The sequence below is a fragment of the Antennarius striatus genome, chromosome 7 (genome assembly GCF_040054535.1).
Source record: "Antennarius striatus isolate MH-2024 chromosome 7, ASM4005453v1, whole genome shotgun sequence".
NCBI classification, from domain to species: Eukaryota; Metazoa; Chordata; class Actinopteri; order Lophiiformes; family Antennariidae; genus Antennarius; species Antennarius striatus.
This window is the reverse complement of record NC_090782.1, coordinates 968,542-1,040,630: the sequence shown is the minus strand read 5'-3', so window position 1 is coordinate 1,040,630 and position 72,089 is coordinate 968,542. Positions and strand designations below refer to the sequence as shown.

Below are 72,089 nucleotides of genomic sequence, written 5' to 3'. Positions count from 1 at the left end.
CCAGGCAGTTTACCAGACTTTAGAGTAGAGGTTTGTGTGACTACGGCATAGCCAGTGTGGTTCGTTCCATCAGGGGCTTTGGAAGAGGAGCCATCAACAAACACAATATGGCCAGTCGAAAGCGGTGTGTCCTGGAGGTCTTTTCGGGGCTTACAACAGACAGACGTGCGTTCTTGGCAGTCATGTGGGTCACCATCTTCGGCAGTAGGCAACAGTGTAGCGGGGTTCAGGGTGCCGCACCGTTTGATGGTTAAATGGGGCTGTGAGAGCAACGTAGCAGTTACGTTGAGATGTCGAGCTGGTGAGAGGAAGGACATTTTGGTTTGGGTGAGCAAAATATCGATTGCATGGTTAACAAGTAGGGTCAGAGGGTGGAACAGGACCAATTCGGCTGACATGGTGATAGCCATGGCGGCGGCACAGATGGCCTGAACACATGGGGGTAGCGCAGCGGCGACAGGGTCCATTTTCTTGGAGTAGTAGGCTATTGGCTTGAGCTTTTGGCCATGGGGTTGGAGGAGGACAGATGTCATGAAGCCGCTTTTGCAATCAACCGTTTGGGTGAAGGGTTTTTTGTAGTTGGGCAGAGCCAGGACCCCGGAGTCTGTGATGACGTATTTGAGTGCTGTGAAGGCCTCTGCAGCTTCGGGGGTCCAATCCAGGTGGGCAGACAGGGGCAAATCCTCTGAGTATATGAGGTTTAGAAGTGGCTGTGTTTTCTCGGCGTAGGACGCAATCCATGCACGGCAGTAGTTTGTCAGGCCCAGGAATGCCATCATCTGTCTCTTTGTGGCAGGGCGAGGTGCTTGTAGAACAGCGTCTTTTCTTTCTGCGGTCAGTTGTCGACCTTCTCCAGAGATTCTGTGGCCCAAGAAGGTGACTTCTTGCTGGCACCATTGTATCTTGGCAAGTGAGGCTTTGTTTCCTGTGTTGGCCAGGTGCGTACACAAGGATGCAGCTTCGAGTTTATTTTCTTCTGGTGTAGGGCTGGCTATGAGGATGTCATCGACGTAGAGTAGGATTTGGGTGCTTTGGGCATGGCCATGGAGTGCGATACAGTTGTTCATTTCTTGAGAAAAGATGGTGGGACTTTCGGAGAAACCTTGAGGGAGTCTCGTATAAGTGTATTTCTTTCCATCAAAAGTGAACCCAAACCAACCCATGGCAGAGGGGTGGAGAGGAATGGAGAAAAATGCATTGGCGAGGTCAATGACTGTGAACCATCGTTGCTCCGGGCGGAGCTCATTCAGTAGAGTATGTGGATCTGGAACGCACGGGGCTCGTTGGACGATGGCTTTGTTGACTTCTCGGAGATCATGGACCAGGCGCCACGTAGTGGAGTCTGCCTTTCGAACTGGGAAGATGGGTGTGATGGTTACACTCAGCTGTGGGGCACTCCACGAGGATTTTGGCAGCAATCATGGTAGCAATGACGGGACGGATGCCTTCCTTGGCATCGGGCTTTAAGGGGTATTGCTTCACTCTGGGTCTGTACGTTGTCTTTGGTTCGATTGTCACTTGGGAGGCTGTGGTCAACAGACCCACGTCGGCTTTGGAGGTGGACCAGAATTTCAGTGGAATCTGTGGAAAGTCGGAGGCTACATGAAGGGCTTTGACTGGTTGTCAGGCAGACAAGTGAGTCGTTGGAGAGGCCGTAGTAGTCCATCCGAGGGGGCGTTTCCACATAGTGCCGTAGTAGTGATGGTCCAAACGAAAAGTGGTTGGGTCAACTTGTTCCCAGTGACGCGTCTTTTCAGCTGTTGATGCGCGTTGGTTCAGCTGTTGCCATGACATCTCAGCAGAACGAGCTAAGGTTACATGCGGCGTTGCATCACTGGGCATCATGGCTGATACTTCCTCCTGGACAGTTGTGACTGCACAGGCCCAGTTTGGACACCACAAAAGGTATTTGATGTGTAGTCTTGAGGGCCGTAGGCGTTGGAACCTCAATAGCCATTGGTGGTCCACTGGGTGGTGAGGGGAGAGGATGGTCACATGGAGGGGGAATTGCGTTTGGATGACTGTAGAATGGCATGGGACTGAAGATTTTGTCTGTGCGAGGAGGTCTAGGGTCACCGAAGAGGGCCCTGCTGTGGTTAGGTCCAAGGCATAGAAAGTGGTAGGCGTGGACGGACTTTCGAGGACCAATAGTGATGTGTTGTCCATTTTGGAGACTTTGAGCGTCGTTCCGTCAGCGAGAATACTGAGGTTGAGTGCTACAAGGAGGTCTCGGCCTAAAAGGTTGACTGGACAGTGTGGGCTCAGAACGAAGGTGGTCGTGACATCCGTTCCATCTTCGTCAATGACTTTACATTTTTTGGACCAGGGATTGGGCGTTGGTTTTCCAGAGGCCCCTACCACGAGTATGCTCCGACCGGAGGGTTTCAGACCTGGAACTTCATCACGGATGAGAGACACCTCAGCTCCAGTGTCACAGACGAAGGTGACGGCTGTTTGCAGTGGGCCTACCAGAAGGGTTCTGGTGGCTTCAGTTGGAATTACTAGGGACGAGAAAATTGCCTGCAGGTCTAAGATCTGGAGGGGCACGTCTGGATCTGGTGCATCACTTCCTCCATTGTCTACACTGCGGTCCCGTGCTAGTCATTGTGAATGACTAGGGTTGAACGGGGGGTCTCGTCTTGAAGGGCCTCTGTATCCAGTTTTGGGAAGGGGGCAGTCCCGGGCAAAGTGACCTGCCTTGTTGCAGTTGTAGCAGATGTCGTCTTGAGTAGCCGTGCGGCGTGAGTAGCGTCTGTGGTCCTGGTTGGGACGGCCTCGTCCTCTGCTGTGACGGGCGTTTTGGTAGTAAATGCCAGTCGGCGCTGGGGGGTCGACCGTGGTGAGGGCGTCGACTCCTTCCAGGATAGTCATGAGTTTGGCTGTTGCGTCCAAAGCTTTGCGTTTTTGTTGCACCTCAGTGGCATGTGTTGCCCACTGGATGATTTCCTGAACTGTGGCAGTCCTCCAGGTAATGAGGTATTTCTGGATGAATCCTCGGATGGACTCTTGCATGCCATCCATGAGGTGACTCTTAAGTTGACTTTGGTAAGCACCATTTGGGTTTTGGTCATCTTGGAGGCCGCTATTGGTTCTGAAGACCTCTTCCAGGCGGGCTCTGTATTCTTCGACAGACTCAGAGGGTTGTTGGCGGCACTGGTGGATCTTGGAGTAGTCTGGGACTTTTCTGAAGGTTTGTTCCACTCTGTGGAGGACTGCTGCTGTCCTTCCGGCTAGGTCGTTTGAGTCGTGTGGGAGGGGGGCGCCATCGGTTCCGTTCGGGTTGAAGGAGCCTCGTACTCTGCTCCAGCGATGTCCTAGAGCCATTCTAAGGGCGCTTTCCATTTCTCTGCCGTTGAGGTGGTAGCTAAGAGCCAAGCTGCGGAAGTTCATTGTCCATTCTGTGGGGTTATTTTCGACGTCCCCAAGGCCCTTGCAAGCTTCGGCGCATTCCTGCTGAGTCCATGGGCGGTGTACCAGAATGGTTGGTGGCTGGCCATCCGGCTGGCCTGTGTAGGCTGGATTTGCAACGGCGAACATGGGGTATTGGGTGACGGCCCCAGTTGTTTGGGCTGGGCTATCGGGCCCATGAGAGGGGGCCGTCGGCTTTGGGGAGTGGTTGAAACTGTGGGCTGCCTGTGTATGCTGGAGGGCTGCTGGTGGCGAATGGGTTGTTCATTTGTTGGGGTGAGTTTTGCACGCCCTCTTGTGGCAGCTCAGGATACAAGCGCTCTTGCTGTCTGCGAGCATGATGGGTGAGGGAGGGTGAGCTATCATCTGGTAGGCGTGGGTTGGCATTTCTTCTGAGGCGGTTCTTTTGGGTCCGCCCCTCGAGGGTGCTCTGAGGATCTTCCTGTTTTTCGTCAGACTTGCTTTGGCTTTCGTGGCGATCACTTGCTTCAGTCGAGTGTTCGGATGGCTGTTTGGGCGTTGTCTCGTGGTCTGGGGAGATGCCCAGCGCAGCCATCGTGGCTGACTGTTTTGCCTTCTTTTTCTCGTCTTTCTCTCGGATGGCGAGGACTCTCTTTGTGCTTTGTTCGAGCCAAAGTTTGGCCATTTTCAGCTCCTCATCTTTCACATTCGTTTTCTTTCCTTTCCTCAATTTTTCCTTTCGCTCTTCTCGCAATCTTCGGACCAATTCTGTCATTTCCTCAGAGTTCTTCAAACATGGGTTGAATCCGTGTTTCTTGATCCATTTTTTCAGAAATTTACATGAGTCCGCATGACATTGTTGCATAAAGCGGACGTCGGGTTTGGTTGCAATGTCTTTTGCTTGGGACTGTCCCATGGTGCAAATGTTTGTGTGTGCGTGTGTGTGTGTGTGAGGAATGAGGGCTTGTAGTGTCCTAAACTTCAAACTACAACCACGAATTAGAACAAACAAGACGGAAAAGAAAACTTCATTTAGTTTTAAATAAAATCAGAATATTTCAGAAATTTCATGCGACAGAAATGTTCTTTACATTAAATGTGAGTAATAATGTCTTACAATGAAAAGGATGATTGTGTGTGTCTGTGTGTGTGTGTGTGTGTGTGTGTGTGAACGGGCGACGCGCGCGAACGGAGCAAACGCTTGTCCACAGACACAATCTGCCACACAGCACAGAATGGATCCGCTGATCCGATGTTAGTTTATCATTCACTCTTAACTTTCACATTTATAGCCAAGCAGTGGACACATCAAAGACAGACATGACATGAAACAATGAAACACTTTTGGGTTCGAACCGTTTTATAGTGCACTTTTCCTTCTCTGGGCTTTTAACGTATTTTTTGTGAAGGCTGGACCAACGTTTGATTCTTAAAATTTAGGGTTTCTTTATAGTCGACTCTGGTACGCAGAAACGTTGCACCGAAGACACACTGCGTCGGTCTTGACGGACTCTTAACGTTTTTCACCGCGGAATCAGTTTGAAACACCGTTGGTCGGTTCCCGGAACTCGACACACACTGCCGTGTATACAGGAAGATTCAGGTCCTAACTCAACTCAATAGGCACCCCTTTTCCAGCTCTCACGAGTTACTTTACGTGGGAGGGGGCCCGGTCAGTCGTCCCGGACAGACTGAACCTATTAGGAGATCTCTTGCTTATTTAAATTGGTATTATATGGTCCAGCCTTGCAACACAACAAAATTTCACTTGAATTCTTTTTATTTATCAGATTTTACCTTGTCCGATGTTGCCCTGGTTCACGGGGGACCCGTCACCGGAGCTTCTCCTCGGCGCAGGAAGTCAAGTTAGGCCTTTTTCGGAGCGACGAACGTAGTGTGATGGAATGTGGTTTGGTTCGATGGCCTTCGCGTTCCCGCGTCGATTTGAAGTCCAGGTCTTGGGTCCCGGGTTTTGGCACCAGAGAAATGTTGGGTCTAAATCTCGAACATTCACTCAAAAACTGTTCTAAGCTAGACCAGGGTCATCAGACAAAGGCACCCAGAGAGGTTTTAAAGTTTTACCAGCTGCAGCAAGGAGAGACACAGAAGAGATGCACTTGACTTGGTGCAATTCAAAGTAGACTCTGACTCTGTCCCACCCGGCTGCTTTCTTTTATTAAAAAATGGATAGAGCAGGGTTAGATAAAGACGCGCGCAGGCGTCGTAACAGTTTAGATCACACACAAGGTCGAGAACAATAAGACGTTTTTCTACATGTTGGGAGTTAACTTGTGGTTATCTATGTTGGAACATTCTAATCGTCATCAAGGTTGTAGCTGTCTGCAGTAGGTGATTAACTGGAACAGGATGTGTTTGTTAGTACATTCGGGTGCAGCACTTCTAAATGTAGATTATGACATTTTAGAAACACACATATACTTCATTTAAATTTTAGCTTATCTTACACTTTCTTTCCGAATTTGCCGATTTCTTAACTAGTTTAATTCTTAAAACTGATAAGGTCATAATTGTTGGTGATTTCAATATTCACGTGGATGACAGTAATGATAGCCTCAGTAGGGCATTCATGTCATTACTAGACTCCATAGGCTTTAGTCAGTGTGTACAGGAACCTACCCACCAGTTTGAGCATACTCTGGACTTAGTCTTGATTTATGGGATTGAAATTGAGGAGTTGGTCATCTTTCCTTGTAATCCTATCCTTTCTGACCACTGCCTGAAATTTTCGACATTCGGCTATTGTGTAATTCTCTTCCTGCAAAAAACTTTTGTACTAGAAACTTATCAGATCATACTATTTCTAAATTTAGGGAAGAAATCCCAAGTTGCTTAATCTAATCCCACTACTGAACTACACAGCGGGTCATTTTCTGAACTCAGTTAATGCTAGCCCAACTCAAATTGATGAGTTTGTTGACGTTACTTCAGACTCTCTGCGAAAAACCTTAGATTTAATTGCTCCACTAAAAAATAGACTATATAAGACTATAAAACAGGGGATGCGAGCTCCCTGGTTTACTTCTCATACCCACCAATTAAAGCAAGAATCCCAACAACTTGAGAGGAAATGGCGTTCTACTAAATTAGAAGAATACCGCACTGCGTGGCATGATGGTTTACATAAATACAGGAAGACACTTCGTTCCGCTAGAGCAGCCTATTATTCATCATTAATCGAGGACAATAGAAACAATCACAGATTCTTGTTCAGTACTGTATCCAGACTGACAAAGAACCACAGTGCATTTGTGCCTAGTATTCCATCAAGTCTCCACAGCAATTATTTTATTAATTTCTTCAATAATAAGATCCTGCTCATCAGAGACAAAATTAATGGTGTCCTATCCTCAAACTCTGGTCCTTCTTCAGGTCCCTTAGATCCGGAAAACACACAACTGACTCCTGAACCCTTTGGTTCTATGGAGGTCTTTTCTCCAATACAGATCAGTCAGCTGATTAAAATAATCTCCTCAGCTAAACCATCCTCCTGTCTGTTAGATCCAATTCCAACTAAACTCATCAAAGAAGCCCTACCTTTACTTGGCAACCACTTCCTTAATATAATTAACATGTCTTTATCTACTGGATATGTACCACGGTCCTTTAAAGTAGCTGTAATTAAGCCACTTCTCAAAAAACCTAACCTGGACCCTACTGTTCTAAATAATTATCGACCCATCTCAAATCTCCATTTTTTATCTAAGATCTTGGAGAAAATAGTCGCTAATCAGTTATGTGATTTCCTTAAATCCAACAGTTTATTCGAGAATTTCCAGTCAGGTTTCAGGGAACATCATAGTACGGAAACAGCACTTGTCAAGGTTAGCAACGACCTTCTAACCGCTTCAGACAGAGGACTTGTTTCTACACTGGTTCTCTTGGACCTTAGTGCGGCGTTTGACACAATTGACCACAATATTCTTCTGGCACGACTGGACCAAACAATTGGTATTAAGGGTCAGCACTGATGTGGTTTAAGTCCTATTTAACTGACCGTTCCCAGTTTGTTCACGTTAATAACATACCCCATTGAAGTCGGCTGCAAAATCGGTAAACTGCTTCCTGCGGAAGGTTGGGCTGGATCCCATTCAGCTGAAGAGAGCCATCAGGGAAATTACTGCAGCCGTGGAGTCCAGCTCAAGATGGCTATGGATGAAAAGAGCCCACAGTTGGAACCCTTCTGCTGGTACAGGTTAGTCAGCCGTTGACAGGGAGTGACGCGCCTGCCTTGAAAAGTTGCCCCCCCCCCCCGCCGGCTGTGGATGAAAAGAGCCCACAGGTGGAACCCTTCTGCTAGTGAAGGCTGGTCAGTCTTTGCTGCCCCACTCAGGAGAGGTGTTCAGGTTAAGGGGCGAAACACCTGCGACCCTGAGATACCTGCTGACGATGCGGAGGAGTTCCAACTGTGGGATCAGGAGTCGTGTCTCAGGAGATCTGCATCAATTAGCGTAGGTCCTAGTTGCAGCTTGTAGCGAGCATCTCTGATGTTTACTTCACCTCAACTCCTCTCAGTCAACTACAGTTAGTTATGGAGTTCCTCAAGGATCGGTTCTTGGTCCAATACTGTTTATCTTGTACATGCTTCTTCTGGGTAATTTGATAAGGAAACACTCCGTCAACTTCCATTGTCATGCCGATGATATGCAATTATATCTCTCGATTAAACCTGAAAAAGTCAGCCAGTTGTGCAAATTACAGGCGTGTATCAAAGGGATTAAAGATTGGATGACCAATAACTTTTTGCATCTCAATTCTGATAAAACTGAGGTTGTTGTGCTCGGCCAAAAAACTGTTAGGGATGTAGTGCCAAGTGATGTAATAACCTTGGATGGCATCACGTTTGAGGCCAAAACCACTGCGAGGAACCTTGGTGTCATCTTTGATCAGGATCTCTGGTTTAACACACACATTAAGCAGGTTTCTAGAACAGCCTTTTTCCATCTCAAACATTGTTAAAATCAGACATATTTTAAAACGGAGTGATGCAGAGAAATTAATCCACGCTTTCATCACTTCCAGACCAGATTACTGTAACGCACTTTTTTCAGGCTGCCCCAAAAAGTCGTTGAAGATGTGGTGAGAGTGTTTTGTCCAGCAAAATACCAAAATAAAACCAAAGTACAACGAGGATGATGTTACAGCCAAAACGGGAATTCTTTTATTGATACGCAGATCATCAGTACAGATCAATCGGGAACAGCCCCTGGATGCATGTCTCCTGACCCTTTTATAGTCACAGTCCTCCATTTGTGTGTGGGTGAGCTTTGTACGTGTCCTATTCATGAGAAAACAGGAAACCAATTGTTCCCGGCAACTGTCCAAATCTAGGTAACCAGCCCATGTCAGGTTGACCCGCTTCCTGTCTTCCTGTTTTTCGGACAATCTGGTTATTCGCTGCCAAACTTGAAAATGTGTTTCCTCTGATTTGAAATGTGACCCACACATGCATTATTTCGCTTCCACATAATCCCTCCTCTTTATGAGATTATCATAAACTACACGTCGAAATAATGTATGGTGAATCAGCCTGTATGTCTGTATGTGTGTGACTAGGATTGGTGGCACTGTAAGTTTAGGGTTAAATATATGGTTGTGTGAACTCTAAACATAGTGATAAGCGACAAAAACATTCCATTTACTGATATATGAACTTAACATGAATATACTAACATAACTGGTCATCTGTTAATACTTCCCTGATGAGGGTGAAAAACCTGGCGGCTGTTTTTTAACCAGGAAAAGCCCCCCATGGCCCCCTTCCCGTCGGGCGACCTTAAACAATACATCCTAACAGACTGACCAAATACATCACACACTGAAATCATTTACTGGAACACAGAAGTCATTCTAATAATTCTGAATGGTATGAATTAATGACCTCTTCCTTTATAGAACACAACATTGAATATAGAATAAACAGAATGATCTAACTGATAAAATTGATGATTAAACAATGGTTACACAGAATAGTAAGAATAATGTCATAGTGATATCCTGGTGATATATCCGTATGTAGTTGTAATGTATATCCATATCAGCCATTGTCCATCATTCCTTATAACAGTTCTTCCTCATAGTTGGAGATTGTGAACACATCTGGCATGTTCTCCCTCCTCTGCGCCAGAAGAATTCTGCGCACCAGTGCATCAGCCGGTAGCATACTTAGCATTTGTGCGTCCTGTGTGTCCTTAATGAGGTTCGTCCTTTCGTCCATTGTTCTCACACACCATTTCCTCAGGATAGACACGATGCAACATGTCAATAAAGAGAATAGTATCAGTATTATCAGTATAATTATTCCAGATTTAGCCAAAACAGCTCCCCATTTTCCAAGAATTTCCTCTAGCCCATCCCACTTAATGCTTCCACCCCTACCAGCATTGTCATTCATTTCAAACTTTAAAGCTTCAGGTTTTCTCATGGCAACGGAGAGATCTCTGTGATAAATTGTAATTTGAGATAAATGTACAACAAAGTGTTCCAAACATTTTACACACTCAATGTTATCAAAAGGTATTGTTGTGATTTTTGTATTAAACGGGGGCTGATGTTATTTTTACAGTAGTAGTAGTTGGACTAATTCTACTATATGGATATAGCGTCATATAATCAATAATGTTTGGACTAGGTGTTGTGGCCTTTCTAATAATCTTAACGGTGGTTTTTATGTGGCATGAAAAGTTGTTCATACTTATCTGCCCTTCCCCTGATTTCATCCTACATAAAATGGTTTTATTTAATTCAACACTTATTTCACATTTTGTCCCCTTCTCTCTAATCTCTTCAGAAATGATCACTGTTCCTGTCCACTTCCACATAGTGTGAAGATCTCTTACTTCTCCTGTCATCTTGCTCCTGGTTTACTGGTTGTGTGTCATCATGAACATGAGATGAGAATGCCAGCATGGGCTTCAACACAGTGTGAATTGTGAATTTTGTGGTTGCATCATACTCATCTTGATCATGGCTGTGCGGTGCTTCCTGGAGCGGCTGTGACTCCAGCGGATGTCTCTTGCTCTTTAGCTTCAGAATCTGAGTCGGGCTCCTCAGAACAGCCCCTTGTGTCCCCAGATTGCCTGTTGATTGCCACATCAGGCTTCACATTACCCCCATCACCAACCACATCATCTTCCTCATTGTTTCTCAGTTTCATTCTCCCCTTTGTCTCTGGCAAAGTCTCTTTGGTGCAGTGGCTCAGCTGACACCATGTGGTGCTTCCCTCGACTTGGACCGCTGTTGGAGTCACCCCCACCACGGTGTATGGCCCTTCTTTCCGTAGCTCGTGCCACTTTTGTGTTCAGAAAATTATGTGGTAGACAAGAACTACGTGTTGTGTTACCAATATTTGTGTAAGCAGATGCATTTTGTGGTCATTTCCATTGTTAAATGGAGATTCCCAACAACTCACCTCAGTGTGGTGATCCTATATGTATCCTATATGTTCACTCCAACTGCTGAGGACTTGGCCCCCCCCCCCAAAGGGATTTAGCGTACACCCCGCTCCACAGGCAGTGGAGAGTGTATGTAACAATATGGAAATGTCTATAGCCATGTGTTTTCAGCTGGAACAATGGAAGCTAACCTTCCCATGAGCCCTAGGGACTCAGCAAAGCTTCATTGTCGGGGTCTGTGGTAGCTAAGACAATATTACCAACCCTTTTACCTCCACAGCCCTCACATGAGCAATGAGCACAGAATTACCAACAAAACTGTCCCTGCAGCAGCGTGATCATGTGTTAGCATTAGCATTAGCAACATTGTGAATGTGAATTGTAGAACCTGACTAAGCTGCCCCCCCTCTCCATCAGAGGGATGGACGATGTCTGGACAGGTAAAGTCTGCGGCGTTTCTCTCGTTGGAGTCGGGCGCCAATAGGGCCTCCCGCTCTGCCTTCTGATATGACGGGGGCGTTTCCAGTCTGCCCACCGCCCGACCGATGCTTCTTAGGAGCAACTGTTGAATGCAAGCAAACTAACAGCATCCACAGAAAACAAACAGCAATTCTATTTTCATAATTAACTAATGTGGTGGCAGACAATTAATCAAATACAGCTTCAAATCTGTTTCTAGTGAAATTTGTCAGACATTGAATGTTGTGATGGACCTAATTAATCCTGTCAATTTTTTTTTTTTTTTTTTTTTTTTTCTTGAGGTGATTCAAACAGAGATTGACTCAAAACCACCTGCAATTTTATTAGTCATTATATACTCATCTGGAACTCCAGTTGGGATGCCAATAGCATCTGTGTAAACTGGACTGTCCTCTGGTGTCGCGGTGTATGACCTCAGGTGTGACCGTGTCATCACCTCAGCCTCCAACACGTAAATCTGATTGGGAGAAATGAGACACACAAGCACACATCTCCCTGCCCAGGTTGGGGCAAGAAATCATTTGTGTCTTGGTGTTAGTCTTGTTAGTTTTGTGGTTGAGCTTTAGTTAAGTGCAACTGTAGTTTTCGTGAATTTCTTTTGGACTTTATCATCGTCTCGACATCTCATGCTCCACTCTTTCTCTCTCTTGCTTGAGTTGACATGTTTCTGAATGGATTATTACCAATTTTTTCAAATTAAAAATTCTCTCCTATCATCAGTAAAACTATTGTCCTTGTTCATGGGTTCCGGCTGTCGCAGGAGGGCCCTTCCCCGGCAGCCAAAAATCCAAGACAGGACATGGGGGTGTGGTTTGCTATTTTCTACAGTCTCAAGAAAATACACTTTTTGACCACATCCCTTGTGAATTTCAAATCATCTTGTATCATCTTTTTATTTCAGTCTTTTCTCAAAAGCTGCTTTACGGCGTGAATGAATGAAAAATATGTTAATAACCTTAAAGGGAAATTATTTCCCTCTGATAAGAACACGTACAATCATATGTTACACAAGAATGCACAAAAATCCAACTGTCACAGTTAGACAACACAGCATTCACTAAATAAACACATAAAAAAAATCCAGAGTAAATTATGTCAAGAGTTATAAAAATGAAAAAAAATAAAAAATAAAAAAATAAAATAGACCTTTTAAAACCTGCTTTAAGTCAGTAATCAGTGTTTCAGTCAGACATCCAAGTCATAGTCAGTCATGGCAAAACGTCTTCCCCACGTGTGATGTCATTTGGGGTTGAGAGATCTCTGTAAAATCATGGATCCAAAAACTTAAGCGCATCATTTATGTTCATTTTTCACTCACGATCGTTTGTATGAGGTCCAGACCAAACGTATACACCTCTAGAGTAATAATTCGGCTAAAATACCCACGTGGTTGTTTCACGAGCGGAAAGAGCAAAGACAAATATCATTGTCAAGAAAGAAGAAACGCGGCATTTGTCCATATATATATAAAAAGTAAAATGTTTATCATTAAAAATACAAGACGAAGTGTGAGTCAAGGTTTGCATTTATCAAATTAAATAATTAATCAATCAGTTAATCAACAGGAGTCTACTGTAATCTTTCACCTTTTAGTTCAGCTGGGGCTGGATGACGTACAGATTCTTTACCCTCTGAGCTCTGACACTGGTTTCCAGCCCCCAATAGGTTCTTAACAGACAAGATGTGGTTTTCTGTGGTGGTTTAGGCCATTCAACAAAAGGCACCTTGGTTCATGAGTGATTGAATGAAAAGATAAAACATCCTGATTTTCTTCTGATCTAAATAAACATTATCATGGGCTGAATCCTGTGTTCCTAAGGTCAACCTATAGCGGGTCAACCTATAATCTAATGAACAACCAGGAACTGTTGACAACATTACTTCTTCAGTCATTAGAATCATAATCATAACCTGTGTGTGTCTGTCTATGTTTACCATAATGGTGTTGTTGTGTGTGTTTGTATCTAAAGTGTTCATAGGTGTGTTTTCTTCAATGCTCTGGCCTTTCTCCCCTGTCTCCTCATTACTTCATTTACGGCCTTGTTGCTGGATGAACACATGACTCGTGTCACACATCCAGTCTTTAGTGAACATCATCATTGGTATCTGGTGTTGCCACCTTTGAATTCCCTTTGCTTTGTGAAAGTATCCCAGAATGCTGCTCTGGAAAAAACAGGACATCAAGAGTTATAAAAATGAAAAAAACAGTCAGTTTGAGTGTCTTAAGTTATCAGAAAAAAAAAAAAAAAAAGTTGCAGACAGGATGTGAAGACAGTGAAGACAGATACAGAGCCCTATCCTATCGCTTCCCCTACATAACTGTTTGTCCTTCTCTTCAAACATATTTTTTTCCTTCATTACTTCATTTAACTGCAAACCTCTTAGAAATTACATAATCCCTCCTCTTGGAAATTAACATTCTCTTCATACTTAGCAATCCATCTCTTTTCTCTTCACCTCTTCTCCTTCTCTTATCAACGTGGCCAAAACTTTCTAAACAATTCTTGTTCAACGTAACTATTAATGTAAACCCTCTTTGTGATATGGTGCCAAAGTGAAACATTTATAACCACATTTATTTACCCCATTGTTCCTAGCAGGGCCTGTGAGAGGATTACCCCCATTGGTTCCCCATCATAATTTGAACTGACTCAGGGACATGTAGAGATTTATTCTCATTAGTACCGCTTAATCTCCCTTCTCAAGTCTATTCCTTTATTGGGCAGATCAATCCAGAAGCTACAGATTGTTCTCCTCCTGCACTTTTTCCTCCCCTCGTAGCGATCCAGTACGCCTGACCTGCTGTGTCTAGCCTTCCTAGCAGTGCTAGCAGTGCCTGTTCGGGGAATTATTTTGCAGCTTCTGCACCTAGATATATTTTAGACAAGTCCAATCTGTGTCTACTGATCCCTCCCCCACTAGGCTGCTTCCTGATTTTAACTTCCAGTCTCTTCTTGACCCTCCTAGCATGCAGATCTCTCTACACAAACCAACTCTACGCACTTTCTCCTTCACTTATGCACAAATAAATAAATACACACGCTTTAAACACACTTTAACACACTTTCTACTACTCCATCTGCAGCACATACGGTTCAATCTCAGTCGAACAGTCAACCACCGACTTTTTTGTTTTGTTTTTGTTTTGTTTTTTTTCAACACACACACTCACATCTGAGCTCAGCGATCATTCACTCAATCACACAGTATCACTTATGACGTCCAAACAAACAGTTTTCCACACTCATAAAAGAAAAAAAAAACTTTTTTATCCCAAGCTTGTATCTTCAGATTATTTGATTTGTATGCTTGTACTTTCAATGGGCTTATCAGTCACACAATTCTCATTCACTCTGATCTTCCCATGCGTATGGTTGGATCTTATCAAACACACACTAACTCTGGGTGACCTTATTTCAGCCAGATGACGCTTAAGAAACGCACCCCAATGTATACATGGATGTATGCAGACACTGAAAGACTCACCACAAGTTTATATCAATTACTTATACAGTTTATGCATTCATACACCCATTTTATTTCAGTGGGACATGTGTGTAGTGGAGGGGGTTTTCAATTTAGATTGGATTCAATTTGAAATTCATGCGCATGAAGTGATTGTTATATTTAGCTGCAGCCTTTTACGCTATTTCACAAATTACGGTTCCCAAATTATCTTTATATCACCTTTACATATTGTGCACTTATATATATTTTTTCTTAATTTCTTATTTTTACCGGCCGGTTATTACAATTCATTATTATGTCAGTATATGATCGTTATCTCTTCAAACTACCTCCTGGATCATAGAGACACGATAGGCGTAGTCTCTTAACTATGCTATTTCTTGGCACTTTTTCTGAATTTTAGAGTCAAATTGTGCCACTATCAGTTACTGCCGGCGCTCGATCAAAGACACACAAATGGACAAACAAAACAGCTGCTTCACCGCCGGAAGCAGTAGAAGGGCCCAGGGTTGTCAACTCAAAACCCTGGAAAAAGCTCAAAGTCCACACTTGGACCCCCTGGTTTCCCAAAACCAGTAATAACGCAAGTCCACACTTGGACCCCGGTTTCCCAAAACCGTATTCTCAGCACAAGTCCACTCTTGGACCCCGGTTTCCCAAAACCGTATTCTCAACACAAGTCCACTCTTGGACCCCGGTTTCCCAAAACCGTATTCTCAACACAAGTCCACTCTTGGACCCCGGTTTCCCAAAACCGTATTCTCAAAGTGGTCTACCCATAGACTCACCCTGGTCTCCCAAGACCAGTAACACAAGTCCACACTTGGACATACGAGCTTCACTAAGCTCCACAAACTTCTCCCCAGCTGCTGTCTTAATTTCTGGCTGTTCCCTTTTAGTCGTAATGCCAATCAGTCCAATTGTCGCTTCACTTCTCTAAGTGAAGCTCTCCTTGCAGCAGCCGTCCATGTGCACCTGGAGTTTTAGTGAAACACACCCTCTGCTGCAACACCTCTCACGTCTCTGAGGTCTCTGAACAACTATTTGGAGCATCCAACTACGCCTAGTGACTTAAACTTTAGATATTTTAACTTTGCCAATTCAAATTTGTGTAAGGGATTCAAATGACCTTACCTTTAGCTAGCCTGTCACACCACGGAGAGAGGATGCCCCTCAGAGCCGCACCGACCGCTCTCCTTCCTTTCAGAGATCCTCCTGATCCTGTATCCTATTCGTGACGCCAGTTATGTGGTGAGAGTGTTTTGTCCAGCAAAATACCAAAATAAAACCAAAGTACAACGAGGATGATGTTACAGCCAAAACGGGAATTCTTTTATTGATACGCAGATCATCAGTACAGATCAATCGGGAACAGCCCCTGGATGCATGTCTCCTGACCCTTTTATAGTCACAGTCCTCCATTTGTGTGTGGGTGAGCTTTGTACGTGTCCTATTCATGAGAAAACAGGAAACCAATTGTTCCCGGCAACTGTCCAAATCTAGGTAACCAGCCCATGTCAGGTTGACCCGCTTCCTGTCTTCCTGTTTTTCGGACAATCTGGTTATTCGCTGCCAAACTTGAAAATGTGTTTCCTCTGATTTGAAATGTGACCCACACATGCATTATTTCGCTTCCACAAAGACTCTTCAACTAATTCAGAATGCTGCCGCCCGTGTTCTGACCAGGACCAGTACCAGTACCAGAGACCAGGTTCTGACCAGGACCAGTGCCAGAGACCATATTTCTCCTGTGCTGGCTTCTCTGCACTGGCTTCCTGTGAAAGCTAGGATAGATGTTAAAATACTCCTCCTCACTTCCAAAGCCCTTGGTGGCACCGACCTATCTGAAGGAACTTTTAGTTCCTTATAATCCATCTAGAGCATTACGCTCTCAACATACTGGCCTACTGGTGGTTCCTAGAATTTATAAAAGTAGGACGGGGGCTAGAGCCTTTTGCTATTAAGCCCCTCTATTGTGGAACCACCTCCCTACCTCAGTTCGGGGGCCAGACACCCTCTCACTATTTAAGACTAGACTTAAAACTTTTCTTTTTCATAAATTTTACAATTAATGGCAACTTAGGTTACTACGTTTATTTTCATATAGACCTACACTGGTGGAGACTCAACATCCAGACTCACTGAGCTCCTCTGTCCTCCCCCTTCTCTCCAACCATCTCTGTTACTCCTCCTCTTCTCCGATCTCACTCTCCAAGTCTCCAATCACACCCTACTAACTAAACTTCTTCCCTGGAGTCTCTGTGCTCTATGTCCTCACAGGTTTTTCTCAGGTTCATCCCTCATCTGCCCATCTGCTATGGACCTGCTCTTCCCATCCCACCAGTACCACCTCTAATCTAATTATCGGCTGGGGTCCGGCTTCCTTTTTCCTCCGCGCCACCATACTGTTCCACCCCTCATCCACCCATCCGCTGTGGACCATCTGCTGTGGACCTACACCTCCCAAACAACAGTATCACCCCTCACCTAACCATCGACTGGGGTCCTGCTGCCTCTCTTCCTTGGTGTCATCTTACTGTTCCACCCCTCATCCGCCCAGCCGCCGTGGACCTTCCTCTGTGGACCTGCACCTCCGAGCCCACCAGTATCACCCCCATCTCTCCATGTGCTGTGGACCTTCTCCTCCAAGCCCACCAGTACCACCCCTCAACTATCCATCGGCTGGGGTCCTGCTTCCTTTCTTCCTCCGTGCCGCCATACAGTCATCCACGCAGCTGTAATTGTGCCTTGACTTTAGCAACCTTAACCATATTGATACTGTCTCTCTCTGACCTATCTGTCACTCTCTCTCTGTCTCTCTCTCTCTCTGATGCTGTTCTTATCTTCCTCTGATTTCTTTTCCACCCAACCGGTCGAGGCGGATGGCCGCCCAAAAGAGTCTGGGTCCTGCCCGGAGTTTCTTCCTCATCGAGGGAGTTTTTCCCTGCCACTGTCGCTTATGCTTGCTCTGGAGGGTTCAGTTGGGTTTCTCTGTCTGTTAAAGCACTTTGAAATGTCTGCTGCCATGATTAAGCGCTATATAAATAAAACTTGATTGATTGAACTTGATTCAATGTTGTTAGTGGGTATGCTCCACAGGTAGGATGTGAGCTGGAGGAGAAGGAGGAATTCTGGTTGGGCTTTGATGAAGTGATGCAGAGCATACCTAGAAGTGAGAGAGTTGTCATTGGTGCAGACTTTAATGGACATGTTGGTGCAGGAAACCGAGGTGATGAGGATGTGATGGGCAGGTTTGGTATCCAGGAGAGGAACGCAGAAGGACAGATGGTGGTTGACTTTGCTAAAAGGATGGAAATGGCTGTAGTGAATACTTTAATACTTTCTTCCAGAATAGGCAGGAACATAGGGTGACCTATAAAAGTGGAGGTAGGATCAAACAGGTAGACTAGATCTTGTGTAGACGGTGTAATCTGAAGGAGATCAGTGACTGCAACGTAGTGGTCAGCGAGACTGTGGCCAAACAGCATAGGATGGTGGTGTGTAGGATAACTCTGGTGGTGAGGAAGATGAAGAGGGCAAAGACAGAAGACGAAATGGTGGAAGCTGAAAAAGGAAGAGTTTTGCATGACTTTTTAGGAAGGAGTTAAGACAGGCTCTGGGTGGTCAGGAGGTGCTTCCAGATGACTGGACAACTACAGCTAATGTGATCAGAGAGACAGGTAGGAGAGTACTTGGTGTGTCACCGAAAAGGAAAGTAGATAAGGAGACTTGGTGGTGGAATGAGGAGGTACAGGAGTGTATAGAGAGAAAGAGGTTAGCTAAGGAGAAGTGGAACCCTGAGAGGACTGAGGAGAGTAGACAGAAGTACAAGGAGATGCACTGTAAGGTGAAGGTAGAGGTAGCAAAGGCCAAACAAGAAGCTTATGATGACTTGTATGCTAGGTTGGACAGTAAGGAGGGAGAGACTGATCTATACCGGTTGGCAAGACAGAGAGACAGAGATGGGAAGGACGTGCAGCAGGTTAGGGTGATTAAGGATAGGGATGGAAGTCTATTGACAGGTGCCAGTAGTGTGATGGGAAGATGGAAAGAGTACTTTGAAGAGTTGATGAACATGGAAAATGAGAGAACAAAGACTAGAAGAGGTGACTGCTGTGGACCAGGAAGTAGCAAGGATTAGTCAGGATGAAGTGTGGAGGGCATTGAAGAGGATGAAGAGTGGAAAGGCAGTCGGTTCTGATGATATACCTGTAGAGGTATGGAAGTGTCTAGGAGAGGTGGCAGTAGAGTTTCTGACTGGGTTGTTCAACAGGATCTTAGATAGTGAGAAGATGCCTGAGGAATGGAGGAGAAGTGTGCTGGTGCCCATTTTTAAGAACAAGGGAGATGTGCAAAGTTGTGGCAACTACAGAGGAATAAAGCTGATGAGCCATACAATGAAGTTATGGGAAAGAGTAGTTGAAGCTAGAGGCAGAAGTGAGCATTTGTGAGCCTGCAGTATGGTTTCATGCCAAAAAAGAGTACTCGGATGCAGTATTTGCTTTGAGGATGTTGATAGAGAAGTACAGAGAAGGCCAGAGGGAGCTGCATTGTGTTTTTGTAGATCTGGAGAAAGATTATGACAGGGGGCCCAGAGAGGAACTGTGGTATTGTATGAGGAAGTGTGGAGTGGCAGAGAAGTACAGGTATGTTGGAGCGGTGCAGGACATGTATGAGGACTGTAAGACAGTGGTGAGGTGTGTGTAGGTGTGACAGAGGAGTTCAAGGTGGAGGTGGGACTGCATCAGGGATCAGCTCTGAGCCCCTTCTTGTTGCTATGGTGATGGACAGGCTGACAGACAAGGTTAGACAGGAATCTCCATGGACTATGCTGTTTGCAGATGACATTGTGATCTGCAGTCAGAGCAGGGAACAGGTGGAGGAGAAACTAGAGAGGTGGAGGTTTGTCCTGGAAAGGAGAGGAATGAAGGTTAGCCGCAGTAAGACAGAGTACATGTGTGTGAATGAGAGGGACCCAAGTGGAAGAGTGAGGTTACAGGGAGAAGAGATCAAGAAGGTGGAGGATTTGAAGTACTTAGGGTCAACAGTCCAGAGCAATGGAGAGTGTGGAAAAGAGGTGAAGAAGCGTGTCCAGGCAGGATGGAACGGGTGGAGGAAAGTGTCAGGTGTGATGTGTGATAGAAGAGTTTCAGCTAAAATGAAAGGAAAGGTGTACAAAACTGTGGTGAGACCAGCGATGTTGTTTGGTCTAGAGACAGTGTCCCTGAGGAAAAGACAGGAGACAGAGCTGGAGGTAGCAGAGATGACGATGCTGAGGTTCTCTTTAGGAGTGATCAGGATGGATAGGATCAGGAATGAGTACTTCAGAGGGACAGCACATGACCCCTTGGTCAACAAGGCAGTCGAGGTGAGCTGGGGGATTGCTCATCGCAGGCTTATTCTTAACCCTTAAGTGTGGGGTCAACCTTTTTTTTTTTTAAATTAAATTTTATATACTAATCTGATTCCCAAAGGGAAATTAAGAGCACATTCTATTAAGTAGTAAATATTTCAAGTGCATGACTATATTTTAGTTTTATACAGGCTCCTGTAGCACACACACACACACACACACACACACACACACACACAAGGGGACCTATAGTCATGCAGGGGGAGGTAGAGTGGCGGGCAGCTCCATCACGGTGCGCCCCAAATGAGCAACTTGTAATGGGGAATGCCCCTTGCACAAGGGCACCTCGGCAGTGCTCCAGAGGTGAGCTGACACCTCCCACTGCCAGCTCACCTCTGGGTTTTTTTTTAGGTGGGAGCGGTAATCGAACCATCAATCTTAGCATCTTAAGAACATTGGACGACCCGCTCTGCTGCCCGCTCTACCACAGAGCCACTGCCGCCCCAGGATGACACTGACCCCATGGGTTGTTTTTCTACAAATGCTTCAAAATGAAAACTTGTATTATATTCATATTGCAGGTATCCCTCATACAATATGTCTGTGACATGAGGCCGTTTGCATTCCCATGTGAGGTGGGAACACGATGTATACCTGCAGGTGTGTAACTAAGTTCCCTACCTCTTGGCTCTGGCCCCGTCTAAAGGAGAGGATGATGTCACACTGAACGACGTCACGCGGAAGTTAGATCCAACACGGCGGCCCCCAGCTGCTAGAATAACTATTCAAAAACATCCAGTTTATATAGTGAATCTTTTGCTGTCTGTACGTAAAATTATACTCACAGTGGAGGACTTAGAGAAGTTTTTAGACGAGTATTTTTACCGGTGCACCATGGAAAGCCCTAGCATCGCTACGTTCCGGGAGAATCCTAACAAGAGGAAAAAGAAAGACTCCTCCACTGACACCCAGGACCTGGACACCTCTGGCATCCAGCTCAGTGTCCTTGAGTCCATAAACAAAAAGCTTGACGTCCTCGGGATCCTCCATGAGGAAATAAAAGAACCTAGAGCCAGCCTGGAGTTCACCCACCAGCAGATCGCCGACCTGCAGCGGGACAACTCCGAGCTTCGCTCTGCGCTGACATCTGTGTCAACCAAGGTAAGTATATTACAAAAAGAGAATAAGTCCCTCAAACAGACCGCCCTGGACATCCAAACGAGGAGTATGCGGGACAATGTCATCTTTTCGGGCATCCCAGAGTCCACACAGGACAACCCGGAGTCCCAAGTTAAAAACTTTTTGAAGTCCGCCCTAAAAATCCCGGAGGAGACTGCGAACACCATCACATTCCACCACGTCCATCATCGCGAAATCCAAGCACTTTCAACAGAAAGTGTTGGTTAAAAGCAAAGGTCAGGAGCTGAAGAGCACGACGTACGGGATGAACGACCAGTTCCCCAAAGAGATTAATGAGAGGTGAAAAGTGCTCTATCCCATCAGGAAGGCGCACAGACAAAAGGGTAAACGAACAGCTCTGGTCGTGGATAAACTTTATATCTATGGCCAGCTGTTCCGTGAGCCCTCCACCACCCCCTGGCTTTTCTGATGGGTCAGATAAGTATTCATGAACGGCTCGGTTATGTTAATATATTAATAATAATAATAATTATTATGATATATATGTTACACTTCCCCAAAAATTATCCTACATCTAGGCACCCCCCCTCTTCTTTTATTTGTCTTTATACTAAATATACATCCCTCCCCCTCCTACACACTCACCCCTCTCACCCTAACTCTTCCTACCCCTCTTATTTATTATATGTTTTTTATGGTGTTAACTCTCGGTTTATCGGGCAGTGCAGTGCTTTGTTTCAATGTATATACACATTTCAATATGCTGTATATATATAACAACTGGCAAAGATGAGTCTCTATTCTAATCCATAAGAGAGTTCCCTTCACTTTAAACAGTACAGTTACAGACCCTGAGGGCAGATACATTATTATTCAGGCAACACTATTTGATAAACTATACACAATCAGTAATTTATATTAACCCAATAACGATGATCCAGCTTTTTTTCCAAACAATCTTCTCTCATTTAGCTGACCTATCCGCTAACTCAACAACTGTTATTGGTGGGGACTTCAACATAGTTCTGAATCCCCCAGTTGACTAGACGACATTTGGAGACTTAAAAACACAACAAAAAAGGAATACACTTTCTTCTCTGCGGTGCATCAGTCATTTTCAAGAATTGACTTTTTCCTCACTAATAATTCTAGCGCACATACGTAAATCTTCTGTTAGAATTCATCCAATCATCATTAGTGACCATGCACCGATATCCCTCAGGCTACAAACCACAAACCTCCACAGACTTGGTGCTTCAACATTTCTCTGCTTAAAGATCCAGAATTTGATAAAATAATAAGGCAAGAATGGGCAGAATTTTTAAAATATAATGAATTCCCCAATTCCTCCCCTTCCTTACTTTGGGAAACTGGGAAGGCTGTAATCAGGGGTAAAATAATATCATACTCCTCATTCAAAAAACAAAACAAAAACAGGAACAACAAATGCAAACAGAAATGGAAGAAAAACTCAAACGTGTAACTGAGGATTATGCTTTAAATCCAAATGAAAAATTATGGTCTGAACTACAAAATGCAAAACTAAGTCTCAATAACATCCTGTCAAAGAAAACAGAATTATTACAACAGCTGAGATATAACACTTTTGAGCATGACAATAAATCAGAAGAAGAAGTATACTTTATTTATCCCCACAGGGAAATTACACAGTCACTCAATACATGCGGTTGTGTTAGTTCTTTTTTTAACAATCAGTGTATACACCGGCCCCCTGAACACAGCACACAAAGGGGCCTGCAAGCATGCAGTTAGTACATATCAAGCAACACACATCAGGGAGGCAGAGTGACGGGCAGCGGCTTCTGGAACGCGCCCCAATTGAGCGGCTTGTGGGGGGGACGGTGCCTTGCTCAAGGGCACCTCGGCTGGTGGCATCCTGGCGGGAGCGGGATCCACCGATGGTTGGGGTGATCTGTCTACAAGACGTCTGCTCTACCGCTGAGCCACTGCCGCCCTCAAGCAAATTTCTTGAAAACCAACTCCAATGCAACAGAGAAAAATCTTTAATAACAACAATCCAGGATCCCTCTGGTAAGTATTCACAATCACCTCTAGAAATTAATGACATTTTCTATAGATATTACCATAACTTATATTCAACTTCTGTAAAACCAAAAAACAAAGAAGATATCCACAATTTCCTCGCCAACCTAAACCTACCCAAACTAAAATCTGAAGACAGACATTGTTGACGCTCCACTGACCATCAATGAATTACAGAGTGCGCTAGACAGTATGCCAGCAGGCAAGGCACCTGGTCCAGATGGTTTTCCTGCTGAATTCCTCAAACATTTCTGGTCAGTGTTAGCCCCTCTCTTCTTCAGAGTAGTAAAAGAAATTAAAAATAATCGTTATATAGGTGGTTACATGAATACAGCTGCAATAAAATTGTTATTAAAACCAGATAAAGATCCCACTCATCCTTCTAGCTATCGACCTATTTCACTAATCATCACCGACATTAAAATAATATCTAAAGCACTTGCCTCCAGATTTGAGAAAATTATTCCATCAATAATTGACAATGATCAAACAGGATTTATTAAGGGTCGACACGCTACCAACAATATTAGAAGACTACTCAATCTGATTAGTTTGACACAGCGCAACAACAGGAAAGCAATTGTTATACCACTTGACGCTGAAAAAGCCTTTGACAAAGTTAATTGGAATTTTCTTTTCACACTGCTTCATAAATTTGAATTTGGTGAGTCATTTATCCGGTGGGTATCAACCTTATATAACTCACCTAAGGCCACAGTCACCACTAATGGGATAATTTCACCAAATTTCACTTTAGAAAGAGGAACCAGACAGGGATGCCCTCTATCTCCCCTATTGTTCGCAATATTTATTGAACCACTGGCAGTAGCAATACGTCAAAACCTGAATATTAAAAGGTATCTGCTCTCAGGAGTCGGAACACCAAATTAACTTATATGTGGATGACATTTTACTTTATCTAGAAAATCCAAATACATCAGTGAAGTAAGTATGAACACTAATTACAACCTTCTCTGGTCTTTCAGATTATTCCATTAACTGGCCAAAGTCAATCATACTTCCATTAACAGAGAACTCTTGGAATCCTGCAGTCCACAACTCACTTTATTCTTTTCCCATGGGTAATATTAGATATCTGGGTTTAAATATTTCTAATAAACTTTGATCTAGTCCACTTGAACTTCACCCCACTTTTAGAAAAAGTCTCTGGTGATCTAAGACGTTGGAACAACCTCCCCATCTCCCTTCTGGGATGAATAGATACTGTTAAAATGAAAATATTACCTCAAATCAACTACCTTTTTTCGATTATCCCATTTAAACCAACATCAAAGTGGTTCCAATCATTAGATTCTGCCATTGGTAAATTCTATTCAAAAACAAAACAGCTAAAGTTAGCCTGACAACGCTCCAGAAAAATAAATCTGAAGGTAGCTTGGAGGCGCCCAACTTTATGCAGTACTACTTAGCAAACCAACTACAGTATCTGATCAAGTGGATCCATCCACATGAGGACTATAAAACTCTTGGCTGGAGCTAGAACATAGAGACTGTAATCACATCAATCTCTCCGATCTTCCCTTAAACAACATCCTTGTTTCAAGAATCCTTTGATTGCCTCCACCTTGTCTGCTTGGTGGAAAGCCCTTGATATTACAGGATCTCAGTTACACATTGGTATACTCTCCCCAATTAGGCACAACCCAGACTTTATTAACAATAAAAAACCTCTTTATTTTAGCACATGGGCAAAGAAAGGGATCACCCACCTCCATCACCTTCTTCAAGATAATAAACTAATGACATATACAAAACTATTTCAAACATTTGAAATTAGAAATGGAAATTTTCTCCAATATCTGCAAATAAAGAAGACAATCATAAAAAAAGTATTCCGAAGCTTCAACCATCCTCATCGCCACCTGATTTACAGCTACCTGAATTCACCAAATACATTACAAAGTTATCCCCAAAACTTAAGAAAAATCTTTCAAAGATATATAGTTCACTTTTAAAAACTGGCTCAATACATCTACCAACCGTAAAATGGGAAATAGATTTAAACATATCATTTGACTATGACTCTTGGACTGAGATTTGCGGTAATACATTTAAGATGACAAATAACTCTAATTTACAACTAATTCAATTTAAAGTACTTCATAGAGCACATGTAACACAACATAGATTATTTAAAATAGGTTTCTGTATAACAGATATATGCTCCCAATGCGTTGGAAAATGCCTCAGTGTGTCAGGGGGGGAGCTAGCTGCTGGCTGTTAGCCTGCGGTGTCCGGCTGGCGGTGGTTGGTGGGCATGTATTGCGATGCCAGGGTGCCCGGCCTGGTGTGGATGGCTGGCTCATGGGCGGTGTGGCCCCGTTGGTTGGTTCAGTGGGTTGGTGGAGGGGGGGGTGGCTTTTCGGCAGGCTGCCCCCCCTGGATGGTGTGGTGGCTTTGGGCTAGTCCCTGGCCTCGATCCTGCGGGGCTAGCCCTCTGTGACCCGGCGGCCGGGCTTGGTGGGGCGGGGCATGCGTCACCTTCATTCCCCTCTGTGTTGCCGTGGTGGTGCACCTCTGGGTTGTTGTTATTGCGGGGCGGGTTGGTGGCTTGGGCCGGTTGCCCATTGGTCATCGGTAGCTTTGGGGGATGCAAGGCGCCTGTGGCTTTGCCGGGGCCCTGGTGGCCGTGGCCAGGCTGGGCTGCGGGTTCGGGTTGGTTGACCGGCTGTGATCCTGGTCCCCCTCATGGCCCTGTTTATGTGGGCCGGGCCCACACCAGATTGCCTCCTAATGTTCACTCAACATACACACACACACACTTTGGAGGGGGCCCTGCGATATTTGGAGTAGTCTGGACAGCGCTGGGCTTCCCTTCAGACTTTTAATGCACCACATCCCACACAGGGTAGCACAGGAGCACAAGGTCGGGGGGTCGCTTCCTCGTCAGGGATTGAGGAAGCATAATAACAGGGAGGGTAGCGGTGACTCCACACAACATGGCGCTTCTGGTGGGGCACGGCCCTCTGGGGCCTATGGCTGGGGAGGGGCTGCTTGACCTGGGCCTGCAGTTTGGCTTGGGCTGCTGGGGGGTTGGGCTTGGTTGCGGGCTTTTTATGGCGACTGGATGGCTGTTGATGGTTGCCGGTTGTCGGTCGTGGCCATTGATTCGTCGTGCGGCGATGGTGACCGGGGGTGTGGCGCTGGGGCACTGATGTGGGGATGGGATGATGTGTGGGCTGTCTGGCCTGGCCTGGGGGTCAGGCTGCGGGGGGATGGCCCGTGGGTGCGGGGGTAGTCAGGTGGTATGGAGTCGTCACTTGATTTGGGGACGGGATGGTTGCTGGGCAGCTTGGCTCCTCCCCCAGGGACCTTGTCCCCCATCTACCTGCGGGTGCTGCACGGCTCACCTGCTGGCCTATCGGGCGTGGCGTGTTAGGTCGAATTTGTGGCATGTCCCTTGCTGCCGCTGTTGGTCGGGGGGGCGGGGGTTGGTGGCTGGCGGTTGGTTTACTTTGCTGGGTGCTGGGGTGTAGGATGGCGTCGCCATCGGTTTCCCAGTGGACCTGGGCTATAGACAGGGCTCGGCGTGGTGGCAGCTGTGGGCGGGTTGGCTGCGGTGGGCCTCTGATAGGGCCTGGCATGGGCTGCCGAGGACGGCCGGCGGTATACGGGGGCTAGCTGCCTCTGGTCAGCTTTCCTCTGTGGGCGGCGGCGCGGAGGGGCTTGCGGCCCACTGGGGATCTCTGCCGTATCTAGATGATTGGTGGGGCCCCGATCCGATCTCTGGTTTGCCCACGCTTGCGGGAGGCATGACGGGCATGTGGGGTTGCAAGACCCCACAAAGACTAACAAGACTATAACAAAGACTATAACAAGGACTGGGAAACAAGATAACAACATAAGCCAAAAATGAGAGCTGCCATCTCTCTCCACAAAGCAAACAACTAAACTTATATAGAGAACAAGGGGAGAGATGAATGGTGAGTTCTTGATTGGAGACCAACTGGTTTCAGCTGTGCAGACCTTAGAATGATCACACAGGTGAAACCTATTGAGAAGGGACAGATCTGGTGAACACAAACACAAACCAAGGGGAAACAACAAACAACATCACATACCTCCACCCGTAACAAAACATAATAAATTATTTTCAAGAAATTGCAGTTTTTGTATCACTAATCCACTCTTCGAGTGGGGTCACATATGATCCGAAATAGTTACGGATTTTTGTATGAACCTTTAATTTTTAGCCACTTTTACTGTCCCACTTACACATCTGATGTCATTTTCCACTTCTGTTGCAACTGTCCAATCAACACACCTGGTGTCAGCAAGGTCTCTACCCAGGACCCCCTTTGAAACCCCTATCAACAACTGTTGAGGAGCCAGATGGGTTGCAACAATGGTTGTTGGAATGTGAATAGCACTGCCTTTGTCCTCTTCATCTTCCTCACCACCAGAGTCATCCTACACACCACCATCCTATGCTGTTTGGCTACACTCTCACCTACCACTACTTTACAGTCACTGATCTCCTTCAGGTTACACCGTCTACACCACATGTAGTCTACCTGTGTGCTCCTACCACCACTCTTATAGGTCACCCTATGTTCCTGCCTCTTCTGGAAGAAAGTATTCACCATACCCATTTCCATCCTTCTTTGCAAAGTCAACTACCATCTGTCCTTCTGCGTTCCTCTCCTGGATACCAAACCTGCCCATCACCTCCTCATCACCTCTGTTACCTGCACCAACATGTCCGTTGAAGTCTGCACCAATGATAACGCTCTCACTTTTAGATATGCTCTGCATCACTTCATCAAAGTCCAACCAGAATTTCTCCTTCTCCTCCTACCCACATTCTACCTGTGGAGCATACCCACTAACAACATTGAACATCACACCTTCTATTTCTAGTTTCAGACTATTTGAGGAAAGTGCGACCTCGTCCTCCTGTGTTTGTTTGATTTCGGGTAGTGAGAATGTTGGAGGTCCGAATAAAGGCTGGAGATGATGAACAGTTCTTCGAAGCTTTATTGCAGAATATTCTGGGCACAAGAGACTTACAGACAAGAGCTGCAGCGGTGCACAAGTGCAAAGATACAAAAGGATCACACATTGTTTAAACTCCAGAAGGTGGACTGTGGGCGGTATTGAAACTGTTGCTTAACCCCGAAGCTTTCCACTAGAACAGGAAGCATCTGCTCTCAACCAGTCCTTTACTGGTTTCAGTTGGTACATCATGACCTTCAGGCGTTACCAAAAAATGTCAAGTCAACAGTTTCACGAAATTATCTGAGGACACTGAACAGTCATACAAGCATTTCCAAATATGGTCAAACAGTAGATATATCCATACAGAGCCTGCAAGACTCATCACTTTATGTGGCACTCTTTACTTCCAGGACATTCCTAACAAACTCCTCCTTCAAGATAACTCCTACTCCATTTATCTTCTTATCTACACCATAATAAAACAACTTGAACCCTGCTCCTAAACTTCTAGCCTTGCTACCTTTCCGCCTAGACTTTGACACAAAACAAGTGAGACTGCCACACTGAAAATAATGTCACATGGTCTAGGGGAATTGATGTTGTCAAAATTAACAAAACAATCTATAACACTGTAGTATTGAATTAGTGGTCGTTAAGACTATAAATACTAAATTCAATCTACCCACTAAAAACGCAGGTCAGTGTCCAGAACAAACGGGACAAGAGGCTGGCAATTAAACAAGAATTTACAATTTATTAAACAGGTTACTGGGTTAAAACCTTATTTAAAACAATTAAAAATCCGACACCTAAAATTACAGGGCAGGCCAATGAGACAAGCCTAGCGCCACACAGTATAAAAACACCTGACAGGTAAGCAGTGGTAGTTATGCACAAGTACCCAAAGGCTTCACCTTCTAGAGCCCAAAACACACACTAAAATACTGGGAGTCACTGGGGACACAGCACACACGTTATGATGCCAATATACAGGCAAGGCACTCCAAACAATAAAATATAGGATAAATAAAGCAATGACTCAAAACAATTAAAAGGAGGGTCACTAGAGGAATGGAGCCATGCGTCTCCCCCCGACCCTGCCACTGTTAAATAATTGTACCTGCCGGTGTAGGTGACGCTCCTGCCCTTGTAATGTGTCAGTTAAAATAGAAATAAAATAATAAAAAGGGAAATAAAACACAGGCCAGTAACTCTAAAAGACTAGGGAAAGAACAGTGACAGTCATCGCACTTGTGGACAATTCTATAATATGAACAGGAAATTAAAATACATTAATTCATACATTTTCTAAAAACCATAAGCATTCATAAAACAGTCCAACAAATGAGCGTTACCTGGCTCATCCAGGGACTTAGTCACACTAAGGTGTGGCTCTGGTGTGTGTCTGCCACCGCGCAAACCAATACTAAAAAGAACAGCATTTATTAGAATAAAAACAGGTGGCTGGAAGCATGGTGAACAATCCTTAAAAACCCCAGTTCTCGGCTGTCCAATAATCAGTGCATTTATGTCAGATTGTGTTATGAGCGGGCACCATATTAAAAGCTAAGACTACTCTTTAAAACACTAAAATCACACATATCGCTCAGCCATATTTGGCGTGACTTCCTGCACCGCGGCCGCACTTACGCATGTGACGTCTGATGCTGATAGAGAGAGCGAGAGCATTGCTACCAGCATGCTTAAATAGCTTCTGCCCTGGGTCTTAAAGGTATCCCTGTTACACTGGCCCCTATTTTGAAAGGTCGCCGTCCCGGTGACATGCTACAACCAAGGTCGGAATGTGTCTAGAACCACCTGGCTGTTGACTGTGTGAGATACCTGAGAGGTCCTATCTGTGGTAGCAAGGGTTTGAGTAACTGGTCTTGGCAGGTGGAAAGGATTCGAATGCTGTCCTGCATTGCTTCTTGTAGGCCGCTTTTGCACATCAAGACATTCCTCTGTTGCCAAGGTGGCTGTGCTAACGTTGGGGTTACTTTCCTGTTCAAGGATTTCGTGATTGACAGACTGCCTAGTTATTGTCTGCGAAGCTGGCACAGAGGAATTTGGGGAGAAGGCCTGAACCGGCTGTATCTCTGGTTCCAAAAGGAAGACACCTCCCTCTACATCGCTGTCGTCATCCACCGTATTGGATTTGGGATACGTAGTTGCGTCTCCAGTCAGGCCCAAGTCAGGTACAGGCTGCACTTGTGTTGTAGGCCCATTGGTGGCAGTTGCCGGCAACACTCTGAGCTCCGCTCTGTTGATATTCCTCTCCTGACCTGTACCATCTCTGGGACATATTTTGTAGACCCTCCCTTCTTCATCCATGTTTCTGACTACCACATAAACAACTGGGTCCCAGGTATCCTGGATTTTGTGGCGCCCCAGAGGGTGACTTTCTGTAAACAAGCGTTCCAGGGGACAGAATAGAAGTTTCTGTTGGCTGGTGATGTCTATTTCTCCGTTCTGCGGCCCAGTGGAGCTGCTCTTTTGCCTGACCATAGACTGAACGCAGACAATGCTGGTGTTCATCCATCCAGTCCTGTGCTGAGGTTGGTGTGGTTAACTCCTGCGGTGCCCCTAACAAAAAATCTACAGGTAATTGAGCCTTCTGACCAAACATAAGTTCATAGGGTGAGTAGCCTGTGGATTGATGTTCTGTGGTGTTATAGGCATACAGCAGGTGAGGTAGGTGTTGTGGCCATTTTCTTTTCTTTTCCTGAGGAAGAGTACGTAACAAGTCATGCAATGTTCGATTAAATCGTTCACACTGTCCATTACCTTCCGGATGGTATGGTGTTGTTCTACTCTTTTCTATTCCGTAAAGTTGGCATAATCGTTTCAACAGATCTCCTTCAAAACTCCTACCTTGGTCACTGTGAATACGCTTGGGTACACCATAGATGTAGAACCATTTCTCCGTCAGTATTCGGGCAACTGTACTAGCCCGCTGGTCTGCTGTTGGGAATGCCTGGGCAAATTTAGAAAACACATCAGTGACCACCAGCACGTTTTCTCGTCCATCACTGGCCTTATCCAGTACAGTAAAATCAATGGCAATTACTTCCAGGGGTTTAGAAGCCACCAAACCACCTCTGAATGTCCGAACTTTTGGTTGTACTGCTTTGGCCAACACACAGCGGTTGCACTCCTGACAGTACTTCTCTATGTCTCGTCCCATGAATGGCCAAAAGCATCTCTGCCTTGCGAGACTGGTGGTGCGTTCAATTCCTTGATGGCCATGGTCGTCATGCAGGCTTTTGAGGACCTCAGACTGCAAACACTGGGGCAACAGAAGCTGAAGTAGAATTTCTGCATTCCCTGGTGTCTGAATTTGGCGATATAGGACACCATCCCTTGAGCTAATTCTGGTCCAGTGTTGCACCAACTTCTTCACACTTTTACTGACATTGGCCAGTTCCTGTTTTGTTGGCATCTTTCTTCTCTTCCAATACTGTAGGAAGGGTCCAATCACTGGATCTGCGGCCTGTAAGGCCCTTAAGTCAGCGGTGGGCCGAGAGGGAAAAGCAGCTACCTGAAAGGTGACAGCGACAGCATGAGGCGTTTGAGATACAGGGTTTGTTTGATCATGGACTTCGCGTGGCACCTTCAGGCCAGGGAACAAAGGGGAAGTGCTCTGGAGATGCATCTGACGGGATAATGCATCTGCATTACGATTAGCAGGCCCCGGTCGGTACTTCAGCTCAAAATCAAAAACTGCTAACTCAGATGCCCACCGCTGCTCCACAGCTCCAAGTTTAGCGGACTGCAAATAGCTCAGGGGGTTGTTATCTGTGAATACAACAAATTTGTTTCCAAACAGATACTCACGAAACTTTTGTGTGACTGCCCATTTCAACGCCAGAAATTCCAGCTTTCGAGAACTGTAGTTGGACATGTTCCTTTCTGTGGGTCTAAGGCCCCTGCTGGCATAGGCAATTGGTCGTCGCTTCCCATCATGATCTTGAGATAATACGGCTCCAAGTCCAGCATGACTGGCATCTATTTCAAGGATAAAAGGTTTAGTAAAATCAGCATAGCCCAGAACTGGTGCACTCACCAATAACTTTTTGAGGATCTGGAATGAGGTTTCACACTCATCATTCCAGCGATCGCACCATTTCCCAAGGCTTTGCGTTTCTTCTTGGTTCCCTCCATTGCAGCCACTAGCCGATGAAGTGGAGCAGCATGCTTTGCAAAACCTTCCACAAAGCGGCGATAGTACGAGGCAAACCCAAGGAATGACTGTAGCTCTGTGCAAGTGGTAGGCCGTGCCCAATCAATCACTGCACTGATCTTTGACGGATCAGTGGCAACACCAGATGCGGAGATTACATGGCCCAGGTATGTGACTTCTGATTGAAAGAAGTGACACTTCTGTAGCTTTAATTTTAGATGGTGTTCTTTAAGGCGGGACAGTACCAGATCAAGACGTTGGAGATGTTTATCAAAAGAAGATGAAAAAATGACAATGTCATCTAAATATAAAAGCAAGGACTGAAGACTCTGGTCTCCAAAAATACGCTCCATCAATCTTTGAAAAGTACTAGGTGCATTGCAAAGCCCAAATGGCATCCTATTGAACTCAAACAGCCCAAAGGGGGTACAAAAAGCAGTCTTTGGTTTATCTTTTTCTGCCACTGGCACTTGGTTGTAGCCACTTGCAAGGCCTAGCGTTGAAAAGTATCGGGCACCTGAGAGAGCATCCAAAGATTCCTCAATTCTGGGCAGAGGATAAGCATCTTTCCTGGTCTTGGCATTGAGCAAACGGTAGTCTACACACAGCCTGATCTCTCCGGTTTTTTTAAAGACTACCACAATGGGGGAGGAGTATGGACTACAGCTTGGGCGCACAATACCTTTGTCCAGGAGCTCCCGAATGTGTGCTTTGACTTGCTCATACTGTGATGGTGGGAGCCTGCGATAGCGCTGCCGCACTGGGGCTTCGTCCAATAACGGAATCTCGTGCTCTACCAGTGTGGTACATCCCAAGTCTCCTTCTCCTTGGCTGAAAACAATGCCATGCTTCTGCAATAGTGCTATCCCCTGCTCTGTCTGTTCAGGGGAGAGGTCTGACCACGATAAACTGGACAAATCGAGAGTAGAGGGTTTCACTGCATTCACCTGTTGGATCACTGCTATAGTGCTCTGCTCCTCTGTTTCCTCCACAACAACTGTGTTCCCTGTTGGAAGTGGGTCCACCACATGCAGCTCACCTAGCTGTGTGTGAGGCCTTAGCCACACATCTTCAGTGCCGACATTTACAGCTGGAATGTCAACACTTCCGTTATGGACAGAAATAAGGGCGGAGGACACAAGAATGCCAGCTGGGAGTGTGTTTCCTGTCGCTAGGGGTTCAAGCAGCACAGAAGGGAGGGTGATTTTCGCAGCTGCAGGGCAAGTGGTGTGAATCCACTTCACAGAACCAGCAGGAACGCGAATGGCCCGACCCTGAACTTTGGCTTTACCCAAATACCCCTGTGCATCTAACGCCTCAAGACGCTGGCATGTAAAAAGTGTGTCTTTCCATTCCTTACTGGCTACTTGGAGGTCAGGTAAATCAAAAAGACTTGGGCCAAACTGTTCAAAGAGCAAGTGATAGCAGTGGCGAATGATGTTCATCCCTAAGAGACCTGGTGTGGCTCCTTGTTGTATGGGCTCACCCTGTGGATCCTCAACAACTAAAACACCCATTCGGGTCAAAGTCTTTCCCAACACAGTGATATCGAGCTCCAAATAACCTTTATAAGGTATTTTTAGCCCATTAGCAGCTTTAAGGCGTAGCCAATGACACCTTTTTAGCAGCCCGATACCTTGTGATTTAAAATGTCTCTCAAAAAATGCCACCCATGCAGATCTCCACCACTGGGCAGTCTCCAATCAGTCGAGAGGGATCTTCAGGTGAGCCCACAATACCCTTTCCTGGTGGCTGGCTCTCTACACCAGAGGGGTCTAGTTTCCCGACGGCTGGAAGTCAGGATCTCCTTCCACCACTTGCGTGCAGACTTCAATGTCGGAACTAGTGCCTCTTTGGGTCTTAGAAGCTGTCAAGTTGACCCTACAAAACCTGGCAATATGACCTGGTCTACTACAACGGTGGCAAATTGGCTTTCCGTCAGCCTGGAAGCGGAAACGTTTAGCTGGGTTTGGGACTGCATCACTCTGAGTAGGCTGTGGTGACGGTGCAGTGACATGTTTCATAATGGCATCTAATTGAGCTTGCTGCTTACGGAGACACTTTTATTTCTGCAATCTCATCTTTTGGTCTGGCCATGACTGCATTAGTAGTCCCTTCAAAATCATCCACTGCCTGAGAGTATGTGTCACAAGAGTAGGCCCGAGGTTTAACTCTACCCCCCTGTCTGCTTATATCTGCCCATCTAACAGCAATGCCCCTAAGATTAACAAAAGTGATGGCTGGGTCTTGACTCACATGCTGTTTTAACTCTCTGCGTGACATGTCATCAAGCACATGCTCAATGAATTGATCACGCAACAGTACATCAGAGTTAGGAATACCCCCTGGTGTTTTACGAATAACAACATCCATTAAGGACTTAAGGGCATGTGAATAATCACGCAATGATTCCCCCTCCCGCTGTGTGCGTTGGAAAAACTGTAACTGGGCCGCTATGTAGGATTGAGAGCAAGAATAATTTTCAGTCAAAATAGCAAAAATTTTGTCAGGAGTATCTCTGTTAACCCCAGGGTGAAAATTAACCTCAGCTTTAGCACCCCCATCCAGATGGTCAGTAATGAACAACAACTGTTCAGCTACTGACATGTGCCTAACTTCCAGACACCTGCGCATCTCCTCAACCCATTGTTCAACAGTTAACAAGTCAACAGACAATTTGCCAGTGAACTTCGGACATTTACGTTCCCTAGGTATAAAAACATATCGAAGGTTTGTAGCTTCACTTGCTAGGCCACCGGCTGGAACCACATTGGGATGGGCATTGGACGGCCCTGGTTCAGGATCCGAAACCTGTGAGTGTTCATGCAGCTGTTCTCTTAATTGTTCATTGGCAGCCGTAAGCTGTCGCAGCTGTTCTATGAGGGCCTGTACGTCCTCCATTTTGTCACAGGAAAGAAGCAGTCGCTCAGCGTCGGTTGTCAACTGGCTCGAGGTTCCCCTGTCGCTGCAGACCAGTCACTGTTCTTTCCCCAGTTCACACTAATCACCAAGGCCACAAGAATAATCAAAAATAAAAGCCTAAAATTTCAGCCTCTAGATCCTGCCGACAACGCCATTATTGTAGTATTGAATTAGTGGTCGTTAAGACTATAAATACTAAATTCAATCTACCCACTAAAAACGCAGGTCAGTGTCCAGAACAAACGGGACAAGAGGCTGGCAATTAAACAAGAATTTACTATTTGTTAAACAGGTTACTGGGTTAAAACCTTATTTAAAACAATTAAAAATCCGACACCTAAAATTACAGGGCAGGCCAATGAGACAAGCCTAGCGCCACACAGTATAAAAACACCTGACAGGTAAGCAGTGGTAGTTATGCACAAGTACCCAAAGGCTTCACCTTCTAGAGCCCAAAACACACACTAAAATACTGGGAGTCACTGGGGACACAGCACACACGTTATGATGCCAATATACAGGCAAGGCACTCCAAACAATAAAATATAGGATAAATAAAGCAATGACTCAAAACAATTAAAAGGAGGGTCACTAGAGGAATGGAGCCATGCGTCTCCCCCCGACCCTGCCACTGTTAAATAATTGTACCTGCCGGTGTAGGTGACGCTCCTGCCCTTGTAATGTGTCAGTTAAAATAGAAATAAAATAATAAAAAGGGAAATAAAACACAGGCCAGTAACTCTAAAAGACTAGGGAAAGAACAGTGACAGTCATCGCACTTGTGGACAATTCTATAATATGAACAGGAAATTAAAATACATTAATTCATACATTTTCTAAAAACCATAAGCATTCATAAAACAGTCCAACAAATGAGCGTTACCTGGCTCATCCAGGGACTTAGTCACACTAAGGTGTGGCTCTGGTGTGTGTCTGCCACCGCGCAAACCAATACTAAAAAGAACAGCATTTATTAGAATAAAAACAGGTGGCTGGAAGCATGGTGAACAATCCTTAAAAACCCCAGTTCTCGGCTGTCCAATAATCAGTGCATTTATGTCAGATTGTGTTATGAGCGGGCACCATATTAAAAGCTAAGACTACTCTTTAAAACACTAAAATCACACATATCGCTCAGCCATATTTGGCGTGACTTCCTGCACCGCGGCCGCACTTACGCATGTGACGTCTGATGCTGATAGAGAGAGCGAGAGCATTGCTACCAGCATGCTTAAATAGCTTCTGCCCTGGGTCTTAAAGGTATCCCTGTTACAACACAAAGACAAACTAAATGCAGGTAACTAAACAAGATAATAAAAACTCTGCCTAACTACACTAATGAGACAGTAAGAAAACTGACCAAAAATACAACAGAAAGACAACATCCCCTAACTGGTGTTTTTAGACAAAGGATACCAAGGGTGGTATGTACAAAAGCCTCTGTCTAGCTACCCCTAGGCCATGGACTAACAGAACGTTCAATAACTAACAAAGGATAACTAAACTAAAATGGCAGTTACTCACCACAGAGGACATGGAGAGAGATAGAGTGAGGTCTGAGAGATGAAAGATGAGATAAACAGAGTTGTAGCCTCTTTCTGAATGGCAAACAAAATACTTATGTAGGGTGTGTTTGGGGCATGCTATTTGGCAGGTAATTGTGGTAATTGGCAGCAGGTGGAGTAATCAGCAGGGTAAGGGGAAGTTCCCTGATTGACAGTTCTAGGCAGGCAGTGGAGCGGGATTGGGTGATCTGGGCCTAGGAAAAACAAAACACACAGGACACAGACACACCATACCCATCACTCCCAGAAACACTCACATGCACATCCATACCTACATACAGCACATACAAAATATGTATGTAGGCATATGTAACACGTCCATCCACAAGAACAAACATATATTTGCCACATGCATGTTTGTTTAAAACAAACCTGGAACAAACTGCATGGTTATAAGTAAAGTGCTCATCTATAATGCAGTTGTCACCACTACCACACACCCTTCAAGCCTCTAATGTGCAGGTGACAAAGCATCCACCAATACATTATCTGTACCCTTTTATGTCTCATTTCCAGGCTGTAGTTCTGGATCATGACAGCCAAGTGCATTAAGCGCTGGTTCTGATTGTACATTCTTGTTAAAAACACCAAGGGATTATGATCTGTGTACACTAACACAGGGACGGAGCTAGATCCTATGTACACTTCAAAATGTTGAAGTGCCCACAAGAAAGCAAGGACTTTCTTCTCTATAGTTGAATAGTTTAGTTGGGCTTTGTTCAACTTTCTTGAAAAGAAACAGAGGTAATGATCAATTCCGCCTGTACTTTCTTGAAGTAACACGGCACCAGTTCCCAGAGTGCTTGTGTCAATCTCCAGTTAAAATGGAAGCTTAAAATCTGGAGCAGCTAATACTGGGGCACTACATAACAGCGTCTTGGCACTCTCAAGGCATGTTGACCATCAGCGGACCAGCTGAACTGTTGGGCTTGTGATGATATTGTGTGTGATGATTTGTGAGATGCCATACATGGACATGTACTGATTTATTTCCACCAGTAGATGGTGGAAATTCACATACTTCACATACTCAACAAGAGCCCCACCCCCAAACAATTCTAACTTGATCATAGTATAGAAATGATGTTGGATGTATGCTGTTGCTGCTCATCACAACCAATTCTAAATAAATTAATTGAAAGAACCCAAGTTTCTTCAATTAAAGCAAGAAACATTACATGGTACCGGGAGTGGGGTTTGATGAGGTCATCAAAAAGTTTTATGAACACTGTTCACCAAAGAAGAATTAGATCTTTGAACGGTATGTGTTTCGCTTGAGAATGCAACAGCCTGCTGAAAGCTTTGATGTGCTTCTTACATACTTAAAACTAAAAGCTAGAACATGTAACTTTGGAGATGTGCATGATTCTATGATCCGTGATCACCCTGTGTTCGGCATTCAAGATACCAAGTTGAGGGAAAGGTTACTGCGAGAGACAGAGCTAACCCTTGAAGCTGCTGTGAATATATTCCATACCAGTGAATTAGCAGTGCAGCATGCCAAAACATTTTTGAGTGACACTACAAAACAGTGCAACAGTTGCCATGGTGTCACAGAAGACCTACATCAAAGGACCAGGGAATTACAATCAACCAAGGAAATCAGACTTATATTTGCAAAAGATGTGGTGGTTGTCATGCACCGAAACAATGCCCAGCATATGGGAAGATGTGCCACAAGTGTAAAGGACATAATCACTTTTCCAAACAGTGCTTTTCCAAGGGGAAACACAGAGGAAGAGGAAAATGACCTTGTGTGATTCCTTCTTTGTGGGCATTTTATACTGTTTATATTATAAGTCCTGTTAGTGCTGCATGTGTCTGTTAGTGTAGTGTATGTCTTGTGGTATGTCCTTTGATGTCAGTGTTTCTTTTTCTCCTGGTGTTTATCCCGTATTATTCGTTATGTAATGCCTGAGCAGTGGATATATACAATTTCCTCCTGAATTAATAAAGTATCTATCTATCTATCTATCTATCTATCTATCTATCTATCTATCTATCTATCTAACTATCTATCTATCTAAACAGACAAAAGTGAATAGAGTGGAGCAGGACAAGTGGACCGAGCCATTGCACATAAATGGAGCTACAATTGCTTTCAAACTGTATACAGGAGCAAAGGCTAACATGATAAATGAACTTCACATCAGAAACATGAAGGTGAAGCCTCACATTCATCCTAATCCAATACCACTCAAGGCCTACAATGGACAACCCTTCCCCACAAGAGGAATGTGCCGACTGAAGGTGAGAGTTAAAGGAAAAGAACATCACCTCATGTTTGTAATTGTACCAGATGGTCATGACTCACACTTAGGAGATGATGCATGTGAACGATTGGGTCTAGTCAAGAGGATGTATAGCATCAAGACAAATGCACAGAACAACGTAGAGACAATGGTGGATCAGTATTCAGATGTATTTTGAGGGTTTGGTGTTCTACCATACACCTGCAAGATCCAGCTAAAAGATGATGCACAGCCAGTTACTCATGTTCCCAGGCGAGTTCCTGCAGCACTCAGAGAGAGTTTAAAGCAAGAGCTTGACCGAAGGACATCACTGGGAGTTATAAAGAAACTGGAGGAGCCCACTGAGTGGTTTCTTGACACATACCACTGAATTCACCCCAATGGTGATCTACTATACGTGTGTACATGGATCCAAAAGACCAAAATGCCAACATCAAAAGAGAACATTATCAAATTCCAACCCAAGAAGAAATAACCAGTGAAATGGCCGGTGCAAAATACTTCAGCAAATTGGATGCTTCACAGGACTTTTGGCAAATCAAACTGCATGAGGACAGCACCAAGTACTGTACCTTCAACACACCATATGGCCGCTACTCATTCATGAGAATGCCCTTTGGCATCTGCTCTGCTCCTAAAGTGTTTCATAGGACTATGGAACACATCCTGGAAGGTGTAGAAGGTGCACGGGTGTATGTCGATGATGTCATCTGTTGGGGGTCCACCCTGGTCCAGCACAACGAAAGACTCATCAAAGTGTTGCAAAACATTAGAAAGCATGGACTAAAGCTGAACAGAGCCAAATGCCAGTTTGGTGTGGAATAAATCTCCTTTCTGGGAGACAAACTGTCCCGAGCAGCTATAGAACCTGACATCCGCAAGGTGAAAGCTATTCTGGAGATGCCGAGGCCTGAAGATAGGCAAGGTTTGCTGAGAGTTCTGGGAATGACAAATTGCAATGGAAAGTTCATACCAACTCTATCGACAAAAACTGAACATCTTAGGCAGTTGTTACATCACAAGTATGACTTTAAGTGGACTGACAGTCATTAAGAGGAGGGGAAGACACTGAAAACCATTCTCACCACAGAACCAGTGCTGACGTTTTTCGACCCGTCCAAGAAGATAAAGATTTCCACTGACTCCTCAAAAAATGGAATTGGAGCAGTGCTGTTACAAGCTGATGGAGAAGATTGGAGGCCAGTTGCCTATGCATCACGAGCAATGACGGCAATTGAATGTCGCTATGCACAAATTGAAAAAGAGTGCTTAGGACTTGTGTATGGATTAGAAAAGTTCCACAGTTATGTGTATGGCCAACCAAAATTTGTGGCAGAGACTGACCACAAGCCATTAATATCCATCATAAAGAAAAACCTCAGTGAGATGTCACCACGCATACAAAGACTAATGATGAAGCTGCAACGCTATGATTTTGAGCTGATATACACACCAGGTAAACACATTGTGATGGCTGACGCCCTGTCCAGAGCAACTACACCGAGTGACACACCAGTGAGCTCTACAGCGACAGATGTTCAGTTACATGTGAACTTGATTGCCAAATTTCTACCTGTGTCAGACAGAAAATATCAGCAGATTGCAGCAGGAACAGAGAAGGATCCAATACTACAGAGGGTCATGAAAAATCTGAAAAAGAAGTGGCCTAGCGGTGATTGTCAACAATATTACAACATCTGATCAGAGCTGAGTGTGATAAATGGACTCCTACTCAGGAAGAAACAAATTGTTATTCCTCAGTCACTGAGAAAATAAATGTTAAAAAGACTTCATGAGGGGCACCTCGAAATGGAAAAATGTAAGGGAAGAGCCAGAACAGCAGTTCATTGGCCTGGAATCAACACTGACATTGACAAGATGGTCTCAAGCTGTGAAATTTGCCAGAAACATCACACAAAGCAGCAGAAAGAGCCCATGATAACTACAGAACTACCTACTGTACCTTGGCAGAAAGTGGGAACTGACTTGTTCCACCTGAATGGAAAGAATTATCTGCTGGTCATAGACTATTATTCCAACTTTCTAGAAATTGCATTGCTTTCCAGTATGACAGCGACTTGTGTGATTACACATCTGAAATCTATCTTCGCAAGACATGGAATTTGTCAAACTTTGCAGTCGGACAATGGACCATATTTTATTATTTTTTATTTATTCAGTTCATTTTTCTTTTTTCCAGACATGTTATTACAACATATTTGACTTTTATCAGTGTTGAAACATCATCAGCAACATCCAAAAAAAAGAAAAAATAAAGGTAAAAGGGTAGAAGCCATTGGCTTGTAAGATTCCCGTCCCCTAAATTATCAACAAACATCTCTCATTAGAATATGTAGTCAACAAACTCAGACATTAGAAGTCTTCAACCAGCTCATAAATTGAATTCTGACAGACGTTCATACCCTTATCCACTTCCAGACAATAGTCTTTTACCCTAGAGTATAACCATGTTTACATTCTTCCAACAACACAAGGTTTGTTTACATCATAAATAGTCAAAACAAGAAGTTGACCTTACCAGTGTTCTCCACAAGAATATAGTGATCATATTAACCTCCCTCAGCAGACAGTGTTCATACAAGAATTAACCAGTTTGTTGCAGACACTGTAACAGTTTCACATGCCATTGCTGCTCACCACAACCAATTCTAAATAAATGAATTGAAAGAACCCAAGTTTCTTCAATTAAAACAAGAAACATTAGAGGGCTGAGCTAAGAAGGCTAGTTAAGGGGGCTATAACTGAACTAAAATTCCTACAAAAGGAGCGATAATGACCACCCATGCCTATGAACCGATGAAGCTCGGGCTTGGTCTTAGACACAGGAAAGGTAGCTATAGCCTTAACCTTAGCCTCCAAAGCTTTAACTGTACCCTGTCCAACCTGCTTCCCTAGATATGTGACTGTTGCCTTACCAAACTCACATTTTGCAAGGTTAACAGTTAGCGAAGCATTTGCGAGCCTATCAAACACTGACCGTAATATACTGGTGTGTTCTTCCCAGGTGTCAGTATACACGGCCAGGTCATCAAGATAGGCATTGCATCAGGGAGCTTCTGACAGTACAGTGTTAACCAGCCTTTGGAAGGTGGCTGGAGCATTACGCATCCCAAAGGCCAGAACATTATACTGCAGGAAATTATCAGGTGTCACAAAGGCTGAGATGGTGGAAGCACATGGGGTTAATGGGACCTGCCAGTACCCTTTGAGATGGTCAAGTTTGCTAACAAAATGTGCAGAACCAAATTTGTCGATACAGTTCTCCATCCGTGGAGCGGATAGGATTCTGGGACTGTAACGGCACTTACCTTTTGGAAGTCAGTGCAGAACCTGGATGTACCATCGGGCTTGGGTACCAACAAGCACGGGGAACTCCAAGGACTTGAACTGCTATAGGCAAGGTTGTTTTCTAGCAAGTATTTCACTTCCTCTTTCATAATGGCACGTTTTGTAGCATTGACATGGTAGGGATGCTGACTGATTGGTGCCAAGTTGGTCACTATCATGCTGGATGACTGTAGTGCGGGTTGAAGTATCACTAAATAGCATAGGATAATCACTAATCAGTTTAGCAGTATCCCTGTACTGCTAATCACTGAGGTGGCTTAAGTGAGATTGTAACCCGGTCAACATTTCTGAGTTGGATAGCTTAGCGCATTGCTGTGAAGCATTTCGTAGCACTAGGCCACCCTCATCACTGTCTGAGCGATATACCGTGTACACGGGGACAACAGAGTCGGGCAAGACACTCTCCACTGGCTGAGGTCTCGTGTGATACAACTTCAGCATGTTGATGTGACACACTAGAGACTTACATCTATGGTCAGGTGTACAGATGATGTAGTCGGTGTTGCTGAGCTTCCCCTAAATAGTATATGGACCTGAAAAACGGGCAGACAGTAATGAGCCTGGAATCGGCAGAAGAGCCAGCACTTGGCTCTTCTGCCGATTAAACGAGTGCTACAGTGCCTGGATCATAACAAACCTTCATGGTGACCCTAACCCTAAACCTCAGCCAAGCTCTAGTAATATATCTGCTATGGCAGTCTTAATCTCACACTTTGGCTTGCTAATAGCAATTGTACAGTGTTCAGTAATACAAAATAATTCATCCTTGCGACATTTATCCAAATATACAATGGATGGGTCACTAATGAAGGCCTCCAAATCAAACTCCTTACTTTTACCACCAGAAGCCATCTTAAATCAAATCAGGACTAGGCACCTCACTTGTACCACAGTACCCTACAAACCCTAGCAAAGGTGACCACACCCACAAATCTACAGCAAGCTAGCCATCTTCTTCTTTTCCTTTCAGCTTTTCCCTTCAGGGGTCGCCACAGCGAATCAATTTCTTCCATCTAGCCCTGTCCTTTGAATCCTCTTCTCTCACACCAACTACCTTCATGTCTTCCCTCATTACATCCATAAACCTCCTCTTTGGTCTTCCTCTAGGCCTCCTGCCTGGCAGTTCAAAACTCAGCATCCTTCTACCAATATATTCACTATCTCTCCTCTGGACATGTCCAAACCATCTCAGTCTGGCCTCTCTGACTTTATCTCCAGAACCTCTAACATGCGCTGTCCCTCTGATGTACTCATTCCTGATCCTATCCTTCCTGGTCACTCCCAGAGAGAACCTCAGCATCTTCATCTCTGCTACCTCCAGCTCTGTCTCCTGTCTTTTCCTCAGTGACACTGTCTCTAGACCAAACAACATCGCTGGTCTCACCACAGTTTTGTACACCTTTCCTTTCATTTTAGCTGAAACTCTTCTATCACACATCACACCTGACACTTTCCTCCACCCGTTCCATCCTGCCTGGACACGCTTCTTCACCTCTTTTCCACACTCTCCATTGCTCTGGACTGTTGACCCTAAGTACTTCAAATCCTCCACCTTCTTGATCTCTTCTCCCTGTAACCTCACTCTTCCACTTGGGTCCCTCTCATTCACACACATGTACTGTCTTACTGCTGCTAACCTTCATTCCTCTCCTTTCCAGGACAAACCTCCACCTCTCTAGCTTCTCCTCCACCTGTTCTCTGCTCTCACTGCAGATCACAATGTCATCTGCAAACATCATAGTCCATGGAGATTCCTGTCTAACCTCGTCTGTCAGCCTGTCCATCACCATAGCAACAAGAAGGGGCTCAGAGCTGATCCCTGATGCAGTCCCACCTCCACCTTGAACTCCTCTGTCACACCTACAGCACACTTCACCACTGTCTTACAGTCCTCATACATGTCCTGCACCGCTCTAACATACTTCTCTGCCACTCCAGACTTCCTCATACACCTGCTGTGGAGAGGGAGGTGCCCGCCGGAAATCAAGCACCATCTCTTTGGTCTTGGAGACGTTGAACTGGAGCTGGTTCTGCTGGCACCACTCCACAAAGTCAGCCACCAATGCCCTGTACGCCCCCTCATCACCCTCCCGGATACATGCCACTATTGCGGTGTCATTGGAGTACTTATGTATGTGGCATGTATCCGAGTTGTGCTTGAAGTCTGATGTGTAGAGGGTGAAGAGAATGGGGGATAGAACGGTCCCCTGTGGCGCCCCCGTGCTGCTGATCACCATAGAAGACAAACAGTCCCCCATACGGACGTACTGGGGTCTGTCCGTTAGGTAGTCCGTAATCCAGCTCACGAGGTAGGGGTCCACAGCCATGGAGGTCAGTTTATCCTGCAGGAGCTGGGGCTGGATGGTGTTGAAGGTACTCGAAAAGTCGAAGAAGAGCACTCTGACGGCACAGCCCCCGGCGTCCAGGTAGGAGAGTGCAGGAGGTACAAGACAGCGTCGTCAACCCCAACCTCGGCCTGATAGGCGAACTGGAGAGGGTCCATAGAACCCTGCACCTGTGGACGCATGAGCTCCAGGACCAGTCGCTCTAGGGTCTTCATTACGTGGGAGGTAAGAGCAACCGGTCGGTGGTCGTTGAGCTCAGTAGGGCGTCCTTTCTTGGGTACAGGGACAATGCAGGAGGTCTTCCACAGTGACGGGACCCTCCCCAGCCGCAGACTGAGGTTGAACAATTGTTGCAGGGGGTCCCCTAGTTCCGAAGCACAGGCTCGGAGGAGTCTTGGGGAGACCTTATCTGGTCCAGCCGCCTTGTAGGGACGGAGCCTCCTCAGCGTTGTCGTCACCAGGTCTGCAGTGATGATGGTCTCCGTCGTGGTGGGAGCAGGTGGTTGTGGCGAGGTTGGAAGTCCAGTGGTTGAGGTGGGGCCGTTGAGCTTCGCAGTTCTTGGAGTGGGCTCGGGAGAAGTGGCAGGGGTGGAAGGAGAGGAAGCACAGGAGGAGGGAGCATAAGTGGAGCGGTTTGCAGGACAGGAAGAGGCCCGGGACGAGGAGCCGGGAGTGGTGGGGGAGCTGAACCGATTGAAAAAGCTGTTTAGTTCATTCGCTCGTTCAATATTTCCCTCCACAGTGCTGCGCCCTTTCCCGTGTCCGGTGATGGTTCTCATCCCATTCCAGACCTCACGCACCTGGTTGCGCCCCAGCTGCTTCTCCAGCTTCCTCCTGTACGCCTCCTTGGCTTCCCTCAGGCAGAGTCTCACTTCCTGCTGGGCCTTCCTCATCTCCTCCTCATTCTTGCTCCTGAACGCCCGCTTCTTCCTGTTCAGGACAGCCTTGACTTCCTTGGTTACCCATGGTTTGTTGTTGGGGTAACACCTGATTGTCCTGACAGGGGCCACAGTGTGAGAAGTGTGAGATAGTGAGAAGATGCCTGAGGAATGGAGGAGAAGTGTGCTGGTGCCCATTTTTAAGAACAAGGGAGATGTGCAGATTTGTGGCAACCACAAAGGAATAAAGCTGATGAGCCATACAATGAAGTTATGGGAGAGAGTAGTGGAAGCTAGACTAAGGGCAGAAGTGAACATTTGTGAGCAGCAGTATGGTTTCATGCCAAACAAGAGTACTACAGATGCAGTATTTGCTTTGAGGATGTTGATAGAGAAGTACAGAGAAGGCCAGAGGGAGCTGCGTTGTGTTTTTGTAGATCTGGAGAAAGCTGATGACAGGGTGTCCAGAGAGGAACTGTGGTATTGTATGAGGAAGTCTGGAGTGGCAGAGAAGTATGTTAGAGCAGTGCAGGACATGTATGAGGACTGTAAGACAGTGGTGAAGTGTGCTGTAGGTGTGACAGAGGAGTTCAAGGTGGAGGTGGGACTGCATCAGGGATCAGCTCTGAGCCCCTTCTTGTTGCTATGGTGATGGACAGGCTGACAGACGAGGTTAGACAGGAATCTCCATGGACTATGATGTTTGCAGATGACATTGTGATCTGCAGTGAGAGCAGAGAACAGGTGGAGGAGAAGCTAGAGAGGTGGAGGTTTGTCCTGGAAAGGAGAGGAATGAAGGTTAGCAGCAGTAAGACAGAGTACATGTGTGTGAATGAGAGGGACCCAAGTGGAAGAGTGAGGTTACAGGGAGAAGAGATCAAGAAGGTGGAGGATTTGAAGTACTTAGGGTCAACAGTCCAGAGCAATGGAGAGTGTGGAAAAGAGGTGAAGAAGCGTTTACAGGCAGGATGGAACGGGTGGAGGAAAGTGTCAGGTGTGATGTGTGATAGAAGAGTTTCAGCTAAAATGAAAGGAAAGGTGTACAAAACTGTGGTGAGACCAGCGATGTTGTTTGGTCTAGAGACAGTGTCACTGAAGGAAAGACAGGAGACAGAGCTGGAGGTAGCAGAGATGAAGATGCTGAGGTTCTCTCTGGGAGTGACCAGGATGGATAGGATCAGGAATGAGTACATCAGAGGGACAGCACATGTTAGAGGTTCTGGAGATGAAGTCAGAGAGGCCAGACTGAGATGGTTTGGACATGTCCAGAGGAGAGATAGTGAATATATTGGTAGAAGGATGCCGAGTTTTGAACTGCCAGGCAGGAGGCCTAGAGGAAGACCAAAGAGGAGGTTTATGGATGTAGTGAGGGAAGACATGAAGGTAGTTGGTGTGAGAGGAGAGGATTCAAAGGACAGGACTAGATGGAGGAAATTGATTCGCTGTGGCGACCCCTGAAGAGAAGAGCCGAAAGGAAAAGAAGAAGGATCTAGGGGAATGGATGTTGTCAAAATTAATAAAATAATCTATAACAAAAACACAAACTAAGCAATGCAGGTAACTAAACAAGAAAATAAAAACCCTGCCTCACTACACTAATGAGACAGTAAGAAAACTGACCAAAAACACAACAGAAAGACAACACCCCCCTAACTGGTGTTTTTAAGACAAAGGATACTAAGGGTGGTATGTACAGAAGCCTCTGTTTAGCTACGCCGAGGTCATGGACTAACAGGACATACAATAACAAACAAAGGATAACTAAACTAAAATGGCTGTTATTCACCACAGAGAACATGGAGAGAGATAGAGTGAGATCTGAGAGAAGACAGAGATGAGATGTAGCCTCTTTCTGAATGGCAAATAAAAGACTTATATAGAGTGTGTTTGGGGAGGGGCATGCAATTGACAGGTAATTGTGGTAATTGGTAGTAGGTGGAGTGATCAGCAGGGTAAGTGGAAATTCCTTGATGGGCAGCTCCAGACAGGCACTGGAGCTGGATTGGGTGATCTGGGCCTAGGGAAAACAAAACACAGGACACAGACACACCATACCCATCTCTCACACAAACACCCACATGCATATTCACACACACACACAGTACACACAATATACATATGTAGGCATACGTAACCCCCTGCACACCACCTTCTCCCAGCAGAGAAGCACCTGCAATGACAGACTGCTGTCACACAGCGCCTCCACAGAGAGGCTGAGGTCCTCCTTCGTGCCCCGTGCCATCAGGGGGTACAATGACTCTCTCAGGAGGAGCGGGGGGGGGGGGTGGAGAGGTCAGCACGCAGTTGAATGGAGGGGAGGAGATGGGATGTCAGCCTGAGCTGCAGTGTAGTGGGGCCAAGGTGTTGTGATATTAGATAATGACATGCCTTACAATGTAAGAAGGGTGTACGTTACCCACCATGTGGGGCCCCTGCTATCTTCACTTTCACTTTTAGTTGTTATTCTATTTTATACTGTTTATATTATAGTTTAGTTTAGTGAATCATCCGTAACACAATGCAGGGATATTAATGGACAAGTCAAGCAAAACCAGCTACACTATCGTGAGGTTATATTACCCACAAATTTAATTGTTTCACATATTATCGCTTTCCTTATTTGACTTACATTATTGACAGGTTCCTGTCAGGTTCATGCAACCTAAAACATTTAAACACAGACAAAAAGGAGAAGACAACAGTTTATATTTTTTACTCACAAGGAGAACGGACAGAGATGTGCTCGCTACAAATGTCTATCCGCTCTGAAGATTTCTCTGCCGAACCCTCTTTTTATTTACGGGCAGTCCCTGTTTACATTTGTTTTTTCTAAGGGATGGGGGGCAGGAAAACAACAGTAAAACAACACCTGGCATGATGCAATAAAAGTGAAAAATTTATATACATTATTCTAACAGTTCCTTACATAACAAGATAGTAAACTTGAAAATTTGCTTGTCAGCTTCCAGACTTTCTACTCTCTTCCTAGAAAATGTTTTTCCAATAGAATGTACAGATTAGCAATTGTTCTCTGTTGTGATGACAACCATACATTTTTAACACTACTTTGCCATCACATCCTCAGTCACTTCAAGTGCTCCAACATGACCCACAGTGTCACTCAAAACCATTTCTGACTCTTTTCAAAGTTTGTTTTGTGCAGCTTGGCAGATAGCTTTCTTGCTAGCTCAGACCAAATGGTGTTTGTCTGTTTTGGCTTCCTCTCTGGGATAGGAGATGTCTTTTTAATTTGTAGCTGAAGGCTGGACATTTTGGATTGAATGACCGTACTGTGTCTCTCTCACTGTTCCCAACACATTGAGAGAGATATATTCCATGCACAGGTTAAAAAAAGTTGTTTTTTCGAAACAGAATAATAAAATAGTTAAGACAATATTCCCTCTTGTGCACAAATGCAAACATTTAACCACCAGCAAAAAGATAAAATAAGTCTGCATGAAAAGAAAAAAAAACTACATGTATTAAATTTATATTCATGTGTTTTCACCAAAAAGAACCGTTAGATGTGTTGGGATTTATTTTTGTTCAAAAACTGTTTCTTTGTGTTTTTGTCCGGTTTAAATAATATGATGAAACACTTTGGAGCAGATATACAGAAAATCAGACCAAAACTGGAGGCCTGTATGGCAAATATCTCTACAGCCACAGTAAATTTCCCAGGAGAGCTGACATACGCTGGGATAAAGGTGATCCAGACTGCACAGAATATCAACATGCTGAAGGTGATGAGCTTGGCTTCATTAAAACTATCAGGCAGTTTCCGAGCTAGAATGGCAAGCACTAAACAAAAGACAGCGAGTAGCCCAATGTACCCGAGTACACCCCAGAACCCAACAGCTGAGCCTAAAGCACATTCCAGAATGATTCTTTTCTTATATACAGTTAAGTTCTTGATTGGAAATGGGGGACTAACAACCAACCAAATGGTACATATTAATATCTGTATAAATGTTATGCAGGCTACAGTTATTCTTTGCTGCAGCGGACCAAACCATTTCATGACATTCCTGCCTGGGAGGGTGGCCTTGAAGGCCATTAATACTACAATTGTTTTGCCTAAAATACAAGACATGCAGAGGACAAAGGTGATTGCAAAGGCTGTGTGTCGCAGCATGCAGGACCAGTCAGAGGGTGCTCCAATGAAAGTTAATGAACTCAGGAAACACAGAGTCAGAGAGAAGAGCAGCAGGAAGCTCAGCTCAGAGTTGTTGGCCTTGACAATCGGGGATGTTCTATGTTGATAGAACAGAACTGCAGTCATGATGGTGAGACAGGCACCACCAACGGAGAACGCTGCCAGGATGATTCCTAGGACCTCATCGTAGGAAAGAAATTCAACAGGCTTGGGTAGACAAGTGTTGCTCCCTGCATTAGGCCAGAATTCATGAGAGCAAGGGGTACAATCAAGAGAGTCTAAAACACAAAACAAAAAATTACAAATGGAAATTACTAGTCATATACAGTTAGTCAGGTAGTATTTATGAAGTAGAAACTAAATCACCTGTAGAATTGCTAATCTCTCCATCAGGACATCGCACACAATCATAGCAGCAGATGGGTTTTCCTTTTTGAAGCACTTTACGGGTTCCTGGGTGACATCTGTCACTACACACTGACTTCGGAACCTGATACATGAATGCAAAGTCAAGAAGATTTAATGTTTCATTACAATTAATAATTATTTAAAAAATGATAAAAACTGCAATTAAAAACTGTTAGTCAAAATGTATCTTGAAATAGTCTTCTATCCTTGTGATATTTGTAATTCTTTGTGTTGGTTATAAATGTCAATAGTATTTAAAATAATGCAACGTAGCTGCAGAGGAACCAAATGAACAGATTTTTCTATTTATAAACATATCTTACAAAAATAAGATGAAAATAAAATGTGCTTAAGTACAAGGAGTTTCAGATATTATCTGTTAAGTTACAAAGGTTTTGCTGCTCCCTTTTAAAAAGGTACATAACAGGTAATCAAAGGAGCTTTTCATGCTGAAATGAAGGTGATTGTTAGGGTTGTTAGGTCAAGAAACCCACTTGATTTATTAACATCAACCTGGTGATTTTATTTTATTTTATTTTAACACTAAAAATATTTACAATAACAATTGGAATGGTTCTCTTCACAATCAGTATAATCATCTGACAGTGGAAAATTAGATCTTTGAGACCTTCAAAACATTCATTTTAATAAGCTTAAAAAGCCTTACTTTTGTGACACCCTCCATGAACATGAGGTTCGCATTAATTTGGAACTCCTGACCCGTTGGCAATGACCCATCATAATGTCCCACTGTCACAATCTCAATGCTGCCCCTGTGACTTTTCTGCCAATTCACCAGATCATACTTGGCCACGGGATCCCCATTTGCATCAAATGACACGTCATAACCGTTTAGGTTAAACTTCACTTCCTTCAAGTGATTAAGGACCTATGAGAAGTTAATTACATATTGAATTAAATGAATATAATATATATATATGTGTGTGTGTGTGTGTATGTATGTGTGTAGTTCTAAAATTGCAATGTGTTTTTCTGCTTTTTTATAATTGTAACAAACCTCCTTTAATGACAACTTGTTGTATTTGTCGCAGTGAGTTGAGGAATTTGTGTCCGGGCACAATGTGTTATGAAGGGCATGTGCTAATGCATAAACTGCCTTATAGACCATGTTAGTGATTCGAAGTTGAGATGTGTCGGTGTATGGGTTCTGGAGAGTCTGCATGTCTTCAGTTCCATCACACATTCTCTCACCTGTGGCAGTAACTGGACAGAACGTTTTTAGCTCTACATTAAAACCATACATTATATATCATAATATAAATAACAACAAAGAAAGGTCAAAATATTTTGCCGGAATTAATTTCATACAAAACCAAATCCACAAATGAATCTAAAGAAAAGTGGGTTTGACTTTCTTAATTTCTGGTGGAGTTTTTACAACAACAGAAACTGCTCTCTCACATGTCCCCAGCCTGCAGTTGAATACAACCTCCCAGAACTCAGTGAGCACTGGGGAAGAGGCCACTTTTGTGGCAGAGAGATCCAGCAGGAAGTCTCTCAATCCAGGGATGACTGATTGCTCAATGCCAAATCCAATAGCTCCAGCACAGAATCTGTACTTCAGCATGTCTCTGTTGGTGACCCAACCTTCAGTTCCTACCCATTGGCGGGGTGGAGAAGCCTCACTTGACAGCTCCTTCAGAAGAAGTCTGAGTTCAGCTGAGGTAATAAATGCCACAATAACGTGAGCTGTTGATCTGTGGAAGACATTCACATGTATTATAACAAGTGACAGATGTCCATTTTGCTATTTGTTTAAATTCATGAGTCTGTGTCATAGCAGAGGTTGAGAGAGTGAGTGGTTGTTGTCTTTCTTGTGGCTCCACAAAGCGCTGGAAACGTGTGTGGAGTTCACCCGGCCTCTCGCCTGTGGTCAGCTGGGATAGGCTCCAGCAACCACAGTGACCCAAAAAGTTGAAGAAGCAGATGTAGAAGAGATAATTGTGGTCATCTAAATCTAAAAATGGATGCACAAATTTATCGAGGGATGGATGGATGTGTGGATGGAATTGATTGAGTGCATTTTGTAAAGTTTGTGCAAATACAACCACTGTCAAACTTTGACACAATCTGTGATATGGACACCTCCGGATCACATCAGCTACTCTCTGGATCTTGCTGCGTGGGTTTGACCGATGGAAGGACACAGAGTATTCCACACAGATTCCCTCCTTCTGTGCCGTGAGCAGGAAAGATGCCATACCATTGTTGCCATAGTCTGAATCTGACCGGATTGCACCGATCCAAGTCCAGCCAAAATGCTTTACAAGCTTGGCCAGTGCATCAGCCTGGAACTGGTCACTCGGTACAGTTCTGAAGAAATTAGGGTACTGCATCTTGTCAGACAGACATGCACAGGTGGAAAAATGGCTCACCTAAGTGAAAACATAAATGTGATTATTGAACATGGCAGGCACATGAATCAGTCCTCATTTCTATTAAAGACAGTTTGTCAGAAATTCAAACGCTTACTTGAGGGATGTTGAACCTCCCGATAATACGTGACATGCTCATAGATTGTGTAGATCCAGATACACCCACAACTCCCACCACCATACCAGACTGAGAGCAGTTATCACCAGTGTGAAATGCCTGATCCAGGCTATTTGAAAGCTGAAATGCCACATGCACTGTTACTGGCACCGAGGTGCAGGAGTCATGGATCTGATAACCCAGTTTGACACCGGGCAGGAGCTCGGTGCTGTTGTTAATCTCCTCAATGGCAAAGATCATAGCCTGTGAGAAGCGCAGTTGACGGTAGTGAATGCTGGAGACAGAAACTCAATCGTCAAACATGCATACGACGATCATGATGCACTATTTAAGCAGGTAACATAAGAAAGAGATTTGCAATTTAATATCATGTGTGATAACAGGCATTAATCTTGTAACTAAGGCAGCCACAGTTAATGACAAGAAAATGTAACACAAATAAAAGCATTTCAGTAACACTCTCTGATACTCTCTCAACAATCACTTCTCCTGACAGACCTCCCTGTGCATCTCAGTGGCTCAGGTACAGTGGTGTAGTTATATCTCAAGGTGTGTTTGTAGTGGTGCATGGAGAAAACACCCCCAATAACAAAGTCTCCATCCATAGAGAATGCGGGCAGGCGAGCGGTACCTTGGGGTTTACATGTTACAGTTGAGGCCTGATTGTTAATTCTGTTAACAATACCCCCTGTAAATCTAACCTTTTGTTTGAGACCATCTCCATAATACAGATCAAACATGAGCAAACCAACAATTAGAAATGAGATCTCCATCTCTCAGTTGTCTACGTTTGTGTTTTCATGACTTATATATGTTTTAAAGCAACTACTCATCTTCCAGTATATTAAAGAGGGAACGCCCATTGGACTTTGACTATCATTTGTTAATGCCTGTTGAGAATTGTGCACTTTGTTTAATTAACTTACCTTGTAACTTTTTTACCTGTGCACCTTGTGCTGTGTTTTGTTTGATATCACATTCAAGTGATATGCACATTAGTGGGTTGTTTATGTGATTTAATATTATATTATGGGATTAATGATGTTTGTGATTTTACTGCATTTGAAATTTTATTAAAATACCACAATTTCACAGTCTTTCGGAAAAATATCAATACAAACAAAATTAATAAACAAGAGTCAATTGTGTCATAATTTACTTCACATTTCATCTGTTAAATTACAGGTCAGTGTCATGTAGAGAAAATCCTCCTCATTTTATAGATCCAGCAGAAAGATTCAAAGTAAAAGATAAAATATCATGATTTCCATAGAATAAATCAGACTTTTTTAACAGCAGATAGTCACCTTAAACATTTACTGATCAGTTTTCAGACTTTCTACTCTTATGTTTTCCACAGGGAATCACTTTCCAATACCATTTGGGGATCAGCAATTGGATATGTTCTGTACTGGCATGAGTTTCATAATTTATTCAGTATAGTGTGTGTCTGAATGGTGCATTGTTACTTATGTGGTGTCAGGGCACACCAGTTGACCAGTTGAATTTTTAAACATAGAAGGCCAGAGCACGGACAACATATAGATAACTGGTTCACGAGAGGCTGAGTCAGGCTGCTGGTGAGCTCATCCTTCGAGGAGAACCAAACCCAAAGACCATAGAGATCATGGTAAAGATCATAAAGATCTGTTGATGGGAAAACAGGAAACACTAGATTTCCAGGCAAACACCCAAAACCTTCTGGCAACAACAAATGTCACTTTGACCCCATCCTGTCTTTCTGGTTTTACACAATCAGGTTCCTTGCTGCCAAAACTGACCTAACCATGAAGTGTTGCATAAACATGCATTATTTCGCCCCCAAAGGTATAGTTGTGTGTCGTCTATAAAGGTGTGGCCGCGGGTTCTTCTCTGCAGTGACAATAACAGGAGTAGGGCTGATGCCTCTCAAAGTGCCGGATTTTGTCCCATTTGAGAGAAGCTATGAACTCCTCAGTCCTCCAACGGTACATTGGTGGCAGCAGTGTGAGCCACGTACAGTATTATGGGATGTATTTTTGTAAGTTTGAGGAAGGAGAACATCACTAAAGGTCTACGTGTGAAAAGCACGGCCCACAACTGTTAGTTATTCATGTAAAGGCATTTTCATAAGGAGGTGTTCATGTTTTCTCAATGACACTTGCACTTACATTGCTGACAGTGCAGGTGATGGACATGTTATTGCTGAAGCCAATCAAACCATACAAAACATAAGAAGTGCACAGTTGCAGGATTTTGTGTATAAGGGTTTTGACCCTTTTCAATGGTTAACATGTGGATCATCGGGAGGTGTCGTGGTGAAGCGTCTCATGTCAATTGTCTTCATATTGCTATAAATCTTTGCATCTTTTGTTTGTGATCTTCCATGTATCAAATCAGTGGTGAAGAAGATCATTTATTCCACGACAAGTATTATGCTTACGGAAATCTTGAGCAGGCAACATGGATGTGCGGATTAGACATTCAGCAATGATGGAGGAATTCAGTCTTTATTATCATTGCTTCATTATTGCTTCTGTAACGGTGTTTGGTTTGGACCCAAATGCAGTACACAGGCGCACAGGAACAGTTGGTAACAACCTTTATTCTAACGAAGAAGACGAGCAGGACGCTCTGTGTTCTGGAGACCCGGCTGCACGTGCTGTGAGGCCGACGAGGAGTGAGCTGAAGAGAAGTCGGAGACAGGCGGGGGGTCGTAGCCAGGTGAGCAGTCAGCGAAGACAGAGGCACCGTTTGGGAACAGGCAGGAGAGGATACGAGGCCAGGCGGAGGAGTCAAAACCAGACGAGCAGGCAGATACCAGAGACGCTGATGCAGAGCACGATGTCAGGGACAGAAGGCAGGTGAGTTTACCGGGAGGCAGACGAGGATGGCAGCTCAGGAATAGGCAGAGCCGAACCTTGGAGATCAGACAGGGAATGAACGCTGGAAAGTCTCGCATGGCGCTGAAAAACAATCTGGCAATGACTGAAGGTGCTGGAGAGACTAAATGCAGGCCTGATTGCAGTGATCTGCAGCAGGTGAGCAGAGTGCGCTGGTGCAGTAGGCGTGGCTGGCAGGTAGAGTGGAGCAGAGGGAGGGAGAGTGGAAAAATACTGCAGCAGTGTGACAGGAGGGGAATGAGAGGCGGAGACTGTGACATTTTCCTTATTTCATAGTTAATCACTCAATTTAGCCGCAAGAGGACACAAGCAAATGTATTGTTGTGTTGGTCCAAAGCCCGGATAAATACAGAGGGTTGCGTCAGGAAGGGCATCCGATGTAAAACTTTTGCCAAATCAAACATGCAAATCAAACATATGACTCGGAGCACGGGTTAACAATGACCGCCATCAGTGCTGTTGACCTAAAGGGTACTGGTGGAAATTGGATGGCTGTTAGTCGAGGAAGGCAAGGAGGAAACTGTGTTCGTAGGAAAAGAGGGAACAGGAATGCCAAGAGCATAGGACTGAGAGTAGGGACGTTGAATGTTGGAACTATGACAGGAAAAGGTAGAGAGTTGGTTGACATGATTGGGGTGGGGGGGCCAGGAAAAGAGATATGGACCGTCTGAACAGACTCATCCGCAGAGCGGGCTCAGTGGTCGGGCTGAGCCTGGACTCTGTGGATATGCTTCTGGAGAGCAGGACCATGTCTAAAATTAAGGCTATCATGAACAACACCAGGCACCCCCTACACACCACCTTCTCCCAGCAGAGAAGCACCTTCAGCGGCAGACTGCTGTCAAACAGCGCCTCCACAGAGAGGCTGAGGTCCTCCTTCGTGCCCCGTGCCATCAGGGGGTACAATGACTCTCTCAGGAGGAGCGGGGGGGAGGTGGCGAGGTCAGCACGGGGTTGAATGGATTTAATATAATTTAATTTTAATTTAATTTTATACTGTTTATATATATATATATATATATATATATATATATATATATATATATATATTATATATTATATATTATATATGATGACTTGCATGCTAGGTTGGACAGTCAGGAGGGAGAGACTGATCTATAAAGGTTGGGAAGACAGAGAGATAGAGATGGGAAGGACTTGCAGCAGGTTAGAGTGATTAAGGATAGGGATGGAAGTCTATAGACAGGTGCCAGTAGTGTGATGGGAAGATGGAAAGAGTACTTTGAAGAGTTGATGAACATGGAAAACGAGAGAACAAACACTAGAAGAAGTGACTTTTGTGGACCAGAAAGTAGCAAAGATTAGTCAGGATGAAGTGAGGAGGGCACTGAAGAGGATGAAGAGTGGAAAGGCAGTCGCTCCTGATGATATACCTGTAGAGGTTTGGAAGTGTCTAGGATAGGTGGCAGTAGAGTTTCTGACTGGGTTGTTCAACAGGATCTTAGATAGTGAGAAGATTCCTGAGGAATGGAGAAGTGTGCTGGTGCCTATTTTTAAGAACAAGGGAGATGTGCAGAGTTGTGGCAACTACAGAGGAATAAAGCTGATGAGCCATACAATGAAGTTATGGGAGAGAGTAGTGGAAGCTAGACTAAGGGCAGAAGTGAGCATTTGTGAGCAGCAGTATGGTTTCATGCCCAAAAAAAGAGTACTAAAGATGCAGTATTTGCTTTGAGGATGTTGATAGAGAAGTACAGAGAAGGCCAGAGGGAGCTGTATTGCGTTTTTGTAGATCTGGAGAAAGCTGATGACAGGGTGCCCAGAGAGGAACTGTGGTATTGTATGAGGAAGTCTGGAGTGGCAGAGAAGTATGTTAGAGTGGTGCAGGACATGTATGAGGACTGTAAGACAGTGGTGAGGTGTGTGTAGGTGTGACAGAGGAGTTCAAGGTGGATGTGGGACTGCATCAGGGATCAGCTCTGAGCCCCTTCTTGTTGCTACGGTGATGGACAGGCTGATAGATGAGGTTAGACAAGAATCTCCATGGACTATGATCTTTCCAGGTGACATTGTGATCTGCAGTGAGAGCAGGGAACAGGTGGAGGAGAAGCTAGAGAGGTGGAGGTTTGTCCTGGAAAGGAGAGGAATGAAGGTTAGCCGCAGTAAGACAGAGTACATGTGTGTGAATGAGAGGGACCCAAGTGGAAGAGTGAGGTTACAGGGTGAAGAGATCAAGAAGGTGGAGGATTTTAAGTACTTAGGGTCAACAGTCCAGAGCAATGGAGAGTGTGGAAAAGAGGGGAAGAAGCGTGTCCAGGCAGGATGGAACGGGTGGAGGAAAGTGTCAGGTGTGATGTGTGATAGAAGAGTTTCAGCTAAAATGAAAGGAAAGGTGTACAAAACTGTGGTGAGACCAGCGATGTTGTTTGGTCTAGAGACAGTGTCCCTGAGGAAAAGACAGGAGACAGAGCTGGAGGTAGCAGAGATGAAGATGCTGAGGTTCTCTCTGGGAGTGACCAGGATGGATAGGATCAGGAATGAGTACATCAGAGGGACAGCACATGTTAGAGGTTCTGGAGAAGTGAGCGCACAGTTAAACGTGTGCGTGTGTAGTTTGTTCTACCTGTGTTTGTGTGGGTTCTCCTTGGGCTCACCAGCTTCTTCCCACCCACTGGTGTGAACGTGTGCATACATGCTTGTTTGTTTAAATGTAGCTCTGCAATGCACTGGCATTGCACCTGGAGTATATCCTGCATCATGCCCCGGGTTGTATGGGATAGGCTGTACCCACAACAGCGGAAGAAGCGGGTACTGAAAATGAATGAATGAGTACTTAAAAGGGCAAGGGCAACGCCACTATATGACGATGCACTTATGCAAATATCCGGTATCTTCTTACTGTAACTCTTGTAATGCAAGTGTTTTTCTTATACAATGGTGGTTCATCTACCCATGATTCCTTTCATTGTGTATTCTCTGGCCAAAACAGGATGATGTAACATTTGAGTCAAAAAAGTCCTACGAAGAGGTCATAAGCTGCGCATGTCCTACCGGGGGAGGTCTAGGGGGAAATGTCGGACATACTGAACAGACTGAAGACTGATCAGTATGGATGGATGGATCGATGGACATTTTCAAATACAATTAACTGTCAATATTTTCTTTCAATATTTACATTTGACAGATAACTATTAAAAAACAGGCTGGAATTATATATGTATAACATACAAAATCAAACAGGAAAATTACAGAAAAAAATGTCATCAAGCAAGAAATGGGAATCAATAACATTAAAACCAAATGCACCTCTCCCAGAAAAACTATTTTTTAATGTTTCTATGGTGAGTTATTTTCCTATTTTGAAAGTCTGCTTCTTTATTTCTTCGTAACAAGAAGAAAACTCCTATGTGACAATACACTTATCCAGATATCAGCATATATTTTTAATGCAACTGTTGTTCTTGTAAAGAGGTGGCTCATCTCCCCATGATTCCTTTCTTTGTGTTCTTCTCTGGTCTAAACAGGATGATGTAACATTTAGGTCCAAAGAGTGCTACCAAGAGGCCAAAACTGGAGGCCAGGATGGCAAATACCTCCACTGCATCTGCATATTTGCCTGGAGAGTTGACATAAGCAGGGACAAAGGCGGCCCACACAGCACAGAAAATCACCATGCTGAAAGTGATAAGCTTTGCCTCATTGAAGCTGTCTGGAAGATTTCTTGCAAGAAATGCTAATAGAAAGCTGAGTATTGCCAGTGAGCCAATGTAACCAAGTAACAGAGAAAAACCAATTGTAGAACCAACAACACATTCATGAACTATCTTGTCTTTGTGGTATTTGGTGTTTTTATGGGGAACAGGTGAGGCAAACATTAGCCACACAGCGCAGATTGCTCCCTGGATGGAAGTGAGCACAATAACTGTTATTCTCTGCTGAACTGTACTAAACCACTTCAGTATCGCTCCACCTCCTGGCTTGGAAGCTTTGAAGACAGCCAGGACAACCATTGTTTTTACCAGAATGCATGAAACAGATAACACAAAGCTTATCCCGAATGCTGCGTGTCTCAGCTGACAGGTCCATAACTTGGGACGCCCGATGAACAGCAGTGAACACAGAAAACATAATTTCAATGAGACCAAGAGCAGGAAACTCAGCTCTGAATTATTTGCGCGTACTATTGGTGTAAAACGATGACAGATGAAGATGCCCAATATAACAGCACACAGAAATGTGCCCAGCAGTGAACCAGCTGTCAAACAGATACCAAGAGGCTCATGGTAGGAGAGAAACTCTTTCTTCTTAGGAACACAGTGGTCACGTCGGGAACTGGACCAAAAATTCTGTGGACAACTGCTGCACATCAATGAATCTGACAAAAAAGAGACAATAAAGAGTTTCATTCTTGTTATTGGTGGTTATGGTATCCTTATTGTAAAATAAAAAATGGTAAAAATTAAACACCAACCAGTTTTGTTGCTGATGGTTCCATCTGAACATGGGATGCAGTCAAAACAGCACACAGGTTCCCCTTTCTTTATGGTCATATGGGCACCTGGCAAACAGCTGTTGCTGCAAACTGACTGGGGTGACTGAGGACAGAAAAATAAGACTTGGATTTCACATTAAAGTTAATTTTTAAAGTCACATGTTTTACATTTATCCCCTCCTTGAGTCGTCACATTTTCGTGGTGGAGGGGTTTGTGTGTCCCAATGATCCTAGGAGCTAAGATGTCTGGGGCTTTGTGCCCCTGGCAGGGTCACCCATGACAAACAGGTCCTAGGTGAGGGACCAGACAAAGGACGGCTCAGAGACCCCTAATGATGAACAAAAACAATGAACCACATTTTCCATTGCCTGGACGCGGGCCACCGGGACCCGCTCTGGAGCCAGGCCTGGAGGTGGGGCTCGAAGGCGAATGCCTGGTGACCGGGAGTGCACCCCATGGGGCCCGGTCGCGCACAGCCCGAAAGGACAACGTGTAGTCGGGTGCATTGTGAGCTGGGTGAAGCCGAAGGCGGGGACCTTGGCGATCCAGAAGCTAGCTCTTGGGACGTGGAATGTCACCTCTCTGGCAGGGAAAGAGCCCGAGATGGTGTGTGAGGTGGAGGGGGAAGCAGTGCAGTATCAACACTGTGTATAGTGGGGACGGGGCGCTGCTGACCTCAACTCGGGATGTTGTGACTCGGTGGGGAGAGTACTTCGAAGACTTCCTGAATTCCGGCGATACGCCTTCCCATGAGGAAGCTGAGTCTGGGTTCTCTGAGACGGGCTCTCCTATCTCTGGGGTTGAGGTTATCGAGGTGACAGGGCCCCGGGGGTGGATGAGGTCTGCCCGGAGTTCCTAAAGGTTCTGGATGTTGTGGGGATGTCCTGGTTGACACACCTCTGCAACATTGCGTGGACGTCGGGGACAGTGCCTCTGGATTGGCAGACTGGGGTGGTGGTCCCCCTTTTTAAGAAGGGGAACCGGAGGGTGTGTTCCAACTACAGGGGGATCACACTCCTCAGCCTCCCTGGCAAAGTCTATTCAGGGGTTGTGGAGAGGAGGGTCCATCGGGAAGTCGAATCTCGGATTCAGGAGGAGTAGTGTGGTTTTCGTCCTGGCCGTGGAACAGTGGACCAGCTCTACACCCTCTGCAGGGTCCTTGAGGGTGCATGGGAGGTCGCCCAACCAGTCTACATGTGTTTTGTGGACTTGGAGAAGGCGTTCGACCGTGTTCCTTGGGGGGTTCTGTGGGAGGTGCTTCGGGAGTATGGGGTACCGAAACCCTTGATAAGGGCTGTTCGGTCCCTGTACGACCGATGTCAGAGTTTGGTCCGCATTGCCGGCAGTAAATCGGATTTGTTTCCAGTGAGGGTTGGACTCTGACAAGGCTGCCCTTTGTCACCGATTCTGTTCGTAACTTTTATGGACAGAATTTCTACGCGCAGCCAAGGCGTTGAGGGAGTCCTGTTTAGTGGCCTCAGTATTGCGCCTCTGCTTTTTGCGGATGACGTGGTGCTGTTGGCTTCATCAAGCTGTGATCTCCAACTCTCACTGGAGCGGTTCGCAGCCGAGTGTGAAGCAGTTGGGATGAGAATCAGCACCTTCAAATCTGAGATTATGGTCCTCAGTCGGAAAAGGGTGGAGTGCCCTCTCCGGGTTGGGGATGAGATCCTGCCCCAAGTGGAGGAGTTCAAGTATCTCGGGGTCTCGTTCACGAGTGAGGGTACGATGGAGCGGGAGATCAACAGGCGGGTTGGTGCAGCGTCTGCAGTGATGCGGACTCTGTATTGGTTCGTCGTGAAGAAGGAGCTGAGCCGAAAGGCAAAGTTCTCGATTTACCGGTCGATCTACATTCCTATCCTCACCTATGGTCAAGAGCTGTGGGTCGTGACCGAAAGAACAAGATCCTGGTTACAAGTGGACGAAATTAGTTTCCTCCTCAGGGTGTCCGGGCTCTCTCTTAGAGATAGGGTGAGAAGTTCGGTCATCCGGGAGGGACTCAGTCGATCCGCTGCTCCTCCGCATCGAGAGGAGCCAGATGAGGTGGCTCGGGCATCTGGTCAGGATGCCTCCTGGACGCCTCCCTGGTGAGGTGTTCGTGGCACATCCTACCGGGAGGAGGCCCCCGGGGACGACCCCGACACGCTGGAGAGACTCTGTCTCCCAGCTGGCCTGGGAACGCCTTGGGATTCTCCCGGAGGAGCTGGACGAAGTGGCTAGGGAGAGGGAAGTCTGGGCTTCCCTGCTCAACCCTTATAGCCCGATGATCACGCCGGCGTGATCAGAGCACATGATGTTTTTAAACCATTCTTATCTAATGAACTCTGTCATGTGGGTTGCTGTGGTCATGTTTCCGTGACAGTATAGATGTGAAACTGTCTTCCGGTTTTTATTTGGAGCAGATTGACCCGGAAAACCGGAGATATGATCGTTTACATTAGATCAAAGAAAAGAGCTTCAAAGCGCTCCTTATCGACAGACGGCCGACGCCGTGTTTCTCTCCATGTAGTCGCCATCATACAAGTGCTTCACGTGATGTAAACATGTTTCACGATTCTTACATGCTTGTCATGTGATGTAAACGTCTGAATGACGCAAACAATTACGCGCACGATTTACGCATGTTGCGTGTGCATAGTCTTACTTTGAAAAACTCCTTTGAAGAGTGGCACAAGTGACACAAACTACATATAGTTATGTTAGAAGTCTATGGCAACCTTTTTTGAGTTCAAAATCAAATTCAATGAGCATTTTTTTGGGTTTTTATGTACAATAAAATACAATTTGTTCCTTTTTCGAATTTGACTGTGTGTCTATTTGGGCCCAAAAAAACTCCTTTGAAGATTAGCACAAATGACACAAACTATAAAATTATGTTAAAAGCCTATGGCAACCTTTTTAGAGTTCAAAATGAATTTGAGCAGCATGTTTGTGGTTTTTATGTGCAATTAAATACATTTTTCCATTTCCGAATTTGACTGTGTGTGTGTATTTTGCCCCAATATGTCATTATAGTAAGTTATATGGAAATAATAACTATCTCTTCATATAGCTGAAGTTGTGCGGAAGATAAACATACCAAGCATGGGTATGTTAAATCATTTTAATGTGGTAATAGACACAAATATCAAAAGTACCAAAAAATGGCCAAAATAGGTCAGGGCTGTAGGGGTTAAGCTGCTGCCCCCATGACCCGACCCCGGATAAGTGGAAGAAGATGGATGGATGGATGAAGAAAAAATACCTTGTTTGATTCAAAGTTCCAGAAGATTTTGTCTTCATCAATTGTAAGTTTTTCACTCTTGGAGACCAAACTCTTCACCACTCCCACATTCTGAACTTTAACTTTTCCATCAGGCAGCGGAAGCCAGTTCACAACATCATAGATTGGTAAAGCATCACCATTTTCATCAAATGACACCTGATCACCAAATGATGTAGTGAAGTTTACTTTTTCCAAATAATGCAAAAGCTGCAAATGAATATGAGGGTAAAACATGAATTAAAGTTAAATATTAGATCATATACACTGTGTATATATATAGATGTATAACACTGTAAAATATTTACACAATAACATAATAAATCAAATTCAACAATTTTCAAAACATAAGAACAGTAATACAGGATTCACACTTCTATGAGTCACAAAAGTGCTTTAATAACTCTATCAGTGTGGGAAAAGGTAATGCGGATAGTAGGTGGTTTAATATCAGTATGGGGAGAGTTCAGAAATGTTTAAATTATCGTAAATAAGATAGTTTGTCTCTATATCTTGGAATTTAGTTTTTGTGGGTGGTTCCTGAAACACATTAACCACGAGTAAGGAGGGATTACTGTTTATTGATTATAAATGATCTGACCTGCCATGGCTCCATCTTTTGTAAGGTAGCACAGCTGTTCCCATTGAAAGGCCCTCTCCCTGGCTCACATTGTAGCAGGTCATTGAGTGCATGTGCCAGAGCATAAACAGCTTTGTAAATGTTATATTCAGGTCTAAGGTTAGAAACATCCAAAAACTCATTCTGCACATCTTCTATGTTTTCCTCTCCAGTGCAAAGTTGCATCCCATTTTCTGCCCCATTTTTCAGATCAAATTTACACTGGAACATGTATTCCCAAAATTCTTTCACCTGAAATGCAATATATTATAAATTTAATAATGATGTAAATAAAAATGCTACTTTTTAAATTCATCATTGTTACACATTTTTGATATGCTTTTAATACTTTATGTACAAGTATTTATTACATGTCTTACCAAGCTGTTTCCATGGTTGACACTGTCATTTGGGTCAGGTCTTGTTTGTAAGAGAAATTCCCTGAGCCCTGGCATTTCTCCTTGACGAATTGCAATTCCTAGTGTGCCACTGAGGTAGGGCATGAAACGGGGTGTGTGCAGCACGGTTGCTGTGCTCAAAGCTTCACTTGCCATCCACTGTCGACCTGTAACATTCTGCCTCGCCACCTGCATATAATATTATATAAAATATATATATTTACATGTTTCAGACTTTTGAAAAATGTAATGTTCTTTGCTTGCAAGAATTCCTTTGACTTCTATCCGTTATTTCAGTAAAACAGTTAAAAACTGTAAAAAAGTGTAAAAGACGAAACCTCTTCCATGAGCTGAATCATAAGGAAGTCATGTGCAAACACCACAACCACACGAGCTGTTGACGTCTTTATCACATTCACAATCCTAGTGGTTTCAGGTGGGTCACTTTCCCAGGGTAAAACTTTTAAGTAAGCCAGACAGCCTCCACCAGAATGAGTCAGGTCAGACTGGAAGGAACGGGCAGCATGGATTCCATAGTCATCATCACTGACCAGCAGGCCCACCCACGTCCAGCCAAAGTGCTTTAAAATATTAATCATAGCACGCACCTAAGTACACATGAAGGCGACAATGGATTATTTCACAAACACTTATTTTAAAATATGATTAACAACCAGATTGCTGCAATTTAGGGAGCTCTTACATACACAATACATTACTTAAAGGAATTCAGTGTAATACATGGTATTATGATCAGGATTTTATATCATCAGGATTAATGTTGACAAGACTGGCATACTACTTTAGACTGTCCAAGACTGAAGAACTCAGTTTTGTATTACCTGAAAAGCATCACTGGGAATAGTCCTGAAGAAGGACGGAAACCGCTGACGATCAGTCAGACAGGAACACGTGGAAAAATAACTCACCTACAATGAAATATAACTCATGAAGTTAATTTGCTCATCTCGTTTATCAGCCAAAAGATATTCACATTTGTGAAGTCTGTGTTTTTAGTTTGAATGATACAGAATGGTATATTCAAATATGATAATATAGAGACCAGATGACTTACTATGGGCATTTTGAATAATCCTAGCATATCAGCAATGGCAACAGAAGAAGAAGATGAGGAATCACCCACAATCCCCAGGACTGGAGGGCTTCCTAAACAGTTGTTCTGCAGGAGAAACTCTTCATCTGGACCATTTATCAGTGATAATACGGTACTTAATCCAACAACCAGTGTAACACAGTTGTCATACAAACTGTATCCCAGAGTCACATTCGGAAGCATACTGGTGTTCTTGTTGATCTCATCAATAGCAAAGGCCATGGTCATGGCAAACCTAAATCCTGCAATGTCAAAGCTAACATAAAATCAGCATAACTTAGCACTAAAGGTTATGAATATACAGGTATCATATACACACAGATGTATAACACAATATAACTTACATATACTGCAATATATAACCTACCCTTTGCACATGTGCCTTTGTGGCTTTGAAGTAAAACTCTGCTTTGGGAAGACAGGGGTATGGTGGGCTTTGAATATCCCACCTAGTACCACATCACCAGGTTTGTGCATATCATTAAGAAAAAACCTTTTCCATAATTTACAGGAAGAGGTAAATGCAACATCAAAATGGGTGGATAAGAAAAATAACAAAATAAGGAAGACATATGAGGTTAAATGCATTTTAATGCTAATCCACATAATTCCCTTCCTAGTTTCTCCACTATCACTGTTTTCACTCTGACGTTTGTTATTTTTATTGCAGGCCTGACATCACTAAAGGTTCCACCCTGTTGTTGTTCCAAGTTTAACACCACCCATCAGGGCAGCTTGAACGCCGCCCAGAAGGATATTTTTATTTACGAAACCCCAAACCAGTGAAGTTTGCACATTTTGTAAATTGTGAATAAAAACAGAATAAATTGATTTGCAAATCCCTTCCAACTTATATTCAATTGAATACACAGCAAAGACAAGATACTTCATGTTTGAACTGGTAAACTTTACTATTTTTTGCAAATATTAGCTCATTTGGAATTTGATGCCTGCAACATGTTTTAAATAGCTGGCACAAGTGGCAAAAAATACTGAGAAATTGTCAAACAGTTTAAGAACAATATTTCTCAAGGAGCTATTGCAAGGAATTTAATGATTTGATCATCAACGGTCCGTAATATCATCAAAAGGTTCAGAGAAACTGGAGGAATTATTGCATGTAAGCGGCATGGCCGAAAACCAGCATTGAATGCCCATGACCTTCGATCCATCTGGCGGTACTGCATCACAAATTGACATCACCGTGTGAAGGATATCACCACATGGGCTCAGAAACACTTCAGAAAACCGCTGTCAATAACTACAGTTTGTTGCTACATCTGTAAGTTAAAACTCTACTAGCAAAGCAAAAGCCACTTATCAACCACACCCAGAAACGCTGCCGGCTTCGCTGGAAGCTCATCTAAGATGGACTGATGCAACATGGAAAAGTGTTCTGTGGTCTGACGAGTCAACACTTTAAATTGTTTTTAGAAAATGTGATCATCTTGTACTCCAGACCAAAGAGGAAAAGAACCATTCGAACCGTTATAGGCGCAAAGCTAAAGTGCCAGTATCTGTGATGGTATGGGCGTGTATTAGTGCCCAAGGCTAGGGGAACTTACACATCTGTGATGTTATGGGGTGTATTAGTGCCCAAGGCTAGGGGAACTTACACATCTGTGATGTTATGGGGTGTATTAGTGCCCAAGGCTAAGGCAACCGACATGTCTGTGAAGGCACCATTAATGCTCAAAAGGTACATACAAGTTTTGGAGCAACATATGTTTCCATTCAAGCAGTGTCTTCTTCATGGACGCCCCTCCTTATTACAGCAAGACAAAGCAGGGGACATTCTGCTGGTGTTATAACAGAGTGGCTCTGTAGTAAAAGGGTTTTGGTACTAGACCAGACCTGTCCCCCATTAAAAATGTGTGGCGCATTATGAAACGTAAAATACAATAACAAAGACCCCAGACTGTTTAACAACTTAAGCTGTATATAAGGCAAAACACCCCCAATCGACACTATGTACATTGGGGGTGTTCAAGGCTGTCTTTCACTCATCCCACTCTCTGATGCGCACAAGGTGGTAAGCATGGTAAAGATGGTAAGAAGCTTGGTAAAGATGGTATCTTGCTGCAAAATCTGAAATGCAAATGAGTTAAGTGGAAGATGATACTTGTTCTTGACAGTGATTAGACACTCCTGATAGAGATAGTGTATACATGGTTTAAGGGTCTTGTCCTTCTTCTCCATGGAAAACCCCTGCACACGCAGGAGAAGAAGAATGTCAAATAATGCCTTCTGTCAGTGATTCCTGGAGGTAACCACAATAGGACACAAGCCAGTGTCTTATTGTGCCTGTCCCAAGCCTGGATAAATACAGACGGTTACATCAGGAAAGGCATCCGGCATAAAACTTTTGCTAAATCAAACATGCGAATCAAACCTATGACTTCCATACCGGAAGTCGAGTCACGGGTTAAAAACGACTGCCATCGGTGCTGTTGACCTACAGGGTGCCAGTATAAATTGGACTACTGAAGAAAGAGAGGAGGAAAGTGTGTTCATAGGAAGAGAGAGAAGAGGAATGCTAAGAGTATAGGACTGTGAGTAGGAACGTTGAATGTTGGAACTATGAAGAAAGAAAGAAAGAAAGAGAAAGAAAGAAAGAAAGATTTGATTTTTGCAAAAACACTTTAATCTCATTCAAACATTTTGCAGTTTTACATCAGATGAAAGCATTTAAGTGCCTCAGAACATCTTTTCCAAACAAACTTCAATCACATTTAGAACATTTAGAACATTTAGAACATTTTACAAATTTTCATTAGATGAAATTTCAAAAACACTAAACACTCAAAAACATTAAACACCAAGAAACAAAGGGAAATACAATATAAGAATTAGTGCATTATAACAGGAAGTTTGCAAAAGTGAGGTGGTCATCAACTAAAGTCCATAGGACATTTTTGTAACACCAGATGTTCCTAAAGTTATTCAGGTCTTTTGTCAATTTATAGAAACCAAATTCTAGTTTTAAGCGACATCTGATGTTACAGCAAAAAACAGGAGCTGCTTCTTGAGCGGTATTGTTTTCAATTTTCCTCTTCCTGGTTACATGAATTGCAAGTTTTGCCTCCCCAGAAATAAAATTTAAAAGCTGCCACTTTCTCTGATTCGATCTATTGTACCCAGCACCGTAGATGAATTTCCTGATACTAAAGTTTTCATTGAACAAGTTAAAAACATTTGTCAGAAGAGTGAAGAGCACTGAAGTCTCCCACACTCACTGAAAGTATGGAAGACTGTCTCCTGAAGAGGACAGAAGGGACACTGGCTGGACACCGCAGGGGCAAAAACAGAGACAAAAGCATTGGAACCGACGGCACCATGTAAAATACTCCACTGGAGGTCGGCTGTTTTCTTCTTGAGGGGAGGTTTGTACAGAAGTCTCCACTGCGGGTCAGGTCCATTTCCCGTCATCTTGTTGGCCCAGGTAGTAGGTGCTCTGTTACACAGGTTTTTCTTGTTGATCACTTTTACAAATTGTTTGTACAGTATTTTTTTGTTGGCCGTGTGCAGGCTGATCTGTCGTTCATCTCCGAGGAGAGGACCCTCTAGTTCTCCAAACAGGGGACTGATGTGGACCTCTGGGAAAGGGTCTTTGCTGTCTGGTACAGTCCCTGTACTATAGTCCAGGAGGAGGCCTCTCTCCTTCCCGGAGAGTCTTTGCCTCCACAGTTGTAGCCCCCTCTGAGCCACCCTGGTGGACTGGATGTTCAGCAGGGAGCTCACAGCCTGGGCATCCGCCAGCGCAGGCCCGGTGTTGTCTACCAGTTGCTGGAGGGTCACGGTCCTGGTTCTGCAAAGCGCTGCAGACAGACCAGGTGTGGCTCCACTGCAGACGTCCAGCCTGGCTCCATGCACTAGTGGTTCCTTCAGGAACCAGAACAGAGTCAGAGCTTTTTCCTGGGCTCCTTTTAAATAGGGCCCATGACTTAAAAACACCACGATAAAACGGAGGCAAACCATTTAACTTTAGAAGCTTAGAGTCCATTAAAAACAGTGCAGCATCCAGGTCCAAGTGGCTCACTCGTCTGAATATGCAGCCGGCCACCTCTCTCCACGTCAGATCCGCTGGTCCGGTCAGAAACCGCTGGATGAACTGTAATCTGAACGTGGCTGTTCTGCTAGCCAGGTGGATGAGGCCCTGTCCTCCCTCCTCTCTTGATAAAAACAACACTCCTTGAGGCACCCAATGCAGCCCATCCCAGAAAAAGTTAACAAGTTTGGTCTGGATTTGGGCTAGAAACCCTGATGGGGGGTCCATACAGGCCAAGCGGTGCCACAGCTGCGAGGCTACCAGATTGTTTATCACTAAAACTCGACCTCTGTACGACATTCTGGGGAGCAACCATTTCCATTTTTTTAAGTTTCCCTTCTATTTTGTCAATGACGCCCTCCCAGTTCTTCCTGGTTGTTGTCTCATCTCCCAGGTACACACCGAGATATTTGAGACCATCAGTCTTCCAACACAAGTTTTGAGGAAGAACTGGGAGGTTGCCATGCCACTCACCAACAGCAAGGGCTTCACTTTTGTTCCAGTTTACTTTTGCAGCAGTTAAAACATTGAATGAGTTTGTCAAACCCACCAGAACATTAATATCCCTTTGGTTTTTTATAAGAACAACAACATCATCAGCATAGGCAGATAAAAGAATGTTCTCTCTAACACCAGGTAAAATCAAACCATCAATGCTTTTGCGAATTTTACAGAGGAGGGGCTCCAGAGAGAGTGCATAGAGCATCCCAGACAGGGCACAACCCTGCCGGATGCCCCGATGCACCCCGAAGGGGGCACACAAACTGCCGTTAAACTTCAGAATACTCTCAACGTCACTGTACAACACCTTGATCTTGGCAATGAACTCGGTGCTGAACCCAAACCTCTCCATGGTTGTCCAGAGGAAGCTGTGCTCAACACGGTCAAATGCCTTTTCCTGATCTAACGAAATGAGACCAGCGTTTATACCCAATGATCTGGACACCTCCAAAACATCGCGAATTAGGTAGACATTGTCTGCCATGGACCTGCCGGGCACACAGTAGGTCTGATCCCGGTGGATGACCTGCTCCATAGCTCCCCTCAGCCTGGTAGCCAAAGCCTTGGACAGAATCTTGTAATCGGTGCAGAGCAGTGACACAGGGCGCCAGTTCTTGATGTCCTGCAGATTGCCTTTTTTAGGCAGGAGGGCAACGACCGCCCTCCGGCAGGACAGTGGCAAAGAGCCTGAGGATAGACTTTCGGTGAACACTTCCAGCATATCACATGCTAGAATGTCCCAGAATGCTGTATAGAACTCAACCGTTAGACCATCGATACCCGGAGAACGTCGTCCCTGCATGTTCTGCAGGGCAGTGTGGAGTTCCTCTATCTCCAGCGGCCGGTCAAGTTGTGAATTTGTCTCCGTGGAGACTTGAGGTAGCTCTGCACAGAACTCCTCTAACAGTGGCTGGTTTTCCCGGTATTCACTGTCATACAAAGATGAATAAAAACTCACAGCTCGCCTTCTGATCTGTCCAGGCTCTGTCAGCTCCTGTCCTGTGTCAGACAGCAGGGAGTGAATCACGTTGGTCTGTCCATGCTTTTTTTCCAGGCCGAAGAAGAAGCTAGAGGGAGCATCCATCTCAGTGATGTTTTGTACCCTGGATCGAACTAGGGCACCCTGTACTTTAGTATCCAACAGGTCGGCTAAAGCCATTCTTTTGGACTTGAGGATTTCAGTACACCTCTGATTTCCTGTGGAAGCGCTTGTCTCCAACTCCACAATTTCAGCCTCTAGGTGTTTCATAGACCGGCAGGTGTCTCGTGTGACGTTCAAAGTATACTGTTGGCACAGGACTTTTATCTCTGTTTTGCCATAGTCCCACCACTGGCTAAGAGAGGTAAAATCAGCTTTTCTAAGTCTAAAAGTGCTCCAAAAATAACTGAAGATCTCTCTAAAGCCTCTGTCCAAAGCTAAAGTTGAATTAAAATGCCAGTATGCACTCCTAGGTAAAATATTTCCCATCACAACGCGACATGAAACCAGAGAATGATCAGTATAAGCAGCTGGCATTATATTACAGTCTTTGAAAGCATTGAAATGGTGTTTAAAACAGTAAAAGCGATCCAGCCTGGCTAAAGACACCCTGCCTTCTGTCAGGTGGGACCAAGTGTACTGTCGGCAGTCTGGATGCATCCTCCTCCACACATCCACTAGGCCGCGAGAAGAGACCAGCCGTTTCAGAGTGTGTTGGGATGCTGGGTAAGGCTCCGCGTGGTTACGGTCTAACATCCCATCCTCAGTACAGTTAAAATCCCCACCCAAAATTAAAAAGTCTTCCGAACCACAGCTATCTAGCTTAGCTTGTATTATTTCTAGAAAGCCCTTCCTTTCTGCACCGTTTGTTGGAGCATAAATATTTACAAAAACCAGGGTGCGGTGTTCAAAATGTGCCTTTACTAAGAGACACCTCCCCTTTACGACATGCTCGATTTCTAGAGATGTTGGGTTAAAAGTTCTAGAGAACAAGAAGC

The 72,089-nt window shown here is 44.6% G+C and overlaps 2 protein-coding genes across 2 annotated transcripts; both read right to left on the bottom strand.

The window, feature by feature from the left end:
- Positions 1 to 49,276: 49,276 nt before the first annotated feature.
- On the bottom strand, positions 49,277 to 53,454 carry LOC137598986 (extracellular calcium-sensing receptor-like). Its single transcript, XM_068319600.1, has 8 exons — positions 53,333 to 53,454; positions 52,814 to 53,108; positions 52,427 to 52,716; positions 51,743 to 52,038; positions 51,339 to 51,532; positions 50,988 to 51,209; positions 50,279 to 50,402; positions 49,277 to 50,190 (listed from the first exon to the last, which is right to left on the bottom strand). The coding sequence occupies exons 1-8, from the start codon at positions 53,437 to 53,439 to the stop codon at positions 49,277 to 49,279; spliced, it is 2,442 nt and encodes an 813-aa protein (XP_068175701.1). The 5' UTR covers positions 53,440 to 53,454.
- Positions 53,455 to 59,153: 5,699 nt separating this feature from the next.
- On the bottom strand, positions 59,154 to 66,040 carry LOC137599079 (extracellular calcium-sensing receptor-like). The gene is made up of 9 exons (XM_068319755.1): positions 65,931 to 66,040; positions 65,525 to 65,819; positions 65,292 to 65,378; positions 64,788 to 65,057; positions 64,432 to 64,638; positions 64,034 to 64,303; positions 63,415 to 63,642; positions 60,149 to 60,272; positions 59,154 to 60,052 (listed from the first exon to the last, which is right to left on the bottom strand). Exons 1-9 carry the CDS (start codon positions 66,038 to 66,040, stop codon positions 59,154 to 59,156), a joined length of 2,490 nt encoding a protein of 829 aa, XP_068175856.1.
- Positions 66,041 to 72,089: the final 6,049 nt, after the last annotated feature.

What these genes read in the sequence shown, in the direction of transcription:
- LOC137599079 (XM_068319755.1), bottom strand. Translation starts at nt 66,040, where the DNA reads ATGCACAAACCTGGTGATGTGGTACTAGGTGGGATATTCAAAGCCCAC. An exon ending in TTCCCAGTGATGCTTTTCAG is followed by an intron (nt 65,058 to 65,291) that starts GTAATACAAAAC and finishes ATGTGTACTTAG; the next exon opens with GTGCGTGCTATGATTAATAT. An exon ending in TCAACCATGGAAACAGCTTG is followed by an intron (nt 64,304 to 64,431) that starts GTAAGACATGTA and finishes ATTGCATTTCAG; the next exon opens with GTGAAAGAATTTTGGGAATA.
- LOC137598986 (XM_068319600.1), bottom strand. Translation starts at nt 53,439, where the DNA reads ATGGATGGAGACTTTGTTATTGGGGGTGTTTTCTCCATGCACCACTAC. An exon ending in GGAGGTTCAACATCCCTCAA is followed by an intron (nt 52,717 to 52,813) that starts GTAAGCGTTTGA and finishes GTTTTCACTTAG; the next exon opens with GTGAGCCATTTTTCCACCTG. An exon ending in CAACTGCAGGCTGGGGACAT is followed by an intron (nt 51,533 to 51,742) that starts GTGAGAGAGCAG and finishes TTACTGCCACAG; the next exon opens with GTGAGAGAATGTGTGATGGA.